Source organism: Salvia miltiorrhiza, chromosome 4 (genome assembly GCF_028751815.1).
Source record: "Salvia miltiorrhiza cultivar Shanhuang (shh) chromosome 4, IMPLAD_Smil_shh, whole genome shotgun sequence".
NCBI classification, from domain to species: domain Eukaryota; kingdom Viridiplantae; phylum Streptophyta; class Magnoliopsida; order Lamiales; family Lamiaceae; genus Salvia; species Salvia miltiorrhiza.
The window spans coordinates 21,493,487-21,565,575 of NC_080390.1; the positions used below are offsets into that span (position 1 = coordinate 21,493,487).

General features: G+C 39.6%; 3 protein-coding genes across 4 annotated transcripts; all 3 read left to right on the forward strand.

Annotated features, from left to right (window-relative positions):
• The first annotated feature begins 16,229 nt into the window (after positions 1-16,229).
• Positions 16,230-17,174, forward strand: LOC131023139 (uncharacterized). Its single transcript, XM_057952686.1, has one exon. The coding sequence runs from the start codon at positions 16,230-16,232 to the stop codon at positions 17,172-17,174; it is 945 nt and encodes a 314-aa protein (XP_057808669.1).
• A 7,179-nt stretch (positions 17,175-24,353) lies between these two features.
• On the forward strand, positions 24,354-29,899 carry LOC131019383 (kinetochore protein NDC80 homolog). Its single transcript, XM_057947927.1, has 4 exons — positions 24,354-25,561; positions 26,792-27,038; positions 28,137-28,283; positions 29,511-29,899. Exons 1-4 carry the CDS (start codon positions 24,432-24,434, stop codon positions 29,706-29,708), a joined length of 1,722 nt encoding a protein of 573 aa, XP_057803910.1. The 5' UTR covers positions 24,354-24,431; the 3' UTR covers positions 29,709-29,899.
• A 4,431-nt stretch (positions 29,900-34,330) lies between these two features.
• LOC131019384 (uncharacterized) lies at positions 34,331-41,633 on the forward strand. Of its 2 annotated transcripts, none has more exons than XM_057947928.1 (5): positions 34,331-35,525; positions 35,611-36,377; positions 36,451-36,540; positions 40,280-41,044; positions 41,125-41,633. In XM_057947928.1, the coding sequence occupies exons 1-5, from the start codon at positions 35,441-35,443 to the stop codon at positions 41,242-41,244; spliced, it is 1,827 nt and encodes a 608-aa protein (XP_057803911.1). In that variant the 5' UTR covers positions 34,331-35,440; the 3' UTR covers positions 41,245-41,633. The 2 variants fall into 2 exon arrangements, with proteins under 2 accessions (XP_057803911.1, XP_057803912.1); XM_057947929.1 differs by lacking the exon at positions 34,331-35,525 and having other exon boundaries at positions 35,625-35,658; positions 35,756-36,377.
• Positions 41,634-72,089: the final 30,456 nt, after the last annotated feature.

Consider the following 72,089-nt stretch of genomic DNA (forward strand, 5'->3'; position numbering starts at 1 on the left):
ACCCCCTCATTGCTCAACATGTTTTTCCTGAATCACTTGAGGGCATAATATTTCTTTATCTTGTTTGCATGCATGCATGATTCATTTGCCCAGAGTGTTTATCATTTTGACTTGCTTGGTCTGTTGAGTCCGTTTCGTCTTTCTCTTTTGTTATGTCTCTTTGGGTAGATTGCATTTACACGCTTGAGGACAATGCGTGCTTAAAGTGTGTGAGTGTGGCAAGCCCATTTTTCGTGCTCTTTTTGTGTGTCGTTTAGGTCAAGATTAAGTCTTGTTTTCATGTCATTTGTGTTTGGGAGGACACATTTTGGGCAATAGGGCAGGTGGACAAGAACTTGGGAAAAGCAGGCTGCATTTCGCAAAAGAGGCAAGAATTTGAGATCATTCATGAGCACAACGGTCATACTCCTTTTGCCCAGACCAAGTACCGTGTGGAATACAGTTGTGTTCAAAGGCAAAGCGGCGAAGTAGGTGCAAAATCTGGCATTCAAGGGCAAAGTAGAAAAAACTGGTGTTCAAGGGCACAGCTGCAAGTCAGAAGTCGAGCAAAAACTGAGCATAAATACGATGTTGACTTTGGGGCAAAACCTGGCGTACAAGGGCAGAGCGCACACCCATCAACATTAAGGAAAGAATAATGAGGATATTGACTTACCTTTTATAGGGAGATCTGTGTGATTTACTTACCAAAGTATGGAATGCATATCTGATTGGGCTAAGCACATAAAGAAAGAAATCTTAGCAATTTGGCTGGGCCCAGAAACCCTAGCCGTCGTACCCAGAAACCCTAGCTACAGTGCTTAGAAACCCTAATCAGTGTGGACCTGGCCCAAGGCCCACTACCATTCTCTATATAAAGATGCACACCACTACGCCCAGAAAAAGAGTTGCAACATCTCCATCATCTTTTTCATTTTGTACACTTTACAATCATCACAATGTAGTCATTAGAGTAGTTTGGGTTCGGCCCTGGCTTAGTTTAGTTTGTATTTTTTTGCTTATATTTGCTCTGCCCAAAGTTGGTTTTGGGTAGAGATTGGTTTTCGTATTGACCTTCAATGTTAGATCAAAAGTATTTTATTTTATGTTAGTTTCTTTATCTTTATTTATTTATTTATTTATTTATTTATTTATTTATTTATTTATTTATGTCTAGTTAAGTTTTCCTTCCTGGTTTAAGCAAAATCGAGTTATGTATTGGGCATGTGAAATTGTGAGGTCGTATTTGGGCAAAGTAGTTGTGCATGTGTGTTCCCGAAGCATTAGTCTAGAATCCAAACAACTTGGGCAAACCAATTGCTTTATTTGGCAGACGACGTTCTAGGCAAAGTCAAGTTACAAGCAATACATGGGCAAAAGCGTGGAGAAATCCTACTCCATATATGCGGCTGATGCAGGCGGAGGTAGTATGCCTCTGGGCATGCCTATGATCAAAATTGGGTCTGTTGTTCGGTAATGCGTTCTGGGCATACCCGCACAACTACAGTTTGATGCGGGGAATCTACCAGGGCAGAGGGAGAAAGGGTGTACACTTTCACCCAATATGAAGGGCGTGGATGAGGGCTGGGTGAGTTCGTGAACGTGAAACCAATGGGGGCACAACTCACTGATCAAACGACCCATAACCAATTATACATGGGCACAACGAATTTCCTTGAACCTATGAGCGATGTCTTTGCCCAAACCTAACGAGATTGTGCCGAGACCATGTTATCTTTGTTTTTAATATTTTCTTCGTTTTATTTCAGTTTCCCATCTCTAGGCAAAGTCTTTTATCCCCAACGCTCTGACCAAAATAATTGATTGTGACATTGTGACAAGAGATAAGAATACACCAACTTCTCGTGGGATCGACCCTGTACTTACCGCTGGCGGAACTTAGCTGTGGGCATAGGAAATTATAAATTTATTTAAGCGAAGAGACTTTGACAACGAGAAGGCTTAATCTGCGTCAAATTGGCGTCGTTGCCGGGAGTTGTGATTCTAGTGGTTTTATCTTGTTTTGTTTTTATTTTTTTTCTACGCTAACTTGGACTAGTTAAGACGTGAGGAGGTTACCACCATGGGAAGCGTAAGTCCCGACAAGGCTCCGTCAAATTGGTGCCGTTGTCGGAGTGTTGAGTTTCTAATAATTATTTTCTCATTTTGACTATAGTCTTTTCTTTTCTCTTTGTTGGAGCCTAGTAATGTCGAGAGAAGGGTGAGACTTGTGACCCGAGGGCAAAGCCTGAGACCATAGTGCAATATGAGGATGGTGGAGTCAGCCTAGAAGCCTCCGGTCAAAGCAACATCGCAGCGCTCTCTGCCCAGAACCCGCTCAGCCAAATCCATCAGACCAGAAGCCTCTGGTCAAAGCAACACTGCAACGCTCTCTGCCCAAAACCCGCTCAGCAAAATCCATCAGGCAAGAATGATGACATGTCAAAGATCTTAGGCAAAAGCCAAGGGACAACGATGGAGGTTCATGCTGCCCAGAACGCCTGCTTTGCCCACATAAGATTCATGTGTCCCGTCTTAGTGTCCCTTTTTGTTTCCTCCCTTGTTTTTTTTTGTGTGTCTTGAGTCTTTTTTTTTTTTGCTTTGTGTCTTCGGTCCTCTTTGCCCTAACACTTTGCCTTAGGCAAAGTGTGTGAGTGGAGAAGGCCAATTATTGTTTGTATGTATGTATGTGTTTTTTTTTTTGTTTTCTTTTCGTTTTGGTCTGCATCCTTTTTGACTCACTTTGCCCAAAGCAAAATGTATGAGTGGGGAGGCATTTTCTATTGTTTTTTGTGTGTCGTGTCTGACGTAGCATGATGCGTGATTTGAACTCTGGGCATGATAATTATGTGTTATGAATATGAATATTTGATTTGAGCATGCCTAGAGATAGTGAGTAAGAGTGATTACTAATGTTGAACATATATCCTGTGAGGTTTGATCTTATCATGCAATATCTGTTTAAACCAAACATGATTTCATTTTTGTGTGCAGTTTATCCTCTGACTTTGAGTAGAACTTGAACTTGCCTGCATTCTAGTCAAAGCTTCATTGAGTTGGTCTATGGAACTTAGATAACTTAGAAATTTTCTTTCACTTAAGTCATATGCCCAAATGACAAACTCTACGTACTAACCCTTGTACAACCCCTTTGAGCTTGTTCGTTTCAATTGTAAAATCACTTAAATTTGCCCAAATGAACGAGCCTACCCGGTCAAATGAATTAGGGCAAAGAAGAAGTCAAAAGGAAAAAGGGAAGTCGTAGGAATAAAATGAGAGGGGTTATGCCTATAATCACATATTTCATTGAGCCCCTTATATGAAAAAAAGAAAAAAAAAAGGACTAGAAAAGAAAAAAAAAATAGAGTCCAAGTTGTTTGTGCTTAGGCCCGTAAGAATTGGGCAAAGTCTGATGTAAGAAAGGGATGAATAGTTGTGCCCAGAGCGGAATTCATTTGACCATAGCCCAGAGCCACTAATTTTCCCACCTGTGCCTTAAGCCACATTACAACCCTTATAAGACCTAAGGATAAGAACCTAAGACCAATATTTTTTAGAGACAGAGGCATAAGAAGGAAGGCAAACCTATGGTGAACGCTCTGATCAGAGGATACGAGCGAATACACTTAGCCCATGTACACAGAGCGAAGTGTGTTTGGTAAGGAACCCCCTCATTGCTCAACATGTTTTTCCTGAATCACTTTAGGGCATAATATTTCTTTATCTTGTTTGCATGCATGCATGATTCATTTGCCCAGAGTGTTTATCATTTTGACTTGCTTGGTCTGTTGAGTCCGTTTCGTCTTTCTCTTTTGTTATGTCTCTTTGGGCAGATTGCATTTACACGCTTGAGGACAATGCATGCTTAAAGTGTGTGTGTGAGTGTGGCAAGCCCATTTTTCGTGCTCTTAGAAGCCGTAATCTATATGGACCTGGCCCAATGCCCACTACCATTCTCTATATAAAGATGCACACATGTACGCCCAGAAAAAAAGTTGCAACATCTCCATCATCTTTTTCATTTTGTACACTTTACAATCATCACAATGTAGTCATTAGAGTAGTTTGGGTTCGGCCCTAGCTTAGTTTAGTTTGTATTTTTTTTGCTTTTATTTGCTCTGCCCAAAGTTGGTTTTGGGCAGAGATTGGTTTTCGTATTGACCTTCAATGTTAGATCAAAAGTATTTTATTTTCTGTTAGTTCCTTTATCTTTATTTATTTATTTATGTCTAGTTAAGTTTTCCTTCCTGATTTGAGCAAAATCGAGTTATGTATTAGGCATGTGAAATTGTGAGGTCGTATTTGGGCAAAGTAGTTGTGCATGTGTGTTCCCGAAGCATTAGTCCTGAATCCAAACAACTTGGGCAAACCTATTGCTTTATTTGGCAGATGACGTTCTAGGCAAAGTCAAGTTACAAGTAGTACATGGGCAAAAGCTTGGAGAAATCCTACTCCATATAGTGCGGTTGATGCAGGCGGTGGTAGTATGCCTCTGGGCATGCCTATGATCAATTGGGTCTGTTGTTCGGTAATGCGTTCTGGGCATACCCGCACAACTACAGTTTGATGCGGGGAATCTACCAGGGCAGAGGGAGGAAGGGTGTACACTTCCACCCAATATGAAGGGCATGGATGAGGGCTGGGTGAGTTCGTGCATGTGACACCAATGGGGGCACAACTCACTGATCAAACGACCCATAACCAATTATACATGGGCACACCGAATTTTATTGAACCTATTAGCAATGTCTTTGCCCAAACCTAACGAGATTGTGTCGAGACCATGTTATCTTTGTTTTTAATATTTTCTTTGTTTTATTTCACTTTCCCATCTCTAGGCAAAGTCTTTTGTCCCCAACGCTCTGACCAAAGTAATTGATTGTGACATTGTGACAAGAGATAAGAATACCCCAACTCCTCGTGTGATCGACCATGTACTTACCACTAGCGGAACCTAGCTGTGGGTATAGAAAATTATAAATTTATTTGTGCGAAGAGTCTTTGACAACGAGAAGGCTTAATCTGCGTCAAATTGGCGTCGTTGCCGGGGAGTTGTAATTTCATATTACAGAAAAATAGCCCAACTCATAAGTATGGCCCATATCATGTATTTATAATTATAAATACAGCAGCTCTCAGAACAGAAATAAGATTTACTTTATTTCTGTAATTTGAAATTACGTAAATATTATTTCTGTTCTGAGAGGTGCTGTGTATTTATAATTATAAATACATGATATGGGCCATACTTATGAGTTGCACTAGTTTTCTTCTACTGGGCTCAGGAGTCTTTGGGCCAGCTCAGAGATCAAATATAAGGAATAAAGATGAGCCTCAAATGAATTAATTGTTATGATCAGCTCAGATCACAATTAATTGATAAATATTAATTCATTCCACTAGAGAATCAATATTGACTTACGCACCCCTTTATTGCCGATGATGAGTCGGGGCTTGTATTTAGATTTATCGAACCCCGTATTTAAGATATCCAACATCCATTAATTAATTAAAGCTTCTGACAGCTTATATTAATTAATTTCTTATTAATCCTTAAGTAGTACCACTCAACCTTATTATTGCACCTGAACTTAATCAACTTGTAGGGTTTAATGCAATAAACCTTTTGAGCTCCTTAAGGGGATGTTATCATCCTATACCGGATACGGTTATCTAATACAGATTACCAAATGTCATATATAAATTGCTATCACCCAAGATACAGAGTACTCAAGTTAATAAGTAACTCTCACCCATAGTAAGTAAAAGTGATACACAAATTTATATATACACCTGAAATCTTATTAGGATTTAGGTCTCATTAAGTCACTGAGATCTTGATTTTTCACTTAGGTCAGATAGAAGAATACATCTCATTGTGATCCTATCAATACGTTTACACACACCAGTATAGACAAGTAGCCAAGACAAACTACTTCAATCTATTAATTAAAATAAGATTTTATTAAAAAAGAAACAAGAAAAAACGAACCAAACAACCCTTGCGAGCACAGAGAAGCAAACTAAGGGTCGAGCCTCATTAAAACCCTTTTAAGGCAAACTCGGAAGGGAAAAATCCTTACAAGGGAAAAAAAGTACTCGTCTAAAACAAAAACTGTGAGGGAGTGGGAGTGAGACAACTTCAAAGGCTCTGGCCTAACCATCACCCCTAAGTAGCTCGGCTCCCAACACAGAGAAATGAAACGTAAGAAAGGACCACAAGAAACCAACAGTAAACAGAGAAAAAGGATAACCAAGTAAAATAATAAAATCTCGAACGCCACTAGTCACTCAGCGCCAGCCGTCGACGAGAATAAGCAAGACTCGGGCATGTCACAAACTACTTCCATCTATAATGCAGCCTAAATCAACAACTCATCCTAGTGTCGTCTCGGCTGTGATCAATTTTATATCTCATAAGGTTATTCCAATTATATGGTCTTCTGTGATCTACAACACACCATATAATCTACTTATATAGAGATAATTGGACATACATATGTAATTATGAACAATTCAGATAGGAGATTAGGTAGTGAACTCAGGAATCATTGTATACAAGCATAAAAGTTCTTACTTTCAGTATACAAATCCAACAGTACTTCCCTCCCGTCTCATTATGACGGATGTTACATGTTGTGGGACAGTAACCGTCGGATCAACAGTTGTGTGCACGCATGGGCCCAACAGACTGGGCCTTGATTCTTTTGGGTCGAGGTCCAAAATAATAAGTCAATTAGGAGCTAAGGCTTGGCCCAAAGGCCACCTAAGGACCAATTGCCAAGATCCAAGTCGAAGACCAAGGCTGAGGCTGGGGACGTTGGGGGCGCGCGTGTGGGCTTTGCAGCCCGTTGCGTGTGTACACAGTTTTATTACATGTACTGATGTAATAACTTATATACTGTCTTAATTATCATCTACAAATCAATGTGGGATAAGAATTAACATGATGTGGGATAGGCATTAACATCTCTTTAATGCTCATCGCTTTCCCACAACTTCATATTTCAAGTATCCAACTTTGATTATTTATTTCTCACTCACCGAAAATCGGTTTTGAGTAAGTAAATATACTACGATTATCTACTCGAAATGTAGATCGATCATGTGCCATTTAATTTTGCTAAATTAAATATTTTCAGTACTTGAAAATTAGTCAAACATTGATTAACTCAATAACCAATTTCCTATAATCTCCCACATGAGTGGAAATAGCCAAAATGCATATGCAGACACAGGCTCTGTTCTCAAGAAGCATTTAGGATATGGTTTTTTTGGATAGATTTTGGTGAGGGTATTTTCCTTTTTTTTTTTACAAAACGACGGTAATGTTTCGAATGAATTGCAACAATGAGTTGGAACCATGAACTGTCAATATTTTCTTCATGCTTTTAGAGTTTTTGGTATGATTTTAGATCTGGGAATCAACTTCACTTTTTTATATATAGATTCTTTATGTGGGGACCAAGGTAGATCGACACTTTCAGTGTTGATGGTTCAATTTGTTCTTTTTTATTCATGTGATCCCTATGTTTTTGTTTTGTGTACGGAGAAATTTCTATTAAGGGATTGAATGCGGGGAGCTATGATGCACGGATTCTCAAAAAAATAACACATTGTAGTATCGAATACGTGCAGGGGACGAGTGTGGGTGCGATTCGAGTCAGATTCGCCACGTGGCGAATCAAAAAAAAAATTAGATTCTCGAATCGGGTGCGCCAACCTCACGAATACGGTGGTTGGCTTCACTAGGCGCTGCGATCGTCCGATTTCAGAAGGCGGCGGCGATAGGGGTGGCGACCTCCTACCGTTGCTGACAGTCGGAGTGAGATAGAGAGAGGGGGGAGGCAGCGCTTCAAACGACGACGACAGTGGTGGTTCCTTGTCATGATTCCGCCGGGGAAGAAGAACGAGGGAGGTGGTGTGGCCTTGGCTATGTCCTCGTGTGTGTGGCGCGGCGGAAAGCAGCCGTGGGAGAGGGAAAGTGAGTGTGTGAGTGAATGTGTTTTAGTGTGTGTGTATTAGGTTAAAAGAGAGGGATTGGTTTTGGGCCCTTTGATTTATTATAATGGACTTGAGCTTCTAATTAATTGCTTGGGCCCTTAGTTTTATTAAAAAGGAATTTGATGGGCCACGAAATTTTGGGCCTTTAACAAATTTTAGTTCTTTGAATGGTCATATATAATAACAATATATATATATATATATATATATATATATATATATATATATATATATATATATATATATAGGGGAGGGCTACAGTGAAAACACTTCTTCAAATATAAATATAAACATTTTTTAATGTACGAATTTTATTCAACAGGGTTACGAATTCATCCAACATGGTTACGAATTGTGAAAAATAAATTTTTGCTACCTTTGGGATTCGAACTCAGGACCACGAATTCATCCAACAAGGTTACGAATCAACCGTAGATCTTGATGATCTAAGGGCTGAAAATTGTTTATATTTTATATTTTAAGAAGTGTTTTTATTTTAGCTCTCCCCTATATATATATATATATATATATATATATATAACACAAACATATCCTTCACGAATGGATCCCTATAATTTTTGAAAATTCGTATCCCCGCACCTGAATCGTATCGCTCCCGCACCCACCCCGTCGCACATGTGCAACATAGGCGGGGAGTGAATCTATGGGGATTATTTATATGTATATGCACAGATCGATGGGCATGAATTATATATTTATGTACACATCATTTTTTGATGGCTTACATCATTTTTTGATCTTATGTCCAAATTAAAGTGAATGGTCGAAATTGCCATTGAATGTTGATGGCTTACATCATTTTTTGTTTAAAGTCTTACACTTTTCTGAGACAAGTACAATTGTGATGGGCATGAATTATATATTTATGTACACATCATTTTTTGATGGCTTACACCATTTTTTGATCTTATGTCCAAATTAAAGTGAATGGTCGAAATTGCCATTGAATGTTGATGGCTTACATCATTTTTTGTGTAAAGTCTTACACTTTTCTGAGACAAGTACAATTGTGTAAGAAACAAATAATTTGATGTTAGAAAAGTAGGTTGCCACATACTTTTTCCTACCGAAAAACTATTTTTTCTTGTAGTAAATTAATTTTTTCCAATAGAAAAAGTAGGTTTTGGGTCAGAAAAGTAGGTTGTCGCAACCTACATTTCCGACAACAAGCTATTTTTGTCTTGCAAGTACCTTAATTGAGATATTAAGGGTAATTTAGTCAATTTGGGCATAAACACAATAATTTTATAAAAATTGATATTTTTCATTATAACTTAACAAAAGTGGACATTTTTAATTCTTACTCTTAAAATAATTACTCTTAAAAATTAAATTCATATCCAGATTAAATTGAAGGAAAATTGAAAGAGACTAAATTTAAATTCAAACTCAAGTTATAAGAAAAAAATAAAATATGCCCATAGATATTATCTAGTACTCCCTCCGTCCCACTTGAAACGCCCTGTTTTTTTTCGGCACAATTATTTAGGAGCAAGTTAATTAGATATTAAGTGGTATTGTGTAAATTTAAAACTAGTGTGGGCCCAATAAAAGAAGCATTTAATAAAGTTGAAAATCAACATTGCCAAAAAAAAAACATTTTCGGCTGAATCAATAAATAATTCAATTATTTTAACACTTCATTTAATTGAATCACTGACCACATATCTGGCAGCTATTCTATTTGATTTTTTGGCGGTCATTTCTTAAATTTTTGGGCGATACTTCCTTAAAATTTTGGGCAATCAGTGATAATCTAAAACAATAAATATGCATTCAAGTTCACATTCATTTCCCAATAAATACGCATTCAAGTTAATTATATACTTACTAGCCCTTATTTTTTACCAAAAAGAAATAGAACATTTGAAGTGGAACAGTTCAAAAAGGAAAATAAGACACTTCAAATGGGACAGAGAGAGTATTTCTCAAAACAAACAAATAGAAGGAAAAAAGAAAACAAAAAAAAAATAGAAAAACAAAATACTAGTTGAATACAAAAAAGATATAAACACAAAAAAGCTTTGCAATGAGACCTGCTTTGTATGTGTTTCTTTGGAAGCATTGTAGCTTTCCGTCTCTCCTCAACTTCCTTTACAATAGTTGTTTCTCAGCCACATCATCAAATTTTTTGTAACTTCCCACCAGTGTGGAAGCCCAGGGCATCCACTATGGTGCTACCCCATAGTGGTGCTACATGTATGTCATCTCAATAATTACCTCATTTTTCTACTACCCTATATTTTCTCCACTATAACACTACCCTCATTTTTAACTATTCATGGACCACACTATCATTATTAATATATATATATATATATATATATATATATATATATATATATATTATGCATTATGTATTTTAATTTTTATATTATATTAATATAATTATGCTAAAAAGTTAAAATTGAAACAAGCATAATATTGAAAAGAAAATTCTTACAACACACAACTAAAAATTCAAATAAAAAAGCATACAACAATTTAATTTAAATACCAATTGAAAACACACATAAAACTTAATAATGACAATAATCATCGCAGAATCGTGCCCACACGTGTTTAATCAAGTCGGATCGAAGTTGGTGTTGTGTGTGTGTGTGTGTGTGTATATATATATATATATATATATATATATATAGGGGTGGGCTACCGTGAGAGCACATATTAAAATAAGAAATAAGAGCAATTTTTAATGTATGAATTTTATGTAGAACACGTTGATGAGCCCATGTTTGTGCTCGTTTTTCTTGTGTGTTTTAGGTCTAGATAAAGTCATTTTCCTTTGTTTTGCTAGAGTTTGTCGCCTGGGAGGGCGTTGTTCAAGGGCAGGCTCGTTCTTTGGGCAGAAGGTGCTTTCAAGGCATAATGCTGCTGCATTCCGCGAAAGACGCATGAGTTTGAAGCAGAGGAGTTTGGGACACTCAAAAGCTTGTTTTGAAGACCAAAAGTCCGAGAAGCAGGATGTCACACCCCAATTCTTGAAGGAATAAATATAATCGAGGTGTGAATAATTCATAGAATTAAACAAGGGAAATACCTCGTTAAAACCCAAAATAGGATAGAAAGTCGGGCTATGCCCCTTTGGATCACAAGTTTTGTTTCATGTTTCTGACAACCAACATTCATTAGCATAAAACTAGAATTTCAAATTTAAGCTCGACATGAAGTCATCTTAAGTTGAGAAAACAAAAGATGTATAAGAGTAATTGCTACAGCGGAAGTCTAACATATAAATTTTAACTCTAGCCTCAGCTCCGTCCCGTCAGCATCAGCCAGCCAACCTGAAAACATTTGAAAGTATTTTTGGGCTAAGTACTAATGTACTTAGTGGGCATGCATTTTCATAAACATTTCATATTTTCGTAAGAGCAGTTTATCCAATTATACTTGACATGACTTAGAAGGTTTTAAAATGAAATAACTTCTAAGCATGTTAAAACATTTTTCATTTGTGCGCACATGTCACACTCCCTTTCCGTTACTCGCTGTGATCCCGGACCTTTTAGCCACCGACGGATCCATATCTCCCGCTTTACTTGAACTGAGGGCGTAACCCAGTCAAGTTCCCATTTGGGACCCAATGCTCCGGAACACATCCCGTCGAGCACCCTTATAACGCCTCATACATGATTAGTGCCCGAATGGAGATCAACCCACCGAGTCAGCTAATAGGTGTACACAATTCTCAAACAACGTGTTAGGTCATAAGAGAACCTCGATCGATTAACTTATGCGAGCCTTAAACAGAGCAGAGTGCACAAAATATTTTATTGGATAAACAGTTTTCATTACATTAAATAAACATGTTTGCATTTCATTGAAACATTTAGAGCTTAATAACTCAATCATACTTTGTACATTTGGAAAGTAAGCCCACCTGGTTAGGCAAAGCCTGAAGATCATAATCACATATAAACCTGTCTTGGGAAAGCAGCGCTAATCCCCCTGGTCACAAAGCCTACAAGAAATTCTATTCTTAATAGGTCTCGTGAAGCTAATCTTAATTCATGGTGAAGTGCTTAATATTCTATGATTCACTTAGCCGGGTTTTCAAAATTTAATGAATAAATAATTGAAAACATTTCTCTTGAGTTAAGAACACCAACAATATTCTTACTCATCTTTCTTTAATAATTGGAATTATAAATAAAACCAATTAAATCATAAATACTTTTTATTTCATGATGCAAATGAAATGTCATGTCATGCTTAGCATATGATAAGTAATTACTTAAAATATGCACTTAATAATAATTTAATATTATTATAAAAATTATCCTTTAAATAAATTAATCAAACTAATAATAGTTCAATTAATTAAAAATAAGAAAGCCCAATTTAATTAATTGAAGGCAATCCAAAGTCTTTAAAAATAATTAATCAAACTAATTAATAGTCTAATTAAATAAAATAGGGAAGCCATTTAAATAGATGAAATAGAGCTCATGCTTAAATAAATAATAGCCCATATAAATTTAAAAGATGAGGCCCAACTCAATAAAATATGAATGGCCCAGACTGAATAAAATAAATCGGGCCCAGCTAAATAAAATTAAAAATCGGCCCAAGCTTTTAAAAATCGCAGCCCAAATCTATTTAAAAATCGAAGCCCATCACTCATAAAAATCGGCCCAAATACTCGGCCCAAATCCCTCAAGCCCAAACCTCTACCCTATTTCCCCTCTCTTCCTTCATTCTCACGCACACAACACATCTCTCTCTCCCTCTCAGCCGCTCACTCTCTCTCGCTCTCTGATCGGAAATTCATCGCCGTCGGAGCTCCCATCCCCGGCGACGAGCGCCGCTTCGTCATCCTCACCATCACCCTCGACCCCTCCATTCTTCTCCCTTCCGGCGACGACGACAGCGACGAGCTGCCGCAACGCCTGAACCCTAGCCACCCCTCTTCTCCCTCTCCGGCCGTGGCCGAGCGACAGCGGCAGGACCGCCGCGCCCTGGCCTCCCTCTGTGACTCCTGCCGACGAGCAGCAGCTGGAGCCGCCCGCAGCCTCCTCCCTTCTCTCCCTCTCTGTGACAGTGGCGAACCACCACCACCACCACTCTCTCTCGCTCAACTCTCTCTCATTGAATCAGACCGGCGAGCAACCATGAAGGCCGCCGCCGTTCCCCAGACCAGCCTTCAACAAGACTCATCCCGTCTCTCCCTCTGGAACTTCCGGCGAGCAGCCTTGATAGGCGCCACCGCCGTCGACTCTCTCTCTGCCCTTCCCGACTCAAACGCTCCAAACACTCAGATTCGACAGCAAACCAAGTTCAAGACTCCATTTTTCAATAAAAACAACAAATCTCCTCTTCTACTTTTCTTTTCTTTTAACAACAGTCATGTTCTGATGTATGCGTATGAATAAATAAATGTCATTCTTTTGAAATGCTTGAAATGTTTTGCTGTGTAAATCATGAGGTTTATTTGTGGTTTCTGATAAACCAATTTGGAGTTAGAGGCGTAATGTATAAACAGAGGTAGGCGAAAAAGTCAAGTGGTTACCTTGGCGAGGATTTCAGTTGGTATTCTGATTTTTGCTTGTTTGCTGTGAAAGTTCAGATCATGAATATTTTTCAAACGAAATGGGTGGTGTTCTTAAAAGGAGATAAAAGAAATGATTGTGAATCTTTACCTCAATACTTGATTCTTGGTGAAATGAGCTTGGGGAGCCGATGAAAATTTTCAAAATGAGTGGAGCATGTTTCTAATAGATAGAAGAGTGCAGATTGGAGACTATAATTATGGAGGTTGCAGTGTAGAATGGTGAAGGGAGTTGCTAGCTGATTTGGTTTAAAGGGGAATATTGACAGCTACCTCTCCTATGACAGCAAGAAAGAGGGGCTGCACTTATAGTCTTGAGTTGGTAGAGGAAACATGACTTAAAGTTGGAGCTAGTAGCATAGTGTAGGGTGGCTGGAAAGAGGTGGAGTGGGAAAGTTGGAGGAAAGGTGGAGTATGCAACTTTTGCCGAAAGTGTTTTGATATAAAAATTAAAGAGGCATAGTTGGTGAAGAGTAGTGGGTGTGGGAGTAGGTGGATGAAATAAAATAAAATAAAATAAAATAAAAAGTCTTCCGGGTTGTACTATGAAAACTGTAATAATCGTTCAGAGTTTGCTTAAATAAAAGCTCGTGAAAATGCTTTGAATGCTAAATTAAATAAACATGCGACGCACATAAATTTAATAACTAAATTTATAAATGTTTTTTTTTTTTTAAAACACTTTTGTTGGAATTAAAATAAATTCATTTTCTTTATATCCGGCATGAATCATCCTGACTTCTAAGTTCAAAATAATTCTAAATTTAGCTAAGAAATAACGGGGTGTTACACAGGATGTTGGGCAAACCGACCTTTTGCCCATAAGTACCACGCGGGATCCAGTTGCATCGGAAGAGGGTTCTGGGCATAATGTGACTTCAGTTCGGGGAAGAAGCATGAGCACACTACAGAGCCAATTGGAGATTGAAGCAGCATGTTACAAAAGTTTAGATGAAGTTTGGAGTTGCTCAAGGGCAAACCGACCTTTTGCCCATAAGTACCGTGTGGGACCCAGTTACACCAGAAGAAGATCGCTGGCAGAAGGTACAGACAGAGCAGCGAAGTCGGATTTGCCAGAGAAATCAAGCTACCAGCGGATTCAAAGTGCCAGAGCAGCGAAGTCAAAAGGGCAGAGGAATCAAGCTGCCAGAGGAATCAAAAAGGCCAGAGGAATCAAAGAACGCCAGAGCGGAGGTCATTCCTCTGGACGCCAGAGCAGCGAAATCATTTGACCAGAGGGATCATCCGACCAGAGGGATCCTCCGAACAGAGGAGTCATCCGAACAGCGGAATCAGCCTCCAGATCAGGATGCAATCTCGGGCAGAAGGAGCCCTAATTCCAGCCCACTCATTTTGGGCCCAGCCTGTGTAGCCCTAACTCATGCCTATAAATACCACATAGCTGTGAACCATTCGAGAGGAGAAGAGAGAGGGATGCACGAATTTTGAGAGACCATTGCTGTAGTTTTACTTTCCATAGTTAGGTAGGAGTAGTCGCCCCTTATGGGCATAGCAGTTTAATTTTCTGTTCATGTTTTCTGCGGCACTTTTGGCCGTAAGTACCCTTTTGCCTCAAGTAAGTTTCTATTTCAGTTTTTACTTTATGTTTTCCTTTATGTCTTTTACCTTTGTTATTTACTTTATGTTTGGCTAAGTTTTATATTCTGATTTGGGCAAGATGATCTACGCATGAACACTTAACTCGAGAGGTCTAATTTGGGCATAATAACTGTATGAGCATATTCCCGATACACTAGGTTTGATTCCAAAAAGGTTGAAATAACTTGGTTAATTAATTGGTCACTAGTTAACTACGAAGTTCTGGCCACAAGTAATAATTTGGGCATAAGGCGAGTTGCCATCGACCTCCAAAATAGTACAACGAGTGTTGGAGCCGTGACTGCTGTGAAATATCGGCGTAAGAGTCAAGTGGGTCTATCTAGAGCTTAAGACATTTTGGGCAAAGCACAACTAGCGATAGACAATTGCAGAGAGCGTGGATGTTGCCCGGGGTAGTTGATTTCCATTAGCTGACCCTTCTAAGGGATCATAAACTGAAAGGATAGATTGGGCAAGGGGTTTGTTGTGTGCGTGACGAGTGACAATAGGGGCACAACAATTCTTATGCCTATAACCACTGGTATGCGAGTATAGTGAATAATCTTTGCACCAATGATCGAGTGTCTAGTTCATGTTTAGTGATTCAAACCCAAGTCAGAATTGTTTTGTTAGTTGATTTATCTACTTTGTTATTTCAGTTTAGGTTGGATACCCGTTCTACCCATAACCACGTTTTGGTCAGAACACTGCAGAAAACAAAACCCTTTTAGTGACACCCTTGCAGGAGGAGTTACTGCTCAGTTCCCTGTGGATTCGACTCTGGACTTACCACTAGCTAGTCTAGTTGTCAGCACAGGATATTTTATTTGTGCGAAGCTCAAACGACAGCTCCGTCAAATTGGCGCCGTTGCCGGGGAACTGAGTGCGCTAGTAATTTCTTTTGCGAAATTTTGTGTGAGTTTTGCCTTAACGTTTGTGTATGCGTTGTACTAGGAGTGCAGGTCATTAGGAGCTATTATTGTTTGATCCCGAGATTGAAAGGACCGCACACCGAAACAATGGAGAACGACGTCGGGCAGAGCAAGAGACGCAACTGAACCGGAACCAAGAGGGAGATATGGTCAGAGAAGACAATCCAGCCAATAAGACCCTTCGGGATATGATGTTCCCAAACAATCTGAACCTCCGACCTATGGGCATAGTGTTGCCCAATATCACTGGGAATTGGGAGTTGAAGCACAACCTGATCCAGATATTGCCCAAATACAGTGATATGCCCGGAGAGGACCCTATGCGGCACTTGCAAGATTTCGAGATGGCTTGTGGAACAATCCGCACCGTATCTCCTGCCCTTACTGAGTACATCCGACTCCTTACTTTTCCGTTCTCTCTTCAAGAGGGAGCGAGGGATTGGTTGTACGTTTTGCCCAAAAGCAGCATTACGACCTGGCAGCAGTTACAGCAGAAGTTTCTTGAAAGGTTCTTCCCAGTCAGCCGGATCCAAAGCCTAAGGACCAGAATAAGCAACATCAAGATGGGGGATGGAGAGATCTTATATGACTACTGGGGAAGATTCAAACAAATGCTAGCCAAATGCCCACAACATCAAATACCAGCCCACGATCTTGTTCGATACTTTGTGGGAGGACTTCGAAGGCAAGAAAGGCAATGGCTGCATGCTGCATGTGGAGGATCCATTTTGAACAAATCGACGGCAGAAGCATTCAAACTTATAGCTAATATGGCGGAGGAGTCAAGGGATGAAGAAGGCACAATAGAGAGAATGTCACCACCAGAACCATCGTCTGCCCAAGACGATAAGATTGACAAGCTGTGCAGTGCCTTGGAGATGTTCATGAGCAACCAGATTCCTTTGACCAAGAAGCCGGTGAAAGCATGCCAACTCTGTATGGCATATACCCATGCAACGGATGAGTGCCCTCAATTTTTTGTGGATGAAGAAGAAGTCTATGCTTTGGGACAGCTGGGAAGCAACAATGGAGGATATGGCCAGAAGCCCTTTGAGCCCTACAGACAGCAGTGCCCACAACAACCTTCATAGGCAAGAGGGGCTTCCTTGGCAGAACTTGTGCACACGATGGCACAAGAAAGCATGAAATTCCAGCAAGAAACCGAAAAGTTCATGATGGACACAAGGGGAGGAATGCAGAATATCAATGCTCAGTTATCCCATCTTTCCCAAACGATCGCTCGGATTGAAAAGAAGCAGGGCAAGCTTCCTGCCCAGATGGAGGTTAAGGAGGTGAATGCTGTGATGCTGATGGATGAGGAAGATATCCTGCCCCAGAAAGCACTTCTCGACCAAATGAATGTTATGACCCAAGAAAGCCAGACAGAGGACTATGCCCAAGACGAGGATATGGAGGAAGCTGCTGAAATGGTGGATACCCTCAAGGAGGAAGTGGGATACACAGAAGCCCTTAATATTCCCACCATCGGACCAGAGGACAAGTTGGTGTCGCCACTCGAGAGAGCACCCAAGCTCGAATTGAAGAATTTGCCCAAGCACCTGGAGTACATCTGTCTGGGCGAGAATGAGACTTTGCCCCAGATCATCAATTTGGAAATAAGCCCAACAGAGGAGGAGCAAGTCCGAGAGATTTTGAGCACATACAAGGAGGCAATCGGTTGGACCCTAGCGGACATCGAGGGCATAAGCCAGATTGTGTGCATGCATCATATTCTCAGGGAGGAGGATGACGTTCCAGTTCGTGAACGAAAGCTCAATCCAGCCGTGAAAGATGTGGTAATGAAGAGACCCTTGAAACCACCTCTTGGGCGTAACCCTCCTATGGTTTTGTTTTGTTTTGCTTTGAGTCCGTTTCGTCTCTATCTTCTTTCTTGTTTTTGTTTTTATTTTCGTAGTGTCTGTTTTGGTTGACTTTCTCTAAACACCCACTTTGCCCAAAGCAAAGTGTGTGTGTGGGGAGGGTCACCCTTTTTGTTTTCGTTTGTTGTTGGTATTCCCCCTTCTAACACCCTTTGCCTAAGGCAAAGTGTGTGAGTGGGGAGGAATACCTGTTTTTTATGTGTCTTGTTTGTGTTTCAGCATGGTTCTCCTGAAGGACGTACGTATCAAGGGCAAGAGAGTTAGATTCACCACCACTGAAGAGGTTACGCCCACAAGCAAGCTTTCAGCCATCTGCCCCAGCAAGTAAGAACAAGGAAAAGTCAGAGAGCCCTGCCCCTTTGAGAGCAAGTAATGATGCCCGTATGGGCATAACAGAAGCCATGATGATGGAGATCAGAAAAGCACTCTTTGCCTACTTAGCGAGCACTGGATTCAGGTGCCCACCTGAACTCTGTTCTGGGCATAACCCTCTCTTGGTCTTTGTTTCTTTTTAGTTTTCGTTTTGAGTCTGTTTTTCGACCCCCTCTACACACCTACTTTGCCCAAGGCAAAGTGTGTGTGTGAGGTGGACCGAGCGTCGTTTCTTTGTCCTGTGGTTAGCCTTTCGATTTGCAATCAAATATGCATGATTATATTCTGAGTTTGTTGTGCAAGTAGTTTGAGATTTGAATTTCAATGCATGCAGTATGTAGTTGAGGACGATGGATAGGGCTGTGGGCATACCATGCGAGGTTTTGAGCTATGATATATGCTGTCTTATGCCCATAACAGCTTTTTCTTTCTTGTGTGAAAATTGACATCTTGACTAGGGTAATGCTAGAACTTGCCTTGATTCTTAGTCGAACCCTGTGTACATAGTCTAGGTGTGTTAAATGATTTAGGAAATTCTTTATTTAGCCCACAAAGCCAAACTGACCAACCCTACATCTATCACTTGTGAACCCTTTTGAGCTTAATAATTCATTTTGAATTCACTGATAAAATTTGCCCAAATTTGAGTCGTCCTGGTCAAACTGAACTTAAGGGCAAAAGAAGGGAAGATAGTGTAGTGGATGCTATGGGCAGGACTAGTGCATAAATTGCAAAATGGGACATCTAATCCCAAAGTAAAGAAAAGTCCAGAATAGAAAGAGAAAGAAAAGAAAAGAAAATGAAAAAAAAGGGTTAATGTATTGGTTAGTATGTGCTTATGCCCGCAAGAATAGGCAGGAATCTTAAAAATCTGGGAAGTCTGTTGCCCAGAATGAAGTTCAGAATGACCTTAGCCTAGTACCAAAAATTCTCACCTTATGCCTTAAGCCACGTTACAACCCATAAAAGACCTAATGAGATGCACCTAGAACTTTGACTAAAGGGGGAGACAATAGAAGATAGGCAAGCCTATGGCAGAACCTAGCATGATGTCACGAGCGTAAACACGTCCCAAAAACACTTGAGAGTATGAGCGATGGGGAGGAACATCCTTACGCCCACAGACCCCTTCTTGACTCAATTGATGGCATTGCATGATATTTTTTTTTGTCTCTTATTGCTTGCATGTTTTTTCTTAGATATTCCCTTGCATTTTTGTATTGCGTTTTGGTTGTGCTAACCCTTGTGTCGAGTCTTGTCCGTTTTGTTTGTGTCTGTCTTTTGGGCATAATTGCATGTGCACGCTTGAGGACAATCGTGTTTAAAGTGTGTGCGTGTGATGAGCCCATGTTTGTGCTCGTTTTTCTTGTGTGTTTTAGGTCTAGATAGAGTCATTTTCCTTTGTTTTGCTAGAGTTTGTCACCTGGGAGGGCGTTGTTCCAGGGCAGGCCCGTTCTTTGGGCAGAAGGTGCTTTCAAGGCATAATGCTGCTGCATTCCGCGAAAGACGCATGAGTTTGAAGCAGAGGAGTTTGGGACACTCAAACCCTTGTTTTGAAGACCAAAAGTCCGAGAAGCAGGATGTTGGGCAAACCGACCTTTTGCCCATAAGTACCACGCGGGATCCAGTTGCATCGGAAGAGGGTTCTGGGCATAATGTGACTTCAGTTCGGGGAAGAAGCATGAGCACACTACAGAGACAATTGGAGATTGAAGCAGCATGTTACAAAAGTTTAGATGAAGTTTGGAGTTGCTCAAGGGCAAACCGACCTTTTGCCCATAAGTACCGTGTGGGACCCAGTTACACCAGAAGAAGATCGCTGGCAGAAGGTACAGACAGAGCAGCGAAGTCGGATTTGCCAGAGAAATCAAGCTACCAGCTGATTCAAAGTGCCAGAGCAGCGAAGTCAAAAGGACAGAGGAATCAAGCTGCCAGAGGAATCAAAAAGGCTAGAGGAATCAAAGAACGCCAGAGCGGAGGTCATTCCTTTGGACGCCAGAGCAGCGAAATCATTTGACCAGAGGGATCATCCGACCAGAGGGATCCTCCGAACAGAGGAGTCATCCGAGCAGCGGAATCAGCCTCCAGATCAGGATGCAATCTCGGGCAGAAGGAGCCCTAATTCCAGCCCACTCATTTTGGGCCCAGCCTGTGTAGCCCTAACTCATGCCTATAAATACCACATAGCTGTGAACCATTCGAGAGGAGAAGAGAGAGGGATGCACGAATTTTGAGAGACCATTGCTGTAGTTTTACTTTCCATAGTTAGGTAGGAGTAGTCGCCCCTTATGGGCATAGCAGTTTAATTTTCTGTTCATGTTTTCTGCGGCACTTTTGGCCGTAAGTACCCTTTTGCCTCAAGTAAGTTTCTATTTCAGTTTTTACTTTATGTTTTCCTTTATGTCTTTTGCCTTTGTTATTTACTTTATGTTTGGCTAAGTTTTATATTCTGATTTGGGCAAGATGATCTAAGCATGAACACTTAACTCGAGAGGTCTAATTTGGGCATAATAACTGTATGAGCATATTCCCGATACACTAGGTTTGATTCCAAAAAGGTTGAAACAACTTGGTGAATTAATTGGTCACTAGTTAACTACGAAGTTCTGGCCACAAGTAATAATTTGGGCATAAGGCGAGTTTCCATCGACCTCCAAAATAGTACAACGAGTGTTGGAGCCGTGACTGCTGTGAAATATCGGCGTAAGAGTCAAGTGGGTCTATCTAGAGCTTAAGGCATTCTGGGCAAAGCACAACTAGCGATAGACAATCGCAGAGAGCGTGGATGTTGCCCCGGGTAGTTGATTTCCATTAGCTGACCCTTCTAAGGGATCATAAACTGAAATGATAGATTGGACAATGGGTTTGTTGTGTGCGTGACGAGTGACAATAGGGGCACAACAATTCTTATGCCTATAACCACTGGTATGCGAGTATAGTGAATAATCTTTGCACCAATGATCGAGTGTCTAGTTCATGTTTAGTGATTCAAACCCAAGTCAGAATTGTTTTGTTATTTGATTTATCTACTTTGTTATTTCAGTTTAGGTTGGATACCCGTTCTGCCCATAACCACGTTTTGGTCAGAACACTGCAGAAAACAAAACCCTTTTAGTGACACCCTTGCAGGAGGAGTTACTGCTCAGTTCCCGGTGGATTCGACTCTGGACTTACCACTAGCTAGTCTAGTTGTGGGCACAGGATATTTTATTTGCGCGAAGCTCAAACGACAGCTCCGTCACACGTATGAATTCGCTGTATAAAGGTATGAATTGTGAAAAATAAATTTTTGCTACCTTTGGGGTTCGAACTCAGGACCATAAATCCATCCAACAGGATTACGAATCAACCGTAGATCTTGATGATCTAAGGGCTGAAAGTGAATCTTATTTTATATCTTAAGAAATGCTCTTATTTTAACCCTTCCATATATATATATATATATATATATATAGAGAGAGAGAGAGAGAGAGAGAGAAAGGTTAAACAGAGAATGCTAAATATTTAGAGAATAGAGAATTCGTGAAATAAAAACGAACAAATCTACAATTTTTACGAACAAATCAATGTACCGCATGAACAGCAATTTGCCCCGGGTTCGAATCCTGTTGGTGACGAGTTTTTTTTTTTTTTTACTAAATACGTCTGTTCGTTTGTTATGTTGATTTGTTCGTAACATGTATAGACTTGTTCAAAATGAAATATATAATAATTCTCTGTTTAACTTGACCATATATATATATATATATATATATATATATATATATTTAATCACGAACTCTAGCACCTCTCATGAGTACTCATTGAATCCCTCTAGTGAACCGTGATTTATTTCTACTGTAACATTGTTGCTTGACGTGCTTGGTTTGTCTTCTACCCATTGACTAGCCATTTCCCCTTCTTCCTCAATTATCATATTATGTAAATAATGCAAGCATACATAATGTCAGTGACGTTTTCTTTATACAAGAGGCGACACAAACCTCTGATCATTGCCCAATGAGCTTGGGGAACCCCAAATGCGCGTTCTACCTTCTTGCAGCTTTTTGCATTTACTTGAACTTTCTTCTTTTTGGATCTTGAGAACATTGAAAGCTCTTGACAAAAGTTGCCCACTTGAGATATATACCGTCTCTTAGGTAGTATTCATGGGCATATGCCACATGTCATATTTTCATTAGTGGGTTAAATTTTTTGGATATTAATATATTTTTAAATATCATATTATTTAAAAATATCAAAATTTTTAGTTTTATTCTCTATAAATAGACACCAATATTGTCATAGTTAAACACACAATACAATTATCTCATTTTATCTTCACATAGCATCAATTTCACTTTCAAAAATTTCACATTCCTAAAAAAATGGCATCAAGTTCTAATTTGGATGCTTTCAATCTGCATCTGGATTTTGATGAATGGGAAAAATATGGTGCTAAATCGTATCAGAAACTTGATCACATGATCTAGGATGTAGCTATTGAAGTTGGAAAAATATCATTACAACCGACAAAACCATAAAAGGCAGTTTATTGAACGGAAACATGAGAAGGACAAGAAAGTCTATTCGAGCAATATTTCTCAAACGATCCAATCTATCATCTAGAAGTTTTTCAAGCAAGGTTTTGCATGCGCAAACCATTGTTCGAACGTATAACGAACAAAATTATTGCCAATGATGAATTTTTTCAACAAAAGCATAATGCTGTCGGTCGTCTAGGTATGTCTTCAATTCAGAAATGTAGTGCAGCTATGATGGTGTTGGCACATTGAAGGTATAATTTCCAATTTTGGCGACGAGTACCTAAGAAAGCCCACCGAAGAAGACATGGCGTATCTTCGGTGAATGAAGAGGTTTTCCACATATGATGGTTAGTATTGATTATATGCATTGGTAATGAAAAATTTGTTCTACTGCTTGGGCAGAGCAATATGCAGGAAGAAGTGGAAAACCAACAATAATTTTATAAGTAGTTGCATCTCAATACTTATGATTTGGCATGCATTTTTTGGAACTCTGGGTTCAAGAAATGATATCAACGTACTTGAACAATCTCCTACTTTTAATGACATCTTGGAAGGTCGAGCATCGAAGGTTAGTTATATCGTGAATGACCATGAGTATAATATGAGATATTATCTTACTGATGACATATATTCTCGATGGATAGAATTTGTGAAATCTATTAATTGTCCACAAATTCTGAAGTACCAATTGTTTGCTCAACATCAAGAGGTTGCCCGAAAAGATGTTGAACGAGCATTTGGTGTTCTCCAAGCTCGTTTTACTTTTATTAAACGACCATGTCTTATTTGGGATTGTGATATGATGGGGAAAATAATGATTGATTGCATAATTATGCAAAATATGATAGTAGAAGATCAGCAATACACTTACCTAAATTATAACGATCCCACAGAATTTATGAAAGCTCGACCTACACTCAATAGTAGAGAAAGTGGAGATGGAAAAGAAAATGTCGATCCAAATTTTGATTTTCTACCAAACAAAGTGCAATTCTATCCAATTACATGATAAATAGGGTACAATTTTACAAAAGAGAAGCTCACGCAGCTGTTAAAAATGACCCGATCGAGCATATTTGGCAAAAATTCGGCAACGATAATTAAATATGTAATTTTTCATTTTTTTGAAGTATGAATTGTGTGATTTCATATTCCGATTGTTGTAATCTTTGTAATGCTTGTAATGTTTGAATTTTTACTATTTTATTCTTTTTTGAATTTTTATAATTTTAATTTATAATTAAAATAATTAAAATATTATAATTAAAAGTAATAAGAAGGTAATTATAAAATATAAACATGGTGGAATTGGATAGAATATTGATAGTGTATAAGAGGAAAAAATTAATTAAAAAAAGATTGGATGATTGAATTCGTCACCATTAAGGACAATCTTCGGATCGGGTATTATCCGATAACCCGTTTTAGCAGCAATGATACAACTAGGGTCCATACAACGGTCAGTTCACATAAATTGAATTCCAAGTCGAAACAAAGCCCAAAACATTTTAAAACAGTCGCTCATAAGGCGGGAAACCAACATCTGAAGCCGAACCAATCCACTACGATGCGAGCTCCCGGCCGCCGCCGCCCGGCGGAATCCCTTGCCCCGGACCGGCGTCCGCCACCTCCCACGCCCACCAACACCGCCGATCCGTGGCAGTTCATCTCCACCCCCCTCCACGGCCGCGAATCTGACGCCAGTTTCTGCAGCAGCCGCCCCTCCACTGCCTCCACCGGTCGCCCTTCCGCCGCCATCACCAACATCTCCGACCGATCGTACCAACTCGCCGCCCTCCGCACCATCAATTCCTACCTCACCTCCCAATCCGCCCCCTTTTCGCTCAAGCACCCTTTGCCTTCCGCTAAAGACATCACCGAAACCCTAAAGCTTTTACTACAGCGCCTAGGGTTCGCTTCGCAGAAAATCGACGATGATCTCAGTCACGCGTTGAAGTTCCTCAAATGCCCCTTGAAACTGAACAAATCGGCCCTGCGCGCCCCGGGTACGCCGCATTCATGGCCCAATTTGCTTGCAGTTATCCACTGGCTTGTTCAGTTAGCTCAGTACATAGATTCTACAATGAATTTGTCCCCTGAACTTGAGGGTGACAAGATGTTGATGCACAATATACAAAGTTATTTGCTCTACATTGGGGGAGAGGATGAGGCCATGGATGCTTTGGATTCGGAGTGTATTAGGGAGTTGGAAGAGTGGAGGGATAAAGTGGGGGAAAATGCGACAGCTGTTGATTTCAATGCTAGCGAGCTGGATGCGAAATTGATGGCTTTGAAGAAGGGCCCAAGTCAGAAGGAGGTTTTGGAGCAGGAGAAGGCAGTTGTAGAAAAGGACGTGACAAAGTTCCATGATATGATCGGACAATTGGATGCTCATTTGGTGGATGTGCAGAAGAAATTGGAGGAGAAGGAAAAGGCGTTAGAGGCCAAGGTGGAAGAACGGAAGAGGATTTGCGATGAGAATGAGGAGCTGAAGAGGAAGATTGAGGAACAAGGGATTAATATGAGAGATGCTGAGAGAATGAAGCGAGAACTGCAGGCTGTGGAGCGGAATTTTGAGGAGGCGGAGGCCGGGAGAAGTGGCTGGGAGGAGAAGATTTGGGAGCTTGAATCTGAGATAGGGCATAAGTTTAAGGAGCTTGAGCGTCTTGTGATGGAATGCAACCAAACTATTCGAAGGTGGTTCTTCTTGTCACTTCCCTTAATTACTCCAAAACTGCATAAACTAGTTCCTAGTGGTAGTGCCTCAATTAAGGGGCAACTTGACTACACTGATTATGTTCTACTAACTTGTTGCTATTGTTTATGAGTCTCCTGAGTGTCTTTAGCTCTAGTTCGTTTGAACCCTTTTATATCTGATGATGTGATGACCCACCCATGCTTAGGGAATGACATGGTTATTTAGTCCTGTATCTTGTCCAAACGTTTATATATGCTTTTTGTTTGAAGTGATGTTCAAATTCCTGTAATTAGCTTAGTTTTCTTTTTGGAGTAAACCTCAGAGAAGATTGCCTCTGTCGAGTATTTAAGATAGCATGATACTGAGTAGTAGTTATATAGCATCTTTATTGACTCTGGGACTGGGTGTTTAGGTGCATTTTTATGAGTCAACTGTAAGTATTTCTCTAGAAACGCCTTGTTTCATCATGTCTATTGCAATGTTCTACAATAGTTTTAGATTATAAGAATGAAAGGCAGGAAAGAGAACCAAAACCTTGTAAAAGAAAGGCAGGAAAGAGAGTGAGATATATATATATTACGTTACTTTGATCTAATGGTAGAACCGTAGAATACTTGTCTATCCATTTCTTTCCCACCATAGCAGTTTTGTTTTTTAAAGACTCTGCACAAGTTAAATTCCAAAGACTTTGTTCTCCAGGGGTTAAGTCAGAGGGTGTTTGGCTGAGCTTATAAGCTCCTCAAAGAGCTTATAAGCTCCTTCAAAGTGTTTGGCAAAATAAACTTCTAAACAACTTTTAGGCTCCAAAAATAAGCTCCAAGAGCTTATAAGCTCCCTAAAAAATAAGTTCCTTTACCCCAACTTTTTTTTTTTTTTATAATCTCATATGCAACAATCATTTTATAAATATTTTTCAACTATAATTTATTATTTTCATCATATATCATTCAAGTTCATTTTTTTTTCGATTTTCTCTCTAAAAAAATATTTTCTCTCTCGCAAAAAAATTCCCTCTTTAGCTTATAACCTCAATTATCCAAACACTTTGACAACTTATAAGCTCTTAAAAATTACATCTTATAAGCTCTTAAAACATCTTATATGCTCCAAGAGCTTATAAGCTCTTTAAAATAAGCTTAGCCAAACACCCTCTTGTTTCCTCTCAGCTACCATTTGATTCAGCAGTTACCCATTAATTATTGCTATTTTTGTTCAATACTCATTTCTAGGTTGAAGCTTGGAAATGGATTTCAATATCAGCTACAAGCTGACGGGTCCACACCATCTGAGGTCCTGGGATTTGATTACAAGAGCATACTAAAGCCCGCACTTGTCGCCTTTTCTGAGGAAATAAAAAAAAGCTCAATGGAGAAATTAGAAGAACTGATATCCCTTCGGCCACGATCAGGTGAGAATGCTGCTAAGCTGGAGGAGAAACGGAACCTTATTGCTCTCTTTCAATCCCGCAATGATGAGGTAAGCATGTAGAGTTGATTTTTACAGTAGGTAATTGCAAATGTTTCTATTGCTCACATCACTTGTCATGCCAAGAACATGCATGTAAGCTGTCATTTAGCAATAATTTATCAATTTTCTCTATATCTGTAGGTAGTACAATGTGAGATTGGTCTTTCAAAAACGATGTCCCTTTAACTGTGGGGTACTACCATTCTAGCGTTCAGCACCTGGAATATAATGTGCTAAGATGGTTTTGTCTATGTGCAGCAGCATTCTTTTATTTCCTCTATGCAACATGGAAATAAACTCAACAAAGTCCTGTCAAAGAAGTCATATATATGCTTGGTTTTGCTAAGAATGGTCCTGTTTTTCAATGTGTTGTAGGTTGTAGCAAGTGCCAATTTTTACTGCAAAATACTACTATTAGGAAAAACAAACTAAATAATGTTGTTCTTGGTTACCATTAATACTAGGCGCATCAAGTTTTCCAAATTACATCATAACTAAATTATGTGTTTTTGGTTTCTACTTTCTACCTTGTTCCTTTAATTCATATGGAGTGAAGAAGCTGCTTCATGTCAAGCAGATTTAATAGGTTACTCAGAAATTAGGGGCAAAGATAACAAATATTTGTGTGGTTCTTACGTTTCGATGTAGGAAATCCTATTTATTCTGTTTCATATCCTGGCTAAATTCTGGTTGCCATATTTGTGCCTTTTGATTTTGCTTTGTTTTCTTTTCCTTACTGTTTTAGGTTATAAATATTAGATAGAATCTTGAAGTGTGCCCCAGTCTGCATCTGAAAAGGCTCAACTGATTGAAGAGTTCAGTTTTGATGGTTCTTTTCTTTGTTTTTAACCTTTCCACAACTTGGATGTTTTTTCATTCTCTCCCTTCTTTAATCTTTCTTCAATCAGAAGCAATGCTGAAATTGTTTTTTTGTTACCGTAAGATGCACATATATTTGGCATGTGCTTCGTGATGTATACCTTTTTGATTGAGTTTAGTATTGTCAAAAAGTTATGCTATAGATGTTCAATGTTAGGTTTCAGGTTGATCATAAAATTATGCTACAGATGCTAAGATTATGTCCTAATGAATTGTCTGATCATATAGGTTGAATCTCAATTGGATATAATGACAAAAGAAATGCAAGAGTACGTGTCTAGACGTGCAGCACAAGCCAAAAAAATGGTAGAGGAAATTGAGATGAAGGTTCAGCATATCTCTATTGTTGAAAAGGAAGCGGCAGAATTGTTGAAGGTAATTCGAACCACATTTTTGTGCTTACCTTTACATCCATGGACAAATGCTTTTACAAAAGGATCATTGTCTTTAAGATTATTCGAAAATTATAATCCTAGTTTCAATGCTATGGTGACTTTTTAGTCCGAATTTAAAATTATTGCAAATATAACTTGTATTTTTATTGTTCACTTAATAGTCAAAATCAAAAATTTCGGCCAATTTACGGAAGTGTCTTCAAGAAATAACTTTCAAAACGAATGATATACCTACAAATAGAGATATTTGTAATGTTTTTAAGTTCAAACTAAAAAATCAGCATGATGTCAAAGTTCGGACCATAATTTAATTAGAATTTATTTTTAAATCATAGGTCGGATATTTACTCATGGTGACTTTTTAGCTCGAATTATCTCATTTGTTCCTTTAATGACTCAGAATCACAATTTTCGAGCAAATTGAAAAGAGTTATTGTTGGTTTTTCAACATTTAATTGTTTGTAAGTATATCATTGCTTTTGATGTTGGTTCTTGAAAAAATGTCTGCTTAAATTGGCCGATTTTTTCTTTCTACTTGAACTATTAAATGAATCGTGGAGATACGTACAAGATATATTTGTAATATTTGTGATATATTTGTAGTGTTAATCATATTGCATCCCCAATTTTCAATTTTTTTTATAAAAAAACATACCCGAACTCTTGTTTTATATTCAAAACTCCTAAATTTTTAGCATTATTTGAAATGTCTTTTAATACAAAATTCGACGATAGAATGATGAGCTACCTTGTCGGATTTTCAAATGATTTTTTTTGTCAAGCTCACTCAATAAAATGACTTTGTTCTACTCCCTCCGTCTCACTGTATCTGAGACTCTTTCTATTTTAGGCGTCCTACTGTAAGTGAGACTCTTTCCTTTTTGGGTAAAAGTTTTTCTCTTCAAACACTTTTTTACTTTTTCACCTACACACAAAATACATTTTTCTTAATTCCTGTGCTCAAAAAAAAAGTATCACTTACAGTGGGACGGAGGAAGTACTTAAGAATTCAACTATGTGACTTATCATTTTGTGGACGAATTTGGTATAGGGGAACAGTTTTTGAAAATGCTGAAAGGTGGGGGAGATTTTAAATATAAGAAATCGAAATTTAGAAATATTTTATAAAAAACATTGTAAATTGGGAATGAAAAACATGATTTTATTGGGCAATGTTGGTTAAAAGTGTTGTCTTACCTTGATGAAGAAATCGAAAGCGGGGCTGGATGAAGACATGCTTCAAAGTAAGGAAGATGTGACGTTGTGCGCTCAGGAACTCTTCAACTTGATTAATTCAGTTGCGACATACAAAGAGTTCGTAGGCTCGAAAATTGGACGCATGAGGAGCGACCTTCTAGAAACTGCTGGTACCGTCGCAGAAATTTACAAAGGCTACCGTCTGTGACTGGCCTGTGTTGTTTCACTTTCCAACGCATCTAACTCACTTGATTTATTAGCTTAATAATATGATATGATGGGCGAAATATTTTACTGTAACTGTGTTGATTTGTACGCTGCTTGTTAAATCTTCGAGTTTGTTTCCTTTATGGGTAACAAACTTTTACCCAATTCTACAAAACAACTAAATATTACTCCCTTCCCTTTGTGAAAATAGTTACAGGGTATTTGGCTAAGTTTATTTTAAAGAGCTTATAAGATACTCTCTCCGTCCCATTATTTATGGGACAAATTTCATTTTGGTTGTCCCAACATACATAGGACATTTCTATTTTAGGCAAAAATAAGGGATGGATTAAGCATTAAAATAGTCCCTAATTATCCTTAAATAAATCATAACTCTATTCTCTCTCTCTCTTTCTCTCTCTCTCCTTCCCCCTACCAGTCGCCGCCTGCTTCCCTTCTCTCTTCAAACACCACCGCCTGTCGCCTCCATCGCCACCACCGCCCGGTCGCACCCGCGTCGCCGAAGGAGGGCGGCGCCGCCGACAAGAAGAAGAGGCGCGCCGTTCAAGAAGAAGCTTGCTCGCTGCGACCAGTAGCCGACATCTTTGGCCTCAATTTTTTGTTTCATAAGTAGATCTCGGTAGATCTTTGTTTCAATTTTCGCAAATTTCTTTTGTTTCAAATTTTCAGATTTGATTTTTTCCAGATTTCGGCAGATCTCGGCGTGGTTTTGGGATTTTTCAGATTTGATTTTTTTCGTTTGTGGATTTGGCATTTTCAGATTTTGATTTTTATTTCGCAGTTCAATGTTCTCGATTTTGTTTGTGGGCTTTGTTTTGATTTTGTTTGTGGGTTTTGCTGTTTGAGGACGAAGGAGGCGCACGTTCGTCAGTAGAAGATGGGTTTTGTTTGTGGAATTGTTTGTAGGTTTTGTTTGTGGGTTTTGCTGTTTGAGATGGAGGAGAGGGGGAAGAGGGAAGAGAGAAGGGAGAGAGAGAGGACAGGGGGAGGATGGAGAGGGGCTGACGCGGCGGCACTTGCCGGCGGCGCCGTGAACCAGTCCGGCGAGAAAGAGAGGTTGAAAGAGAGGAGTGTATGCCAGCGTGTGTGTTAATTAAAATAACACTAAACATCTAATTCCCTTAACTATACTCTTCTTAAACTCCGTGCCGAACAGTAAAGTCCCATAAATAATGGGACGGAGGGAGTATGATTTTGTAAAATCTTATAAATTATTAAAGTATCTGGATAATTGAACTTATAATTTTTAGTTAGTAAGATAAATTTTTTATTAGAGTGAGAAAATCAGAAAAATGAAATTAGAACGATATATGATGAAAATAAAAAATTATAGGATTAATGTATAAATTTACCCCTAAACTAGACTAGACACCCTTAGAGCGTATACCCCTTCATTCTCGATCTTGGCTCAAATATGCCCCCATAGTCCATAAAAAGGGTGCATTTAAACCTAGTGAGCTAACATCGTTATCTCTCCGTTAACTTTTTTTTTTTTTTTTTTTAAATTTAAATTATGGATTTTACCTCTTAAAACTTTTCCAGCTAGCCTTCGCAAGAACCCCGACCTTCACTGTTATCTCTCTGGTCTCAACTGCTCCAGCTTTACCTCCCGTTGTGATCGCTCCACCGGCACCAGTGCCAATGAGCTCACCCTTAGTGCCGACACCGACAGCTTCCCCCCTTTGTTGTGTCATCGTCGCCGTCTCTCGGGTAAATTAAATTGTGCATTTTGCCGTTGAGAGGCACCCCGAAGTAGAGGGACACGCCGAAGAGTTTTCTGCCGTCACTAAGGATGATGTCGGCGGGAAATTCACAGTCGATTGTGCCGGCGCCGACCGTTGGGGTTGTCGTGGCCAGCTGATGAGGAGACGAAAATCCCCTTTGAAACGGCGCTGTATGCTCCGATTGCGATGGGATCGAGGTAGTAAGGGGAGGAGATCCACTCTCCGCCGCTGATTGGGATCGAAATCAAGTCGACGTCACTTAGAAAAAAAAAATTAAGTTAACTTGCGCGTATCACCCCATTCTCGACCTTGGCTCAAATACACCCCCAGAGTCCATAAAAATGATATTCTCATTCTCACTTTTAAAACAAAAGTCACACCTCCCTCTTCCTCACCCCATCGCCGCCGTCCCCGAATCCGGTCGGCGTCGTCTCCCCCTTCACTGTCTCTCTCTTCTCTCAATCATTTTCTCTCTCTAAAGTCGATTGCACACTCAAATCAAGCCCTAATTCCCCCCCTTAAACTGTCCGCCTCTCTCTCTCTCCCTCTAAATTCAGGCGTCGCCGCCGTCCTAAGGGCGGCGTTGCTCCACCTCATCTCTGACTCCCTCTTCCATTCCTTAATTAGTTCGATTTTGTTTCCACTTCTTAAACCCATGAGAATTGTCCATTTGAAGCAATTAATACAAGAGCCCTAAGATTTCTTTTTCCTATAACCCGTTGTCGTTCCTCCTTCTAGACTCCGACGAAATGGTCGCCGCTGAGCTTGCGATTCGTCCGCCGTCGAGTCATCGCTGAGCCCTGGAGTTCGTCCACCGTGCCGTCGACCCCCACCCCACCGACGACTTCTCTGTTTTGATACCTCCATTTCCTGATTAGCCGTGATTCTTCCTACACACCTATGGTAAGTATTAAATTAGTTTCCTAATTTAATAACGCGTTTCACTATTTTAAATATAGAATGATTATTATTTTAGAAAGAACAAATTTTGGAAAGAATTTTGGCATCTGCTATCAAGCGTGTTGTGATTGTTGCATGGAAGCAATATGATTTATCAACTCTGATGAGGGGTGAAATATGCAAGGTCCTAAGATTAGGACACGTGGCTTTGCTTGGAATATCAAAGATGAGCATCAGGGAGCAAAGAAGCTGTGAGAAATAGGCAGAGGAAAAAGTCCAAAGCAGAGTTGGCAGAGCAAAGCTTCCAGAACAGAGCTGCCAGAGCAGAGTTTGCCAGAGCAGAGCTTCCAGAGCAGAGCTTCCAGAGCCAGAGCTAACCAGAGCAGAGGGCCAGAGTCAAGTTGCCAGAGCAGAGATGCCAAAGCAGAGCTAGCCAGAGCAGAGATACCAGAGCCAGAGCTAACCAGAGCAGAGCTGCCAGAGTAGAGGGCCAGAGCCAAGTTGCCAGAGCAGAGCTAAGTCATTAAAGTCAGAGCCAGAGCCAAGTCGCCAGATCCAGAGTCAGAGCTAAGTCGTTAGAGTCAGAGCTAGAGCTAAGCTATTGGAGCCAGAGCGTGGAGCCACACGCCAGAGACAATTCGCCAGAAGGCGGAGCTACTTAGTAGAGCGGAGCCAAAGATTAGAAGTCTGTCCCAAGGAAGGAAATACAGAGCTACTAGACAGAGAATGATGATGAGGAGAGAATCCAGCTCTGTAATTAGGGGACAACGACCTGAAAAGTTATAATCTAATAATAGCCTTAATTAGTTTAATGACGAGCATGCAGAATAGATGACCAAACGAATTTACTACTTTACCTCGACTGTAATGCCTATAAATACCTACGATGATGAAATAAAGCACACGCTCTCTCTTTTACTGCTTTAAGAACTCTTCTCTTTCCTTTCTCTCGATAGTTTGAACTAATAAAATTACATACATAAATAAAATATCTAAATTGTTAGAGTTATGTTTGTTAGATAGTTGACAATTGGAGTCATGGTTGAATATAATTTCATATTTGATGATGCTATCTCAAACTCTAGATGAGATGATGCTCAAAACTCCAGACGAGATGATGCTCTTTCAAGTTTTAGACGAGATGATTCTCTTTCAAGTTTCAGACAAGATGATGCTCAGAAGTTAGAGGTGATCTGTCAAATCTGCGACGAGATGATGCCCACAACTTGGTTGGTCTTAAAACTCCAAATGATACGATATTCGATAAATCAGTTATGGTCTTTTAAATATGAGGCGAGATTATTTTCATAATTAGTTATGCTTTTAGAAGTTCGGAATTATACGATACTCTCAATTCAATTATGATTTTTCAAACTCCATATAAAATTATGGTCAAAAGGCAAAATAAAAAAACATTGAACAAAATTAATAAATCTTGTAACAACAAAGTCCCTCAAAAAAAAAAAAATCTTGTAACAACAAATGCAGCAAATCAATCCTCCATCATACCTATGTCAAATTTATATGTATTTCTACTCTTTTTTTTTTCTTACGCGTCAACTTTCTATAAAATTTCATATGAAAACTAATGGGTATTTTTATGATCTCAACAAAATTAATAATTTAATTACTAAAAGTTGTTGAGATTAATATAATTTAAAATGTATTACTAATTTAATTTAATTTAATTAATTATATAAATAATTTACATAAACAATTATTTTATATAATTATCATAAGAATAACATAAAATATATAAATTATAAGAAAATATGTAACCGTCGAATTTCGACGGGTAATACACTAGTCTATAGAATAATACCCCTAAATTAAACTAGTTAAAATTACAAAATTTCAAAATATATCCGGTATGGCACATGAGAAATTCTTAAAAAAAAAAGAAAAAAGAATTCACAATAGTAGAGAAAGCAATACTAAAGGAAGAGAAGCAAAATAGGGCTATAAAACAGACGTTCTCTCACACCACATTAAACCTCATAACACGCAGACACATACAAAAACTTCCTGAAAATACAGGCGCATATACATACAAATTCTCTATCTCTAATCTCCCCTCTCCGAAAACACAGTTAAAATCTCCTCACTCGCAACACAGTACACACACAGACCCCAGCAAATTTTGGAAACCGCACAATACTTGGTCTCTTCTCTCTAGAAAATTCGACGGCGGCCGTGTATTATTCGGAGACTGAGACAATAGCATCACTCGAGGCGGCGAGTGCCGAGGACTAGGGTTTTTACCCCGTGTGTAGGACCGTGTTCGTAATTCAATCTAGAAATTCGGTTTCAGTCTATTTATATAGTCATTGATACCTACGGACTGCTTTTTTTTTTTTTTAATTATTATTTTGGGGGACACTTTTGCCTGTCAGTAGACTGCTGAAACCCTAGGGATTTAGGTTTTTGTGATTATCGCTGTGTAGGATGGATTATAGGGTGGGGGTTTGATTCTAATTCTGAGATTTCCCTGTGGGTTCTGTTTGAGGTGTTGCTCTGTTTTTGGAGTGGGGTGGTTCTGATTGGTTTGTTATGGGTGTATTATGTTGCTCATGCGTTGTTCTTCTTGAGCATTGAGACCTTGAGAAGCTTGGGCTATTGATTCTTCCAGAACAGCGAATTGCTTACTGAAATTTGGAATTTTGGATTATGTGAGTGGGGGTGCTGCTAATTGCCTTCACGGAATATATATATAAATCAACTTTACAGAGTGATAGAGATTATAAAATCCCCGGTCCCTGTATAGAACAGTTCATGTCGTGTGATTTGTCCGTGTTTCTTGGAGAAATTCAGCTGATTTTGTAATTTTCTTACTGACATCCAGGAAAACAAGTCGCTAAGCAATGAAATTAGGGTGTTGATGTGAGAAATTGTGGGCTAGTGTCTTATCATACAGAAATTAGCTTTAACTTTCTCATTAAGCTACATTCGATCTTTGTTTGGTGTGAAGACACGGATATAATTTGGCGTTTGGGAAGTGACAGTGGATTCGTGGCTATTAATCTAAGAAGAACAGTAGAATTTGTTTCCACATATTCTTTTTATTATATGATAATGTTTAGCGCAAGTTATGGAAAGAAGTGAGCCCACGTTAGTACCTGAATGGCTTAAAAATGCTGGAAACTCGACTTCTGGAAGCACCGCATCTCATTCAGGTAGTTTTTGTCTTGTAGATAATTTATTGTATGACACTCTTTCATGTTTGTGGCTTTTTCTAATTTATTATCTTTCTGGTTTTAGATGATCACCCAGCATCAAGGGCTGCTAGGAATAAGTCCTCTTTGAATGGTAATGGTCATGATTTTCGACAATCTTCTAGTTCTGAAAGAACTACTTCTTTATATTTCCGAAGGAGTTCTAGTAGTAACAGTTCCGGTAACTTTAGATCACACAATAGTTTTGGGAGGAACCAACGTGACAAGAACTGGGAGAAGGATGCATACGATTCTCGTAATCATGATAATTCATTTTTGGGTGGCCGGCGGCATCAGAATTTTTTAGACCCACTGGGAGAACCTTTATTAGGTAAACTTGGGAGGGATGGTTTAAGACGTTCTCAGTCCATGATTTCTGGGAAACGTGGGGATGCATGGCCTAAAAAATCCGCTGCTGACTCAGGCAGTGGCAGTGTAAAGATTTCGAATGGTTTGTTTACCAAGGGAGGCCCTGTTTCCGGGGTGAGCAAAGCTTCTTTTGAGAGAGATTTTCCGTCATTGGGAGTAGATGAAAAAGCAGTCATTTCGGATATTGGAAGAGTACCATCTCCTGGTTTAAGTACAGCTATTCAGAGCTTACCTATTGGTACTTCAGCTTCTTTAGCTGGTGAAAAATGGACATCAGCTTTGGCGGAGGTTCCTATGTTAGTTGGAAGCAATGGAACTGCCTCATTATCTGTGCTCCAAGCTGCTTCATCAAGTTCTACATCAGTGGCTTTGGGTTCAACCACCAGTCTCAATATGGCAGAAGCCGTGGCTCAGGGTCCTAGTCGTGTCCAGACTACCCCACAGGCAGGTCCCATGTCATCCTTTTTTAAGTCAATATCCTTTTCAAGTGTGCTTATGCCCAATATTCATGTTTCAGTTATCTGTTGGAGCGCAGAGACTTGAGGAACTGGCAATCAAACAATCTAGGCAATTAATTCCAGTGACTCCATTAATGCCAAAAGCTTTGGTGAGATTTCTACTGTCCTTTGTATGTTGTGATACTCAATTCCTAGTTTTTGATATCTTTTCCCTATTCCTTTTGTTGTTTTTCCTTGCAGCATTGGCCTTTGTTTAGTTGTTACTTCAATTTTGAAAATTCGTATGGTGATTCATGTCATTAGTTGTCTTGTGGGTAGGAAATACCACAGAGATTCTCCCAAACGCTCGATTTTTTATTGTCTGTGATAGTATTGTGGCACATTAAGATAGTTACTGGTTAAAGACTTCAATAAATTATTGGAAAAAACCGACCATGATATCTCAGTAGAGAGCTTGGGTAATCAAAAAATATTCTAGAAATGGTTTGTGACTGTGCAGGAGAGTACCCAGCATCTAATCCCACCTTGATATCTTGTCTGGGTTGTTGATGCAAATGTGATTATGTGCTTTGTGGTCTCACAGTATTCACTGTATGAAAGTGTGGCAATTATTTAATTCATGGATGCTATGATTATGGTGTATATGTCTGGGGTTTTTGCATTCCATGAAGCCTGGATGACACATGAAGTTGGGCTTAAGTGTGAATGAGTTTGCAAAAAGAAGTATGAAAACACCATTTCTCAATTCCTGATGTTGCAATTCTCATTTTGACACGGGAATAATTTATTAAGTTTGGATTATCATTTATACGCCCCAAGTAGCACATGGAGGAACAGAAAGAAAATATGAAATGTATACATGTATAACTGTTACCTAGCAATGCTTGTGAAATTTGCGAATCAGCACATAGGAAGCACTTTATAACTGGTCAATCAGACCATAGTATTAGAGGGCGTTTACTTTGCAGGATTAGCCTTGACCCTTGATAGATAAAAATAGTAAAACTAATCTCTTGTTTACTTTGATGGATTGAAACTTGGGGGGATATCTCAAGACCCTTGATTATTTCTATCATTTAAGTTAGTTTGGCTTGATTCCTATCCCATTAAAAGGGTGAGATCAGAGAAATTCTACTTTTGGGGATAAAAATATTCAATCATGCATTTTATCAATCATACAAATTAAACGCCTCCTTAGTCTATTAGATGAATCCAAAGATATTGAAAATTTTATTGACATCACTTTACACAGGTAGTTGTGCCAACAGCCATGCATAATAATGTGTACCAATGTTTTGATGCATGAGGCTTTCTTTCATGTAGTTTACTCTATCTAAGCTCCAAGATAGCTAATGTACATGTATTTTGATTTTTGATCTTTTGGTTCTCTAGGAGAAATTAGGAAAAATATTATTTTGTTTCTAGCTGATGCCTTGGCTGCTAGTGAAAAACTAAAGTGTCATCCTCTTATGGGGCGTTTACTTTGCATGATTGATTATATGCATGGTTGAATATTTTTATCCTTAAGAGTAGGATATCTCCAATCCCACCCTTTCTATGGGATAAGAATCAAGCAAAATTTGTTTGAATGATAGAAATAATCAAGGGCCTTGAGATATCCCAAAGTTGCAATCCATCAAAGTAAACAAGGGAATTAACCTTACTATTTTTATCTATCAAGGCTAATCTTCCCAAGTAAACGCCCCCTTAGTCTTATTTGCCGTCTAATAAAAAGGAGAACTGACATGGTCATTTTTGGTTCCAGAGGAGGAATAAGAAAAACATTTCTTCTAGCATGTCTTGGCAGTTATTGAAACTCTAAGAGTGTTCTAGGTTTAAATTTCTGCGCTGTCTAGTGTCTATAAACAAATGGATTATAAATAGATGGTTATTTTAAAAGTGAAAAAAAGCATGCTTGAAGAAGGTATTCATTTTGGACCAAAAGAAGTTTGTGGGCAAGAATTGTAAAGATGCAAGCATAAGGTATATATTTGACAGTCATCAATCAGTAAAACATGCTTAGTTAGAAAAATATCATTCATTATTGAAGAAGTCTGATTCCTTCTTATCATCAGCTTTCTCTCTAGTTCTTTTAACTAGCTGGCTATTTTTTAAATTTCTGTATGGATTTTTTAGTAGAGTTAGTTTTTAGATTCTTTGAAGTAGAAAGAATTAATACCATAAATGAATGAATTGAACTATAGAAATGTTGTACCTATTCTTTCTTGGTGGAGATTTTAGTTAAAGCTTTTCATCTTCTTCCTTCTTTATTTTTAATAATATCTGTAAACTTTTGTAAGCACATGGTCATTGTTTCCATATTCATAAACAGAAGTCCTTGATGCTTCTAGTTTCTTACCAGACATTCTTAGCATCATCTTCTTATTCCTACCCTAAAATCATAATCTTTGAGTAATGAATAGGTATCTGGAGATACACAACTGACAAGGTGTGTGAAAAAGTGAATTATTGAATGTTGATGAAATGCCTATCTATGGGTCAGTTCCAAAGTTATAACTCACTCTCTAATATCCTTGACTGCCTTTTTTTTTTTTGATAAATTGACAATTAAACAAAGAAATTTAAAGACCGCTCCACGGTGGACTCGAACCCAAGACCTTTGGCCATAGGCATTAACTACTCTGCCGCTAGGCCAACACACGAACTCATGCTGCTACTTTTAGTTTCATGTATCATTTGGTTTATATTTAAAACCTTAATGTGTTGATGCTGATTGGGGAAAAAACAAGATGCGCGCCTCGGCACGAGGCGCCTGAAAAATGCTTCTGATGAGCCTCACCTGCTGTGAATGATGCAGATGCCTCATCTAAGGCCTTACTGTGGCGCACACCTTCGTTTAAGATTTCAATTTGTGTTATTTTTCTGTTTTTGGGGTTATTAAGGCTTGAAACTCAATGGGCTTTCAGGTTTAAGCCCTAATTGAGAAATTAGAAGAAAAATAAGTGTAAAATAAGGGATAAAAATCTTTACAGTCTGCAACTGCTCGCTCCCACTCTACTCTCTCTCTCTCACACCTTCCCCCCTACCTCTCTGGTGACTTGACTTATAAAGACTTGTAAACATTTATAACTAGTTATAATATTTATGTGCTTTCTTGTATTTTATAATATTTGCTATTGTTTATGTGTTTTATTATACTTTCTATGATTTTCATGTGTTTTTATGATTTACGTCTCGAGGCTTAAACCGCATGTTAAAACCTTGGGGAAAACATGATGAATAACTTTTTGGATACTGATAGGACAAGTATTGGAAGAAATATAATTTTAAACTAGCGGTGTCACTGGTATAGTTATTGTCTTATTGATGGTGGAAGGCTACCTCAAGTCACAAACAGTTCTTAGAGCTTAGGTGTAAGGGGCACAGCGTGACTTTTGAAGTGGCACGTGATTACAAAAAGAAAGAAAAGAGTTTTTTTTTTTTTTTTCGAAGATAAAAGAAGAGAGTTTCAACGATAAAAGAATTCAGATAGTTTAAATACAAGACAGAAAGCATTCACAAATATCAAACATGAATAATGGAAGTAAAATGGGACTATCACTATAGGCTTGTTTGTTCTACTTATTGAACTGTAATTTCTAAAGCATCATGGATTATTGTCTATCATCATTAAACTTAACATAGTCAGTTGCCATCTTCATACTTTCATTAAGTTCGTCAATGTCCTCGTGGTTGCATACAGGTCTTGTTTCATCCTCTTTTCTTTCTCCACCCTTCTTTTCTCTCTCCTATAACCAATCTGCAATGTTTTTGTGTTTAACGGCCTGTAATGTCTAGTTCACTTTTAGTATAAGATGATTAGATTTAGTAAATAATTCCCCAATACTTGCTAATATGCTATTCATTTTTATCTGAATGTGGCTTTAGGTGTTGAATTCTTCAGATAAGCCGAAGAGCAAAGTGGGTAGTCGGCAGCATTCCGTCTCGTCATCACTTCCTATAAATCACTCTCCTCGCGGTGGACCAGTAAAGGGTGATGTTTCGAAAGCATCTAATGTTGGAAAGCTCCATGTTCTTAAGCCAGTGCGAGAAAAGAATGGTGTTAGCCCTGTTGTTAAGGACAACTTGAGTCCAACAGGTGGTAGCTCTGTTGCTGCTTCTCCACCTGTTTCTGGGTCTGCAGTAACCAAGTCCCCCCCTAACAATGCAGTCCTTGACCGTAAGCCTGTATTAACTTTGCTGGAGAAGCGACCTACTTCTCAAGCTCGAAGTCGAAATGATTTTTTTGATCTAGTGAGAAAGCAATCTATGGCAAACCCTGCTTCTGCCGATTCAGCTACTGCAAACGTCTCGTCTGACTCGGACACTGGCTCTTCTCCATCACCGTCCTTTTCTAATAAACATGCTGAAATGGAGGTCATGCGTGCTACGAGTCAGCCTGTGGAAGTGCCATTGAGTTTAAGCCTGAATGTAGATCATTTGTCTGAGGAGAAAGCTGGTTCAACCTGCAATGGTGATGCTCATGATGTGCAAAAGTGTGTGAGCAATGGGAAGAAACATCCTAGCTCTGACTGTATCATTTCTGAGGAGGAAGAGGCTGCTTTCCTTCGTTCTATGGGCTGGGAGGAAAATAACGATGAGGAAGGTCTTACTGAAGAAGAAATCACTGCTTTCTACAGGGATTTGACTAAGGTAATATCGAAATAAGTCTTATATAGTTTGTTAAATTCTGTTACCTTGTTTTACTAAAAACAAGTGTGTTCTTGCTGCAGTACATCAATTCAAAATCGTCCCCTCGAATACTGCAGCTTGTACAGCTCTTGACTCCTTTTGACTCGCAACCTGAGGGTATTGATGAGATGAGTTCATCAGATGATAAACTCGAGCCTTGATTCCAAATGTGCTATTTTTGCCTGAGTTTTTTGAGGTAATCTGATCTTGTTTGATTGGTTGAGAGGCATTTCTGGCAGCCAACTACATAAAATCTTGGCAATTTTGCTGTTTTCTGGAGGTCGATAGGAACAATGATCGTTGGTTGTAAGGTCCTTCCTTTGGATCGCTTCCGATGATTGTTTCCCTCTGGGTTCTGAACTCTTCCTTAAGTTCGGAGATTTGAGTAAAGAGAATAGAGATAGATTTTTATCAAGATACTCCATGACATTGCATTTCGCAAAGTCTTGAGTCTTCACAGTTTTGGTTTCTTTCATTTTTCCATGAATAGAACAGTTTTATGCTTTTTTTAATCGATCAGAAATGGAAAGAAAAGCAAGAATTTACTGATTGCATAGTTTGCATCCCCCCACCCCAAGTTTTCTGTGGGATAATTTGATCTTTAGTTTTTTTATGCGTTTCCCTTTACTTGTAAGCTTCATTTTGCTTATTTACCGTTCATTTTGACCTATTCTGGTTTGATAAAAGTTTGTTTGGACTCGTTTAGTGAAATTGGTTTAATATTAATGGCTTGTTAGCTCGACAATGAGCTGCCTGCTTGTTAATAAGCTTTTGAGCTACTTTGTAAGTATCTTTCCGTTCATGATAAGTGTGGTGCGGATGGGATGACACATGTTTTAATAAAATTTCGAGAAATTTGATTTGTTAGATAATTGAGAAATGGTTTGTGAGATGTGTTTTTGTAAATATTGTGTGTGAATGAGAGTAAAAATATAAAGGTATATGTTTTAAAATAGAAAGAATACATTTATTTTCGACGGACGAAAATGATAAAGGGAGTGTTAAGTATCTTATTTTATACTTCATTCGTTTCAATTTAGTAAGCCATATTTTTTTATTTGGACGTTCCATTTTAGTAGGTTATTTTTTAAAATAAAAAGTCAATTCATAACAAATATTTTTACATAATTTATTATTTACACTATATGTCGTTGTGGTCTATATTATCTTTTTTTTTTCATTTAGAAAATAATATTTTCATTTCTCTCACATATTTTTTAGATAAATATATCTTCAAAAAAAATTTATTTTATTCTATTTTATTATAAATTATTTGTTTTTATTTAACTTGGCACTCAAACGAAAGAATTGGCTAAGCTAATGAGCTAAAATGGGCTTTAACTAGATAATCAAACACAGCCTTACAATATAGTACTCTCTCTGTCCACCAATTCGTGTCCTAGGGAAAGGGGCATGAGTTTTTAAGAAAAAATGTATTGTTTATTTGTTGAGTGGAAAAGGGGGCATGACTTTTAAGAAAAAGTAATTTATTTGTTAAAGAAATAGTTATTAAAAATGGGTAGGACACAGATTGGTGGATGGACCAAAATGGTAAATTAGGACACGAATTGGTGGACAGGGGGAGTATTTATTTACACTATACATTGTTCTTTTTTTCGAGTCCCTAGTAGGGGTGTGCAAACCCAACCCGGACCCGCCGAACCCGCCCGGACCGACGGGTTCGGTCCGGACCGGACCGGCCCACTATAGGTGTTTGGTCCGGGTTGGGTCCTATTTTGTGGACCGAAACTTTTTCGGGTCGGTCCGAGTCGAACTCGGTCGAAACCCGGCAAACCCGGAACCGACCCGTGCCATTTTAAATTTAATATTTAATATTTATATTTAATAATTAATATTTATAATATTAATCTAACTTATACTTTTGAATCTAATTCTAACCCTAAAAAAACAATTCTGCTGCTCTCGTCTCACACCCCTAGCGCCGCACACCCTGACCCATCATCCATTCCTCAATCTAACCCTAACCCGCCGCCCCGCCAACCGGACCGCCGCGCCCACGCCCTGACGCCCAGCAGGCCAGCACCGCTGCGGCACTGCGACTTGCGAGCCTGCGCCTGACGCGGTCTCCCCGCTGCCCGCCCACGCCCAGACCGGATATGTGAGGGTAGAACTACTCATCGTATAGACGAGGGTAGATGAGGACTTGGGCAGATCTGTGGTCGGGGACGGGGAATTTGCTGCTGCGGCACCGGCGAGACTGCCGCTACTGCTACGCGTTGTTCACTCTTGCTGCTGGCTGCTGCGCGGTGTAGTCCTTGAGCCTGGAGATACAGCTGTTGGTCGGTGTGGTTTGGGTTCGACAGGAGCGGCGACCGGCGACGGGTTCAATACCCTCATGAGTTCCTCCTCTCTAGAGAGAGAAAGTCTAGAGAGAAGACATAGCGTTTTTCATAGTTTGATTGTTATTTATGTTTTGTTTTTTGTGATTGTGGATTACTTGAATTTGAGAGTATGATATGTGTTTTGGTATCATATTTTTAATGTTTTAGATCTAAAAAATAGGTGAAAAATAGGAAAAAAAAAATCAGGTTTTAGCGGGTCTGACCCGGACCGAACCGGACCCATTGCTCGGGTTCGGTCCGGTCCTGGGTCGGCCCACTCCAAACTTTCGGTCCGGGTCGGTCCCTTTTTTAAAAAATTTCGGGTCTACAAACCCGGCGGGTCGGTCCGGGTCCGACCCGCTGCACACCCCTAGTCCCTGGTCTTATCAGGATTTATTCGTGCTGCTGGGTTTCACTTTTGCGTCTTCTCTCGATCTAGCCTTGGCCGTGGATGTGGGCGCTTTCGAGTGCCGTGATTTGGCAGCTTGAGCGTTGACTCTATGGTCGACATCAACACTTTGGTTTTGTTTTTCTATTAAAGCCGTGGATGCGTGCTTTTCTGTTTATTGTTTTGCTCTGCTGGTCGTTCGAGCTTCAGCCGGATGGCCAGCGACGGCAATTTGGAGGGCTTCGTCCTTTTGGACGTTCAGTTTTTGGAGGACAGCGACCTATCGGACCTCATCGGGTGGTGATGGCTAGTCCGAAGATACTTGATGTGTTCTGCTGGGTTCGTCTTAATATGGGTATTTACTAGGTGATGGTTAGTCCGAAGTTTGGTAATACCTGTATCTTGTCTGTTTTTCTCTTTTCCTGAACATGCGTTTCGCTTGTTCTTTTTTCATTATGTAGACGAGCACTCTTTTTCCTCCCTAAAGTTTTTCTCACTGGGTTTTCTTTAGGGAGGTTTTAACGAGGCCCGTCCCTTATTTTGCTCTTCCTATGCTCTCAAGGGTTTCGCTTTTAGGTTTTTTTTTTTTTTTTTCTCTTTTTATGTAACATTTAATAATATTTACACTACACACACAACACACGCACACTATGAAGGAATATTAAACTTAATTAATACTCGATTTGCCCGAAGATCGTCTCTTGGATTATCTTAATTCACCATACATCGATTAAGCCTAGCATGCTCCTATTAATTTAAGTGCTGCACCTTGGAGTTAGAAATACCTGAAGAATTCCTAAGAATTCGTCGCTGAACAGGTCAGCCAACTTCAATCCTCCGTTTGAAGCCTCAAACGTCCTCCAATCGTATTTTTTCCAGAAATACGACTTCTTCATTTTCGAAAGAGCTTTCCGTGGTCACCTGTTTCGTCCAAATCTGAGTTCTGTACAGGAAGTTATGGCCGTTCTTCAGAAACTGCCAGAACTTGATTTCCTGCAAAAAAACTTACTCCAGCTCAGATCTTCTGAACTGTATCCCGCTCAGTTCCCATTTTTGGATGGACAACGAACTATGAGAACTCCCACAGAGAATTCGACCACCTAGAAATCGGCGCCCCCTACTGCTCTCTATAAAATCATAATTTTTATGTGTCTTATTCTGAGAGCAGATATCTGTATTTAAAGATAAAACACAGTCCTAGGGCTCCAACAACTGTAGTGGGCGAATTTTACTCCTACTGGGCTCAGGAAACTTTGGGCCAGTCCAGGGATCAGATACAAGGAATAAAGATGGGCCTCTAATGAATTAATTTTTATGATCAGCCCAAATCATAATTAATTCATAAGTATTACTCCCTCCGTCCACAATTTAAAGCCCTACTTGCCTTTAAAAATTTGTCTACAATTTAAAGCCCCATTCTGCTTTTTATACCCTTTTACCCTCCCTTGCTATTTAAAATTACTACCCTTTGCCATTAATTAATCCTCCTCATTTTTTAACCCTCTTAATTATTTCCTTAATTAATTCACTAACACTAACTAATTAAATAAATAAAAAATCGGGCACTTTATTTATGCTATTCTAGAGAATTCCATACGATCTCTTCATGTTTCTGTCTCTTGAATCAACCCTAGATCTACCAGCCATTCTCTCTTTGTCTTCGTCTCTCTGGAAGAAACCCTAGATCTGTATCGGCTCTCTCTTTGTCTTCCTCTCTCTAGAAGAAACCCTAGATCTATAGTCTCTCTCTTTTCGTCTGCCTCTCTCCATCTTCCTCTGTCTTGTGTTCCTTTCTCTGTTACTCGATGAATCTCTCAAAGACTAATTGCCCTTCATCTTCGATGGAAGGTATTGTGCTACACTATGTCACTTGGTTTTGTTCTCCACCAGAAATGGAGTCGATTGTGCCGGAAACCCAAATGTCGGCCTTCGATCTCTATCAATCGGTGTCGGTTGTGTCTGAAACGGACTTCACCACCTTCGATCTATGTGTGTCGGAGCCGTTGCCGCCAGAATGCGAAGCGGCGGCTTTCGATCGCTTAGAAGTGCCGTGGTTGCTCCATCTCTCTGGATCGGAGGCGATGCAGCCGGAATATGAAGCGGCGCCATGGTTGCTGCCTGAAACCGAAGCGGCGCGCCTCCCTCTCTCTGAATCGGAGCCGTTGCCGCCGGAATGCGAAGCGGCGGCTTTCGATCGCTCAGAAGTATCGTGGTTGCTCCCTCTCCCTGGATCGGAGGCGATGCAGCCGGAATATGAAGCGGCGCCATGGTTGCTGCCGGATTCCGAAGCAGCGTGTCTCCCTCTCTCTGAATCGCCGGAATACAAAGCTGAGAGCTTCCCTATCTCTGAATCTGTCAGACGAGAGAGGGAAAAGGCCAAGCGAATCTCCGACCTGAGAGAATCCTTCAAACGCGATAGGGAGAAGGCCAAGCGAACCTCTGACTTGAGAGAAGCTTTTAGACGAATCAGGTGATTTCGTTCATTGATTCCGTTTATAGTTCTTTGGTGGGAAATGGCTGGTGATGCCTTCTGTGATTTGTATTTGCTGTGTATTGTGGGGATGGCTGGTGATGCCTTATCTGTTATTCTTATTTGATGTGCATTGTGGGGATGGCTGGTGATGCCTTATCTGTTGTTTCATGCATTTGGTGTATCTGTGGTGCCAATTGTGTATCTATGATGCCAATGGTGTATCTGTGGTGCCAATTGTGTATCTGTGGTGCCAATTGTGTATATTTGTTGCCCTGTGAGGAGTTTCTTAATATCCTAGGGTTAGAACAGTGTGTACTAAACTTGATCCAACTGTAAGCTGTCCCTATGATGACTTTTATAGTCTGAGGGTTTGTTTTAATTCAGCCATCACTTGTTTTTGGAGGTTGAATTTAAACAAAAACTGATAGTCAATGATGCTAAAATTTGCAGAGACAATTATGCTTACAAAGACTGATTTACATTGCAAACACTTCCTTTGTAATGGCTGCAATTGGCTTCACTTCCATGGTTCATTTGCTTCTGTTTTTTGAATTCCTTTGAGCTGGTTCTATGGTTGTGAAAGGAAATATGCCAAACTTTCCATCAAAGAGTATTATGCCATCTATGTCAAATATAGGTCGTGCTACAACACACATAAACATAATCTTCTCAATGTACCTCTTTGATTTGCATGTCCTATACGGTTCCTCTTCATCCGGCATGAGGTAATACCTATCTTTAATTTTGGTAAGGTAAAACCATTTCTTATCGATGTGAATGGTGTTGTAATACTTTGGAACTTTATAAAACCACCCTCACTTATTGAACTAAGCTGTTTTAGGCTCCAACTAAGCCTTGACAACCTATTTTGTGGGGTAAGAAATGGTTTTATAGCATTTGTATGTGGTTTCAGTTTTTTCTCCTTTACCCACTTGTGAATCAAAGACTTAGACACACCTAGGTTTGTAGACATGATTCTCATTGATGATCTTTGAAGCACATAAAGATTCTTCACTTTTTCAACATCAATACTCTTCTTATTTTTGTATGAGATGCCTTTTCTAATGGACTTTACCTGGACAGGTACATGATCACTATTTTATTAGCAACAAAAATACCGCAACTAACACGGTGTAATCGTAGTATAAACAGTAATCGGATATCGTATCCACAGGGATTGTAAAACGAATTCACTTTATCTATCTCCTACACAGACTTTCACAATATGCAAGTAAAACAATTATGAAGGTGAATATTAAACTAAATTAACTAAATAAAACTAAAGAGCATGTAAACTATGACGAATAACTCAAATATAACGAAAGCTCTGACCCTAGGGATGTATTTTCACTAATCAACTATATGCACTCAACCTATTGATTCAATTACCAATTTTAATCCAACCCTGATGAAAGATCACTATGTTAATCACAAGCGTCTCTAACGACCACCTATGAATGTAGATTAATAAATCCCTTTTCGCATTCAAGACTCCAAGGAATAAATTAACTCCCAATAGCACATAAAGAATAGCTTCCTATAGCTTCACCTATCGCATTCAAGACTCAAGGCTAACACTATATCATGCATTCCTGAATCGGCTGAACAATTATCGCATTCAAGACTCAAACTGAACAGCTAGACATGTAAATCATGTTTCAGATAATTCACAAGAGATTAAGCACCAGGAATCATGAATCACAAGTTGGAGGGCAAATTGATATCAATAAATCAAGAACACATAATTAATCAGCTATGTACAAACCCTAGGTTCAGATAAAGAAAACTAGCCAGACATAATGAAATTAAACATAAACATAATTAAAATGAACGCAATTGTAAAAACTAATTGTATAAAACCCGTAATAAAACGATTGTAGCGGCTTGAATCTTCAGTCTTGATCCAAGCCTTGAAAACTGGAAAGCTAAAGTATTCTAAAAGCTAAAAACTGAAATATGAAGTCTTGGAACCCTAGATAGGTCAAAAGAGGACCTATTTATAGTCTTAGGGTGAAAAACCAAGTTCTAAACCGAAAAGAATTCGAAAAACGTAAAAAACGCGGAAGAAAATAAAACACGCGGACAATCGGCGACCCGTTCGGCGGTCGCCGTTTTGGTCGCCGATTTCCGGCCAATTAACTCATGAAAACGGCGATCGCCGTTTTTCCATCCGGAGAGTAAATTTTCAACAGGGAATTCGGCGACCTGGCCGGCGGTCGCCGTTCTGGTCGCCGTTTTCACTCTTTAAAATGCCAAAAATCGGCGGTCAACGCCCTTTGACCGCCGATTAGCCCCTTTTCCGTCCCGACTCCAGAATCTTCGTCTTTTCTTGATTTTTGGGCTCGATTCTCTCAAAACTCTTCTCTTCAACATGTTCCTAACACTCCATGCTCCAATATCACTCAATTCTGCATCCAAACAGTCAAAACTACACCCAACCGTGAAATCTCGAAATAATAGCAAATGAACTCCAAACAATAATAAAACGGGTGTAAAATTGACTTAAACTACAGAATATAAACCATAAAAACCATGCAAAATGAGTGTTTATCAACTCCCCCAAACTTAAGATGTTGCTCGTCCTCGAACAACGAGAAGAACAAAACAATAAACACGAATGGGTAAGATGATTGGATCATCGATGCCTCAGAAAAATAAAACCTTTCGAATTCCCTCAAATTCTCAACATATGAACACAATAATCACCAACAAGCATAATCAACGGCAAATTCAACCTTGACATTCCAACAATTGACTCTCAAGATAAAAGTGTTTCACTCAACTCTCAATTGATGGAAAAAGGACGTGTATCACTCATCGAAACTCATGCAATGCAGATTACTTACCATAGGCTTGCCATTCATCTCAAAATCTCCATCGCAAAAAGTGTGACAAGAATAAGATCAAATAGGTCTTTAATTCGGGTTCTAATGTAGGGACATTGGATTAGGTAGGGAAATTTGGCTAAGTGACTCAAAATAAATCGATTAACCAACCTTATGCCTTCACCATTCAAGTATGGAATTAAATTCCATCTTCCACCTAACAACATCTCCATAATCATCACAACTCAAGGGATATAATCATCATAAATCAAACTAGACATTCTTTTATGCTCTGACTTTTCTCTTAACAACAAAGTCGACTATCATGAATTTTTCAATTTAACACTCGACTTTCTCAATCAACTTTCATCACAATCTCTTTCTTTCTTTCTTTTTTTTTTTCTTTTTTTTTTCTTCTAGAGCTTATAAGAATGACTAGAATCATGTTTCTCCCATATTTCAATCAACCCACAGTAAATGCCACACGACGATCCCCATATACTCCATCACCCCCTATCATCCGGTTAATGAATTAAAGCTTGAAAAGGCTCAAAACGGTTAACAAGGGAATAATGTTTTCAGGACAGTGTTTGGGATATAACGTGGCTTACGAAAAATGGCCTAAGATCATTTCAAACTCTTGAACACAACAAGCAACCTCGACCAAGACTCATGGCAAGTTCTAGAAGTGCACTACATGCATGACAACACTCAAAAACAAAGAACAAACTGCAAAAATGGGCAGTTAAGGCTCAATTCCTCACTAGCTTGTTCAACGTCAAAAGTCAAGGCAAAATAAACTCATTAATCACACACATCGGTTCAAATCACGTTACTATATCAAGAAAAATTGAGAATTACCTTCTTTTTCGCAGAAATCGTCACAGGCACCTTACCAATCAACTAAATAGAGCAACAAACATTCAAAAAGCAAAGGAACTACGGATTAATTCTGAGAGAATATATCAATTTAAGTTACATGCCCATGAATGAAATACGAAGACAATCTCCTTAAAACATCAAAAAGATCAAGAAAAAGCTAGGCTAAAAATGCAAACCATAACTAATCTCCATCCCCCTCCCCCAAACTTATTAAGGAGCGTATGCTCGAAAATAAGTTTGACGGGAAAAATAGATAAAAGTTATGGTTAGCATACTTACACATCCTCAAGATGGCGGTCCTCCTTGTCTCCTCTGGAACTCCTGAAACTGTCGTAAGAGTTCCTCCTGCATAGCCATCTGCCGCGCATATTCTTGATGCTGTCTCTCCATCTCAGCCCGCTGCCACGCCTCAAAGGTTGCCTGCCTGTTGAACTCCTCCCGAGCGTATGTCTCAAAAGCGCCAAAGTGAGCAAACTGCTCGCGCTGATATGCATCCATCGCTTGCTGCTGCAGGCGAACCGCTGTGACATCAGTGCGCATCACCGTGAGCTGCGCCTCCTGTTGCTCGGCGAAGGCCTGCAACTGCTGCATCCGTTCGGTGAGGTCCGTCACATCAAAATGGGCTCCTCCTCCCCATTGCTCTCCTTGGGCTGCTGCTGCGGGCTCCTCTTCTTCTTCCTCCTCATGCACCTGCTCCTGCTGAAAATCCTGCGCCTCAACCCGCTCCCCTGCAATGACTCTCAAATGTGCTTCAGTGTTCATGAGCCAGTTCTGAGTCTCGAACCGCCCGGTCACACGTGTGAGAGGCCGGTTCGGCAGGGGAAAGTGGTCGCCATCACTTTGCACCAGCTTGAATGGGGGCTGGGCGCTCGTCAGAAATCTCATGTGGACTAATCGGCGACCGGTGAGTAGACTATCTCCTGCCAATGCATCCCATTGAGCAACGGCGGGGCAAATACGGCGGGCAAATGGTGTGAGCATCCCTCCAATAGTGATCACTCCTCTAGTCGCGGTGGATGCCTTGAACAACTGCTTGAGGAGAATGTACGTCAAATCCAGTGGGGTGCGTGTGAGCATCCCCCAAATAATGAACAACTCCTGCTTCGTCACATGGGTGTTGTCCTTCCTGGCCATCACCGTGTAAGCTAAGATGCGGTGGACCATTCTGAGGACAGGATTTCTTATGTCCGCCGCATTCGACGTCCCCGACACAAATGCTCCAGCGCTGGGTAGGGCTATTTCTCTCCAGAATGCCCCATCATTGAACTCGGCACCAATAGTATGCACGGTGTAGCCTCCTACCCTGCAATTGAGTGCATTGGTGAGTTCGTTAACCGAAGTATCCGCCTCCCAAATGTTGTTGAGCTGAAAGGAGATAGTTCTCGGTCTGCTTTCCCTGAAGGCCGACTGATCCAACGAGCTCAGAATTTCCAGTGTTACTCGATCATAAGTGGGCCATCCACCGTTAAAGATGTGGACCCACCCTGCATGGTAGAACAAATCTCGGACGTCGTCATAAATGCCCATCTCCCGTAGCAGGTCGTGGTCGGCATACCTAGTGATTTCTATCCCTTTCCTGGCAAGCCTCTTGAACCGGACTCTGTCATCGTCGGATATCAGGACGACCCCATGAAACTCGGGGTCTTCCCGTGTATAGTCGTCCGGTTGGCGTGAGCTTGAGGCGCCGGCGGTTCTACGCTTCTTAGGGGCCATGGTACCTGGGTTAATTGCTAGTTAGAAACCATGTAATTATCCTCAATATTTCAAAACAAACTAACTAGCACCCCCTTTCCATCTTTCTTGACAAATTCAACTTCTTATGTCTATCATAATCCCCCACAACATGCTTAATCTCTTCACATATACAAAGCCTCATGGATTTTATCAATGCTACAATTAACATCACCTATAATCATCAACCAAAGACCAAGCAAAAGCAAAGCAAAGATAAAATTCCATTGAGACTTAACAATTCTAGAACTAGCATGCTCTTGTGGATTCCACCACTCATCAACACCAACAAGTATCTAACAATAAGCTCAAACACCAACACAAAGCATATGATTCAAACTCCCTAAACAATTAAGCTCATAAAAATTTTCTAGCATAAACTCTAGCTCTACTAACCCATCAAATATTTCACAATCTAACCAAAGAAAAATAGTAGTAGCATAGGAATAACACTAGATTAAGAGTTAGAAGCTCATACCTTGAAAATTTAAGGGAGATTTTCGAAAATTACAATGTTCTTGAACAACAACCCCAAATTCGTGGATCTCCCAATGTAGTGGATGAAAGCCCGAATTAATCGGATAGAATGGAAGGTAATGAGGTGGGTTGTGTATGTATGGAAGGAATTTGGAAGATTCGAAGCCGTTTGGGAGTAATTTAAAGAAGAAATTTCGAAAAATGAGTACTATGTGTGCTGAGTGTGTGTTCTAGGTGAAAAGTGGGAGAAAGGATGAAAAATCGCATATAAAAACTGACCTGGGCCGATCGGCGACCAAAACGGCGATCGCCGTTTATGTCGCCGTTTTTCGGCGTTTTTGTGAACAAAATCGGCGACCGCCGATTTTCAACATCAAGTGCAATTTTCATCCAGGAAAATCGGCGACCTGGCCGGCGATCGCCGTTCTGGTCGCCGTTTTCTGGGCTGGGTCGCCGAAATCTGGGTTTGATCGTCGTTTTCTGATTTTTCCATTTTTTTTTTTTAACTGAAAAAACGAAAATCCTAGGAAAAACATAAAAACGAACAAAAACTAACAAAAAGGCACTAAGTAAAAACGAGACAAAAGAAACGACAAACGAAAACAAAGAAAAACAAGCAAAAACTAACAAAGCAATAAACATTGGGTTACCTCCCAACAAGTGCTAAAATTAACGTCTATAGCTTGACGATACCTCATAATCACGGATCAATGAAATTGACCACTTCCACGTCGTGGTCTAATTCAGCTTTGAAGTACGGTTTGAGGCGATGTCCATTAACAGTGAAAGTGGACCCATTCGATGCAAGCAACTCATAAGTCCCATTCCAATTGCTCTTGTGAACCACATATGGACCTCTCCATCTAGACTGCAGCTTGCCAGGAAAAAGTCGAAGCTTAGAATCATGCAAGAGTACCTCATGTCCCGGCTTGAATTCCTTTGTGCGAATGCTCAAATCATGGAACTTCTTCGCCCTTTCCTTGTAGATACGGGAACTCTCATACGCTTCATTCCTCCACTCATCCAATTCTGTCAACATGTCTCTCCTCGTATGACCGGCCTCCTTAAACTCCAAATTGATTCTCCTCGTCGCCCAATATGCCTTGTGTTCTATCTCAACAGGTAAATGACAAGATTTGCCAAAAACTAGTTGATAAGGAGACATACCAATTGGAGTCTTGTAGGCTGTGCGATATGCCCAAAGAGCATCATCCAAGTGCTTGGCCCAATCTTTCTTGTTGGCGACGCTCTTCTCCAAGATCTGCTTGATTTCTCGGTTTGCCAACTCTGCCTGCCCATTAGCTTGAGGATGATATGGAGTCGTCACCTTGTGCTTTACTCCATACTTCGCCAATACACTTGCTAGCAGCTTGTTGTTGAAGTGCGAACCCCCATCACTAAGCAACGCTCTCGGTGCTCCGAATCGAGTCAAAATATTCTTTTGCAAGAATTTAATGACTACCTTTGAATCATTAGTGACAGTCGGGATCGCCTCCACCCATCTAGACACATACTCAACCGCAAGCAATATATAGGAAAAACCACATGAAGGAGGGAAAGGACCCATGAAGTCAATTCCCCAAACATCAAATAGCTCTACCTCAACAATGATGTTCTGTGGCATCTCATCCCGCTTGGTAATGTTGCCCATGCGTTGGCATCGATCACAAGACTTTACGAAAGCATGGCAATCTGCAAAAATTGAAGGCCAATAGAATCCACTATGATTTACCTTCATGGCAGTGCGGTTGGCAGCAAAGTGGCCTCCACTAGGCGAGCTATGGCACTCCTCAATGATCTTTAGCCATTCATGCTCCCTAACACATCGCCGAATAAAGCCATCGGCGCACCTCCGGTATAAGTAAGGATCCTCCCAATAATAGAACTTGACATCATGGAGGAACTTCTTCTTTTGATAGTGCGACATCCCCTCAGGAAGAACTCCAATAACCAAGTAGTTAACATAATCGGCATACCATGGATCCTTAAACAGTACCGCCCAGATCTGCTCATCGGGAAACGACTCATTGATGGCCATCTTCGGATCATCCCCCTCAATCGGATTCTCCAATCGAGATAAGTGGTCAGCTACCACATTCTCACATCCCTTGCGATCTCGGATCTCCATATCAAACTCTTGCAGCAATAAGATCCAACGAATCAAGCGGGGCTTGGAGTCCTTCTTAGTGAACAAGTAGCGGATGGCGGCATGATCAGTGTAGACAATTGAATGAGTTCCAATCAAATAAGGACGGAACTTATCAAAAGCATACACCACAGCTAGCAGCTCCTTCTCCGTGGTAGTGTAGTTCATCTGCGCAGAATCCAAAGTTTTACTAGTGTAGTAAATTACCTTGAAAGCTTATCTCTCTTCTGCCCCAACACAGCTCCCACGGCCCAATCGCTAGCATCGCACATCAACTCAAAAGGGGCACTCCAATCTGGCGTGATCAAAACTGGCGTAGTGGTCAGTGCAGCTTTCAACTTCTCAAAGGAGACGAGGCACTCATCGGTGAAGACAAACTTCACATCCTTCTCTAGCAAAGCACAAAGCGGCTTGGACAGCTTGGAGAAGTCTTTGATGAAGCGCCTATAAAATCCTGCATGCCCCAGAAAACTCCGCACCGACTTCACAGACGTAGGAGGCGGCAACTTCTCTATAGCCACGATCTTAGCACGATCCACCTCCAAACCTTGGGCAGAAACCTTATGCCCCAAAACAATGCCTTCTCGAACCATGAAGTGGCATTTTTCCCAATTGAGCACTAGTGCCGTCTCCTCACAACGCTGCAACACTTGAGCAAGATTGTCCAAACAATTATCAAAGGAGGAACCAAAGACAGAAAAATCGTCCATAAATACCTCCATGATATTTTCAATCAATCCATGGAAAATCGCCATCATGCAGCGTTGAAAAGTGGCAGGAGCATTGCAGAGACCAAAAGATATCCTCCTAAAAGCAAAAACGCCATAGGGACAAGTGAAAACGGTCTTATGCTGATCCTCCGGGGCTATCATAATTTGATTGTAGCCCGAGTACCCATCCAAGAAACAATAGTACTCATATCCTGCCAAGCGGTCAAGCATCTGATCAATAAATGGCAAAGGGAAGTGATCCTTACGTGTGGCTGCATTCAAAGCTCGATAATCAATGCACACGCGCCATCCTGTGACCAGCCTCGTCGCTATAAGCTCATCTTTCTCATCCTTGACCACAGTCATGCCTCCCTTCTTGGAGACAACTTGAGTTGGGCTCACCCACTCACTATCAGAGATGGCATAAATAATGCCGGCATCCAACCATTTGAGCACCTCCTTTCTCACAACCTCTTGCATAGCCGGATTCAAACGTCGCTGCGGCTGCACCTTAGGCTTGTATTCCTGCTCTAGTAAAATACGATGCATGCAAATAGAAGGACTAATTCCTTTGATGTCAGAAATAGACCATCCTATAGCAGACTTGTATTTCCTCAACACTCGCATCAACTTCTCCAACTCCAACGGAGATAAATAAGCAGACACAATAACAGGAAACGTTTCATTCTCACCCAAAAATTGGTACCTTAAGTGCTCAGGAAGTGGCTTCAGCTCAAGTTTGGGTGCAGCTGTAGCTGCAGCTGGCGCAGGAAAATCAGCTCCCTTTTCCTTTGACTTGCTTCCCCCATCAACAGGTTTGTGAATATCCATGTAAGGCACAGGATCGATGGGATGGCTCTCTACGGCCTCCAGCTCTGCAATATAATCTAAAATCTCATCACACGCCTCATCAAGATCGGAATAAGGATATAAGGACTGTGTGATGCACTCCTCCAAAGGATCCTCTACAGCTGCAGGAAAATCCACCACAGTATCTATTAGATTGCAATCCTCCACTTGTGGCTCAGCTGGCTTCTTCATCGCATCGTAGATAGACAATGTCATCTTCTCATCATTGACACGGAAAGTCAGATCTCCCTCCTGAACATCTATCAACGCTCGGCCTGTAGCTAGAAACGGACGCCCCAAGATCAATGGAGTATTCTTGTCCTCCGGCATGTCCAACACTACGAAATCTGCAGGAAAGATAAACTGCTCCACCTGCACTAGAACATCCTCCACCACTCCCTTGGGATAAGTAAGGGAACGATCTGCCATCTGCAAGGCAATAGATGTAGGCTTGATTTCTCCAATCTCCAACCGTTTGAAAATAGAGAGAGGCATCAAATTGATGCTTGCCCCTAAATCACAAAGAACACGGGAGAAATTCTGCCCTCCAATCACACAAGCTATGGTAAAGCTGCCAGGATCCTTCTGCTTCAATGGTAGCTTTCTTTGTAGCACGGCACTGCATTCCTCGGAAAGGTTGATCGTCTCATATTTCCCCAACTTCTTCTTGTTGGAGACTGCATCCTTGAGGAACTTGGCATATCCTGGCATATCTCTCAAAGCATCAAGTAAAGGAATATTAATGTGCAGCTTTGAGAATACCTCCATAAACTTGGCTAACTTTGCATCCATCTTTGGTTTTCCCAGGCGATTCGGGAAAGGCGCTACAGGCTTGTACTCTGGCCTGGGAAATGTAGGAGTAGGATTGGGCTCCTTGACAGCAGAAGAACTCGACGCCTTAGAAGTAGGCGGCGGATCACAAACAATTGTCTCCACATCATCCTCCTCATCCATCTCTACACCTTTTCCTTTTTCATCCTGCAGCTCTGAATGATTTTGATATTGAGATCCGCTCCTTAGATGAATCGCATTACACTGATTTTTAGGATTAATCTCAGTGTTGCTAGGAAATTGGCCCGGCTTGTGCTGTGCAGCTGCTTGGTTAGCCATCTGACCAACTTGATTCTCTAACATCTGTACCTGCTTAGAAAGTGCTGAGAAGTTATTCTCCATGTTAGAGATTTTATTTCCAACATTCACCTCCATTCCAGTCATCTTTGTGAGCATCTGCTTCATCATGTCCTCCATCGAATCCTTCTTTGGCTCATTGATGACTCCTCCATTAGAAACAGAAAATCCAGGTGGAGGCTGCAAAGCATTGTTCGGATTGCCGTAAGAAAGATTCGGATGCGGGCGTGCTCCTGGCTGAAACTGCTGCTGACCCTGCTGATATGGCTGACCTCTGTTATACATCCCTGGCTGTCCTCGCTGAAAATTCCCATAGCCTCTGCCATTCACATAGTTGACATCTTCCATGCATGACGGATCTATCACAGCTTGCTCATGACGTCCAACATTCAGCTCACCAATTTTTGAAGTCAGCTCTGCTAGCTGTGTAGCTATTACTGCCTGTTGAGTCACCATTGCTGCCATCGGATCAGAACTAGACGCAGCTGCAGCCTTCTTCAATTGCATACGCTCAGATGGCCATTGGTAGCTCGTAGAAGCCATACTATCAATAATGCTCCATGCGTCAGAGCTGCTTTTCTGGAGTAGAGAGCCACCTGCAGCTGTATCCATATGCATCCTTGTACGCTCCCCGCAGGCATTGTAGAACATGATCACTAGCGTACCTTCATCAAAACCATGGCCTGGGCACTTTCTGAGCTTCTCCTGGTACCTCTCCCAAGTCTCCGCTAGCTTTTCTCCATCGTACTGTTGAAACTGCACGATGTCCATCTTCAATTTCAACGTAAGGCCAGGCGGATGAAACTTGCGTAGGAACGCATGAGCTAAGTCCTCCCACACAACATTGTCTCCCAGTTGCAGCGTATGATACCACGACTTCGCCTTGTCCCGCAGTGAGAAGGGAAAAAGACGAAGACGGATAATGTCATCAGGGACACCATTCATCTTTACCGTGCTACACAACTCCAGGAAATGCGCCAGATGCGCATTAGGGTCCTCGATCGCTTGTCCACCATATTGGCTCTGTTGGACCATCGTGATCAAACCCGTTTTCAGCTCAAAATTGTTGACGTTCACTCTTGGCGGCTCCTGATACACATACTGCGGTATGAACGCTTCATTGATAGCTGGTTGTTTCTGAGCCTCTCTTGTCTCCTGTGCATCAAGCAGCTTCTTCAATTGCTCTTGCAGAGCTTGGATTTGGATTTGCTCTGGAGAAGCCATCATTCTTGTCTCAACTTGGTCGTTTTGCTTCTTTAGATTGCGCAAGGTCTTGTTGATTTCAGGATTCAACTCAAAGAGAGGAGTCTCGTGAGATCGTGTGTTCATATGCAACCTACAGAAACACAACTTATAAAAGCCAGAAAATAAAAATAAAAACAAATAAATCTTGCAGTACTATTAAGTCCTATTGGAAATATTAAAGTAAAATCTAAACAATCCCCGGCAACGGCGCCAAAAAGTTGATCACTATTTTATTAGCAACAAAAATACCGCAACTAACACGGTGTAATCGTAGTATAAACAGTAATCGGATATCGTATCCACAGGGATTGTAAAACGAATTCACTTTATCTATCTCCTACACAGACTTTCACAATATGCAAGTAAAACAATTATGAAGGTGAATATTAAACTAAATTAACTAAATAAAACTAAAGAGCATGTAAACTATGACGAATAACTCAAATATAACGAAAGCTCTGACCCTAGGGATGTATTTTCACTAATCAACTATATGCACTCAACCTATTGATTCAATTACCAATTTTAATCCAACCCTGATGAAAGATCACTATGTTAATCACAAGCGTCTCTAACGACCACCTATGAATGTAGATTAATAAATCCCTTTTCGCATTCAAGACTCCAAGGAATAAATTAACTCCCAATAGCACATAAAGAATAGCTTCCTATAGCTTCACCTATCGCATTCAAGACTCAAGGCTAACACTATATCATGCATTCCTGAATCGGCTGAACAATTATCGCATTCAAGACTCAAACTGAACAGCTAGACATGTAAATCATGTTTCAGATAATTCACAAGAGATTAAGCACCAGGAATCATGAATCACAAGTTGGAGGGCAAATTGATATCAATAAATCAAGAACACATAATTAATCAGCTATGTACAAACCCTAGGTTCAGATAAAGAAAACTAGCCAGACATAATGAAATTAAACATAAACATAATTAAAATGAACGCAATTGTAAAAACTAATTGTATAAAACCCGTAATAAAACGATTGTAGCGGCTTGAATCTTCAGTCTTGATCCAAGCCTTGAAAACTGGAAAGCTAAAGTATTCTAAAAGCTAAAAACTGAAATATGAAGTCTTGGAACCCTAGATAGGTCAAAAGAGGACCTATTTATAGTCTTAGGGTGAAAAACCAAGTTCTAAACCGAAAAGAATTCGAAAAACGTAAAAAACGCGGAAGAAAATAAAACACGCGGACAATCGGCGACCCGTTCGGCGGTCGCCGTTTTGGTCGCCGATTTCCGGCCAATTAACTCATGAAAACGGCGATCGCCGTTTTTCCATCCGGAGAGTAAATTTTCAACAGGGAATTCGGCGACCTGGCCGGCGGTCGCCGTTCTGGTCGCCGTTTTCACTCTTTAAAATGCCAAAAATCGGCGGTCAACGCCCTTTGACCGCCGATTAGCCCCTTTTCCGTCCCGACTCCAGAATCTTCGTCTTTTCTTGATTTTTGGGCTCGATTCTCTCAAAACTCTTCTCTTCAACATGTTCCTAACACTCCATGCTCCAATATCACTCAATTCTGCATCCAAACAGTCAAAACTACACCCAACCGTGAAATCTCGAAATAATAGCAAATGAACTCCAAACAATAATAAAACGGGTGTAAAATTGACTTAAACTACAGAATATAAACCATAAAAACCATGCAAAATGAGTGTTTATCAGTACACCACAAGCTCGCTGATGTAATACTTGGCTCCAAATCCTCCAAATGGTCTTCAAATTCACTTTGAAGAGAAGGGCTGCCTCCTTTTTTGCACCATATTCAAGCTTGCCTCCAATGCTATGTTCAAGCAGCCACTGTGTTATTTTGTTTCTGTCATCATCTTGGATTTTAGGGCATTCAATGGCCATTTTAGTGATTTACTTGTAGTAGGTGAGAAATGAATGCATTCTAAAGTTAAAGTGGTATTTATAGGGATTTTAGAGTTTATGGTGGGGTCGATTTTTCCTCCTAACTTTTGGAGGGACCGCTGTACTCTTTCTTGGTTTTTTCAATGAAATATTCTATTCCCTCCTTTTTTTACTACAGCTTTTAATTTGCTGATTTCATTCCATTTGATTTTTCAGTTATTTAAAATTTGATAAAGCTGCCAACTTGTAAAAGAAAAAAAAGCAGATTAAAAAAAAAACAAAAAAATCGAAGTCCACCAGTTTGTACAAGTAAGGAATTCAAAGTTAAAATAAATGTGAAATGAAGGAAGAATAAAAAAAACAGAAAACCTATAAAAGAAAAAATAAGTAAAATAAATTACAAATGCTTATAAAAATAAATCCAAAAATTAAAAGCAATCTCCTAATCACAAATTAGTAAAAGTAATCTAATCCTTTAACCACTACCCTTTTCTTTCATCCACATCACCTTTTTCAGCTTTTTTAGTCTCCGTGCCCACACTAAAGTGGGACTTTAAATTGTGGACGGAGGGAGTAATTAATTCCACTAGAGAATCAATACTGACTTACGCCTTTATTACCGATGATGAGTGGGGGCTTGTATTTAGACTTATTAAATCTCCGTATTTAAAATATCCGACATCCATTAATTAATTAAAGCTCTGACAGCTTAAATTAATTAATCTCTTTGTAATCCTTAAGCAGTACCACTCAAACCTTATTATTGCGCATGAACTTAATCAACCTGCAGGGTTTAACGCAATAAACCTTATTGAGCTCCATAAGGGGATGTCATTATCCTATATCGGATACAGGTACTAATACTGTTGGGAACCCCATGGAATATCAGGTTTTATTTTGATGATACCAAAATCCTTAGGTTTAATTTGTAATAGACTGACGAAGCCGTCGTTTGAGCTTCGCGCAAATAAAATATCCTGTGCCCACAACTAGACTAGCTAGTGATAAGTCCAGAGTCGAATCCACAGGGAACTGAGCAGTAACTCCTCCTGCAAAGGTGTCACTAAAAAGGGATTGTATTCTGCAAGGTTCTGACCACAACGTGCTTATGGGCAGAACGGGGTTTCCAACCTAAACTGAAATAACAAAAGTAGATAAATCAAATAACAAAACAATTCTGACCTGGGTTTGAATCACTAAACATGAACTGACACTCGATCATTGGTGCAAAGATAAATCACTATACTCGCATACCAATGGTTATAGGCAAAAGAATTGTTGCGCCCCTATTGTCACTCGTCACGCACGCAAAAATCCCTTGCCCAATCTATCCTTTCAGTTTATGATCCCTTATAAGGGTCAGCTAATGGAAATCAACTACCCCGGGCAACATCCACGCTCTCTGCGATGGCCTATCGCTAGTTGTGCTTTGCCCAGAATGCTTTAAGATTTAGATAGACCCACTTGACTCTTACGCCGATATTTCACAGCAGTCACGGCTCCAACACTCGTTGTACTATTTTGGAGGTCGATGGCGTTTCGCCTTATGCCCAAAGTATTACTTGTGGCTAGAACTCCCTAGTTAACTAGTGATCAATTAATTAACCAAGTTGTTACAACCTTATTGGAATCAAACCTAGTGTATCGGGAATATGCTCATACAGTTGTTATGCCCAAATTAGACCTCTCGAGTTAAGTGTTCATGCTTAGATCATCTTGCTCAAATCAGAATATAAAACTTAGCCGAACATAAAGTAAATAACACAAGCAAAAGATATAAAAGAAAACATAACGTAAACTGAAATTACTTAAAGGGAAATATGAGTACCTACGGCCAAAAGTGCCGTGCAAAACATGTACCGAATAACCTAGACTATGCCCACAGCCCGGGCAAGCTTAAACTTCACAATAGACTGCACAACAGGTCGGTCTTTCAGCACCCTTGGCTTCAAAAGCTCTTCGGGTATTTATAGGTGCGATTAGGGCAACGTAAGGCCCAGCCCATGGTGTTGCGGTCGGGTCCATGCAAAGCATGGAGATGCTTATCCTTTTTCAGACCTAATATCTTGAAGATTTGTTTCTTTTTGGATAAGGCGGTGGTTTGGCCTCATCGGTCTCTTTTGGATAGCTGTCGCCTTCGGCCCATATCAAGCTCCTACTTGCAGTCCTGCCTCGCCCGCCTGTTGTGCCTCTGACTTCCTCCCTTGCCTGCCAGCTTTCATGCGGTACTTCTAGGCATAAGGGATGGTTTTGCCTCCAATTCCCCTTCGCTTCCGGCGCATACCTCTTTCATGAAAGGTGACAGCAGTTTCGACCCCTGGAGCACCTCTTGCCCACAAGCTGGTCCTGCCATAGAATTACGCCCTCTCAGGCGACCAAACAACACAAACTAAAGGAAAAAGACTCGATCTAGACCCAAAACAAACACAAAAACAGAGCACAAACCTGGGCTCATCATAGACTAGAACTGTTTTGAACTCAAGTGTTAGAGTTCGCTTCTAGTTTAGTTAGCAGTTCTGAAGACTGAAGACTGAAGGACCGAAGGACTGAAGGACTGAAGACTGAAGATACCAACTGAAGTATTAGTTGAAGAATCAGTTCAGAACTGATTACTTAATGCGTGCTCCGTGGACTCAGAAGACTGATACTAAAGTCAAGTATCAGTTAAACATTCTTCCTTGGACTGAACTTCCAACGTTCAAAGGAACCCACGTGCTTACACAGTACAGCCGCATTAAATGCAGAGATCTCAGGATCATCCCTCTCTGTAGAGGTCATTCCTATTTGGTGGCTACTTTATCAGAGACGTCACATCTCATGTCCTTCAAGAGAGCCGTTTCCACCAAACAAGGAACCTCGAAGATTAAAGCCTCAGCCCAAATTCGAAATGCTCTCCAACGGAAGAAATCTTGAAGACGTTCTCCGCCAACGGATCTGTTCAAGACCTCTCCAATAAATAGCGCTCGAGGATCAACTTCAATCATCACCGATTCAACGACCTAAGCTGAAGCTCTGCCGAAAATGCTACTCAGTCCAAAGCTTCCAAAGCTTGAATCGAAGAAGAGAATTCCAAAGCCAAAATCAGTCACTGCTGATTACACACATTCTCTTAGACCTTAGGCATATATCTATTTACCCAGAAGCCCAGGTCAAAACTTGCTCCAAAGAACTTGTTCTTTGAAGTCTAGTTGGCAAGTTTTTCAAACCTCCTTTCGTAAGAAAGAGATCGAGTGTTTGAGTGGAAAAGGAGTTCAGGAAGGTACTCTGACTCCGTGAGATCCTAGTGCAAGGTCGTGCTAGGAGTGAGAAATCCGACGCGAGTGAAGCGTGGGTACTGAAGAAAGGTCTCTTCAGTGGAACGGTTGTGTGCACCCGGCAAGCACACGGTTCGGTTTGCAGTGCACCAGTTAAGCACTTGCGGAGTGGATTGTTGGTCTGATCAACTGACCGTGGATGTAGGAAAGTGTTTTCCAAACCACGTAAAATTCTCTGTGTTATTTACAGCTTTCAGTCTTTACATACTTATCTGTGTTCTTACTCTTGATAAACTGAATACTGAATAACTGCAAAGAGAAACCTAAGACTAACAACGTGTTCAACCGAGACTATTATGAAACAAGTTTATTTCCGCTGCGCGTGATATCAGTCTCACTGATCTATCCTCTGATAGTCAGGAAGACTTATAATATATATGAAACACTTTATAAATATTAATTTAATATAATAATATTATAATTTGAATTTTAATATTTTTAGATTTAAAATAATAACAAAAATAATAAAAATATATAGATTTAAAAAATTTAGTGAGATAAACCTGAATACTTTTGAAATATCAATAAGACCACGATATATAAATTTATGTTAATACCCGTCAAGATAATTGTTCTGATATACAAGCATGCATTTGAAAATAAAATTATTTTATTTGATAAAAATAATTTTAAACAAATTCAATGGTGGATTAGAATGGTTAATGTAAAATAAATCACGGATTTGTACTTATTTTGCAAATTAGACCTCAATTGTAAACTTTTACAAATAAAAATAAAACTCTACCACTCCCTTCGTCTCACTCCAATAGGCTCATTTACCATTTTAGATTGTCCCACTCCAATAGCTCAGTATTAATATGGAAATGTTTAGGACTTTATTAAGTAACAATAAGAGAGTACTATTTAGTTTTTTCATAAGGGAGCACTGTTAGGTCCGGGGGGGTTTCGAATAGGTGTATGGGGGGGGGGGAATACACCTATAGGCTATTTTTGATCTATCTACCAACCTCAATCAGAGGGATCTCAGTCATAGATAGAAAAGAAACTTTACACGCAAACCAGACTCCTGTTTAACCGAAATTAGTTTTGACCAACAGGGTTGACGACTGATACTGAAAGCTCTTTAGTAAAGAGTTATCAGTTAAGTCACAAGAACTTAACTGATCCACGTAAGGGCTTCAGTCGTGTTTGCAAAGATAGAGATGATATCACTCTTCCTTACTATCAGAGGATAGTTCAGTCAGATTGATATCACACGCAGCGGAAATTAAACTTAGTTTCAAATAGCCTCGGTGGAGCAGATAGTTGGATTAAGGTTTCTCTAGCAGTTAATCAGTGTTCAGTTTTATCAATAGAAATAGCACAGTTAAGAATGTAAAACTGAAAGCTGTAAATAACACAGAGACTTTTACGTGGTTCGGAAAAACCCTTTCCTACATCCACGGCTGGTTGATCAGACCAACAATCCACTCCGCAAGTGCTTGCCTGGTGCACTGCAAACCGTGAACTGAAGATAAACTCTCTTCAGCACCTACACACCTCGCGTAGGGTTTCTTCATCTATACACCTCGTATAGGATTTCAGCACCTACACAACTCGCGTAGGATTTCCCTGCTAAGCACACCTCGTGCTCAGACTTCTCTTTCAGAGTTCAGAGTACCTTCCTGAATCTCTGAATCACTCAAACACTCTTATGGGGGAGAGGTTTAAACGAGTGCCAACTATACTTACAAAGAACAAGTTCTTTGAAGCAAGTTTGACCTTTGGCTTCTGGGTAAACAGAATATTTGCCTAGGGTCTAAGAGAATGTATGTAATCAGCAGTGACTGATTTTTGGCTTTGGAATTCTCTTCTTCGATTCAAGCTTTGAGCGGTTTAAGCTTTGGGCTGAGTAGCTATTTCGGCAGAGCTTCAGCTTATGTTGTTGAATCGGTGAAAATTGAAGTGATCCTCGAGCGCTATTTGTAGGAGAACTCTTGCATAGATCCGTTGGCGTAAATCGTCCTCAAGATTTCTTCCGTTGGAGAGCAATTCGAATTTGGGCTGAGGCTTCAATCTTCGAGGTTCCTTGTCTGTGTGGAAACGGCTCTCTTTGAATGACAGGAGATGTGACATCTCTGAAAAGTAACCACCAGATAGGAATGACCTCTGTAGAGATAAGATATTGAGATATCCCTGCATTTAATGCGGCTGTACTTGAGCGTACGTGGCTTCCTCTGAACGTTGGAAGATCAGTCCTAGGAGGAATGTTCAACTGATACTTGACTTTAGTATCAGTCTATGGCGCGCATTAAATAATCAGTCTTCAACTGATTCTTCAACTGACACTTCAGTTGGTAACTCCAGTCTTCAGTCTTCAGTCTTCATTCTTCAGTCTTCAGTCTTCAGTCTTTGACACCGCAACTAAACTAGAAACGAACTCTAACACTTGAGTCCAAAACGATTCTAGTCTATTACATTTGAGTCCTATGAATTTTGGTATCATGAAAACAATGGTTAGGATATTCCACAAGGTTCCCAACAAGCACTCTTAAAAGGTTACTTTTTGGTGGACCACACCACATTTAACTACCAAAAAGTGCATTTTTTAATCTCTGTGCCGAAAAGAAGTGAGTCTATTGGCCTGGAACGGAGGCAGTACAAACCTGAAATATATAATGCCCAATAAATTAAGATTTCTTAAAAAAGAAAAAGAAAACTTTGAAAAACACAAAACACGTGTTATGGGTCTACTATTATCAGTTGCACACCATACGACGTCACTTTGTCCTTCTCTATCAAATCTTAGATGGTGGTGGTGTTCGTGACATCTTTTTGATCGTCAGAGAAAAATTAAAAGAAAATGTATGTCTAAGAAGAATTAAAAACAATAAAAAAGAAAGCGTACACTTTTAAAAAAATATAAACGAAGAAATTGTTTATTTAAAAAAAATAAAAATAAAAAATGAAGTGGAAAATTAAAAGAAAGTGTATATTTACACATGATTAAGAAAACCACAAAATAAAGTGTAAATTAAAAAAAAAACTGAATATTTGAAAAAATGAGAAAAATGGTCTTTCGCTAAAGGATCGAACGGTTAAACCTCAATTATATAGGACAAAGTTGTACCAACCGCATCATCAAATCAATTTGTTTCTCATTTGCTCAAAGTTTATTTATACATAAATTTTTAAAAATAAAATAACACATAAATGTTTTAAACAAAACATTGCCTTCGTCAATTTGCCCCAAATCACAGGCGCCTCCATCTTTTTCCTCCTCCTCCTCCTCCGGACCACCCAGCTCAGCGTTGCGCCATCCCCATAAATTTCTCTTACAACATTTGCACATGTTGGTTATTTACACGTAAAGTTAAGAATAAAAATAATTTATATCATACAAAATAGATTAATTCTAAGTTTTTAAAATTTAACATTTGTTTGTCAAATTTTTAAAATTTAACATACAATGAGAATTATTGTCAATATACTAAAATAGATAACTCCTAAATGTACGTGTATTTAAATTACTAAATTATAATCAAAATAATTAAGGATAATATAGATATACCAAAATTTGCAAGAATATACCTTTTATAATAATAATAATATATTTGTAGTTAATTTTAGTATATATATTTACTTATTCATCAATATATTTCGGCCATCAAACATTTTTTTTATCACGAGACTTGTCTAAATTTGCTACATATATTTGATTTGTGCAATAAATTATCAATATTTTGATACATAAAAATGAGTGTCACATTTCTTTCCTTAAAATATGATATAATATTTTGATGACACAAATTGACATAAATATATGACACTAATGCAACGCTATTCTAAAATATGTGGTATAATTATGACATTTTATGAAGGTATCTCAAATAAATTGTCGTAATTTTGAGACATAAAAATGAATGTCGCATATGTGTCACTCAATTGCAACACAATCTTTAGATGACACACAGTTGACGTAAATATACGACATTAATGCAACACAATTATAAATATGTGGTATAATTATGACATTTTATTGAGGCGTCGCAAATAAAATGTCGCAATTTTGAGACATAAAAACAAAGGTTGCATTTGTGTCACTAAAATACGACAAAATGTTTAGATGACGCACAATTGACGTAAATATACGATGTTAATGCAACACAATTGTAAATATGTGGTATAATTATGACATTTTATTGAGGCGTCGCAAATAAAATGTCACAATTTTGAGACATAAAAATAAGGGTTGCATTTGTGTCACTAAAATATGACAAAATGTTTAGATGACGCACAATTGACATAAATATACGACACTAAAAGCATAAGTGTGGTAATTTTACGTCACATACATGTAGTGTCGCATGTGCGTATGTCGCAATAGGTCTGTTTTCCTGTAGTGATTTGATGTCCCCCCCCCATGTTTATGAGTTGCTTCATAAGTAGCAAATCGAGGGTTTGCGACATGGCGTCAATGGAATTTGGGATAGAATTGTCTCCGATCGGTGTGACAATGACATCGTTGTTAACGGTGGTGTTAACAGGAACTCGTTCGATGGTCTCGTTGTTGACTGCTCCAGTTGCTAAATCCACTATTCGATTGTGGTTAGAGTCTTCTTTGTTGAGGTTGCGGTTGATGTCGAGGTTGTTGTTCTCCTTCTCCATGGCTTTGATTAGTGTTGATCGTCGGCAAAAGTAGTAGCAACAGTAGAAAATCGTCTAACGTCTAGCTTGGATAACGATTTCCCACAGACGACGCCAGTTGTTGTGCCGAAAAATAACACATTTGTAATAGAAAGTAACAAGAACACGAAAAATGCGTTGAAACGTTGAACTTTGTATTGCTTTACCGTAAGGCTTTGAAAGTAAGTTGACAATGATCGTAGGTGATTTTACACTAGGATTTTACACGTATTTATAGGTGAATGACTATGAATTCTAGTAGGAAAATGACTCATATTCGAGTTTTAATCGGACTATGTCTCTTTGCCCTTATCTTCATATTTTCATGTTGTTCTTGACTTCGAATTAGGGTTGAACGGACATATAGGACTCTTCAGGATAAGGTCACTCTCGCACCTCTGAGAGTTTAGACTTGTTATGTTGAGAGTAGCGTGGAACAAGGTTTGACAAAACTTATTTGGGCCAGGAATCTCCGTCTTCCTTGGTTGTTCTCTTCCGAAATTCTTGGGATGCATATTTTTATCCTCATCATTTTGGTGAAACCTAAAGTTGTTTTTCCGATTTATGCTATGAACTTGCCGAACATGAACCCAAATTGTGCATTAAACTTTAATCATTATATCTTCAAAACCATGAACGGTTTTAGATTGAATCCAACTGCTACACTCTCTGATCACTATTTTATTAGCAACAAAAATACCGCAACTAACACGGTGTAATCGTAGTATAAACAACAATCGGATATCGTATCCACAGGGACTGTAAGACGAAATCACTCTATCTATCTCCTACACAGACTCTCACAATATGCAAGTAAAACGATTATGAAGGTGAATATTGAACTAAGATTAACTAAATAAAACTAAAGAGCATAAAAACTATGATAATTAACTCAAATATAAAGAAAGCTCTGACCCTAGGGATGTATTTTCACCAATCAACTACATGCATTCAACCTATTGATTCAATTACCAATTTTAATCCAACCCTGATGAAAGATCACTATATTATTCACAAGCGTCTCTAACGACCACCTATGAACGTAGATTAATAAATCCCTTTTCGCATTCAAGACTCCAAGGAATAAATTAACTCCAAATAGCACATAAAGAATAGCTTCCTATAGCTTCACCTATCGCATTCAAGACTCAAGGCTAACACTATATCATGCATTCCTGAATCGGCTGAACAATTATCGCATTCAAGACTCAAATTGAGCAGCTAAACATGTAAATCATTGATCAGATAATTCACAAGAGAACAGGCACCAGGAATCATGAATCATAAGTTGGAAGGCAAATTGATATCAATAAATCAAAAACACATAATCAATCAGCTATGTACAAACCCTAGGTTCAGATTAAAAGACTAGCCAGACATAATAAAATCAAACATAAACATAATTAAATTGAACGCAATTGTAAAAACAAATTGTATAAAAACCGAATTAAAACGATTGTAGCGGCTTGAATCTTCAATCTTGATCCAAGCCTTGAAAACTGGAAAGCTCAAAAGTTCTAAAGCTATAAAACTAAAATACGAATGTTAAGAACTGAAAAACTAAAGCTGGGAACCCTAGATAGGTCAAAAGATGACCTATTTATAGTTTTAGGGTAAAACAGAGAGTTCTAATTCGAAAATAATACTGAAAAATGGAAAATTCCGCAAAACCGGACGTCCGGCGACCCGCCCGGCGAGCTATCCGGCGGTCGCCGGCTCTATCATGAAAATCCTCCACTCAGCGGCGATCGCCGCCTACAATCCAACGTCCCAGAAGTCTCGGCGACCGGCCCGGCGATCGCCGGCCAGGTCGCCGGATGCAGTGCAAATACTCCTCTTCGATCGCCGGCCAGGTCGCCGCCCAGCCGCTGTATGATTCGTTGCCTCGTTTTTCGCGCCCTTCGAGCTCGATTCTTCGATTCTTTCACCCGGTGCACTCCTAACTCAACTTTTGATTCTTCATTGTCTAACTTTAGCTTTCAACAACTCTCAAACCTATCAAAATAAAGCCAAAACCATACCCAAGCGTAATATCCAAAAGAATATGAAACTTAAACAAAAGATATCACAACCGAGCATAATTCTAGCACTTTTAACACTTAAACACTCCTAAAAACAATGCAAAATGAGTGTTTATCACTCTCCCTAGTTTTCGAATTGATCCTTGGGGTCCCCAGTGGAATTTTGCAATGGGAGATATGAATTTCTAAAGATAGTCCTATGACTTAGCTTTAATTTGAAAATCTAAAATTTCAAGATTTTTCTTTATAAATGCCTACCTTTGAAAGGGCATATCTTGCTCGTTTGAACTCTGATGGATTTGATTGTTCATTGGAGCCTCAAGGCAGATTTAGTGTCTGTTGCAAAATAGCTAGCCCCTTAAGAGCTCAAATTTCTTGAAATATTTTCTAAGTATGGAACTTGATTTTTAAAGGATTTTTCATGAAAGTTAAGTGTATATGCATGATGTGTTTGGGACATGTTTTATTATAAGCTTTCATGAACATGAGTGAGTTAACCTAGATAAGGCATCAAGATAAGTTAATGTACATGAAAAATGCATGTCTCTAGCCTTGATTATGTGTTGTACGTCCGATAATAGGTTGAACTAGAGACCCTAGAAAGACAACGATTTCCGTTATTTATGACATGAGCTAAGTGTTAATAACTTGTCTTGTAGGAATTGATCCAGAGCGGTTCCGTAGTTTAAGATAACCTCTCTCTTCCACATTGAAGATCAGGTGAGCTATATTTGCAAAAGTATGTTTGGGTTAGTAGCCCTCTCTTTAAATACAAGCAAATTTGTTTGTTACAAGTGATGAATTAGGAGTATTCACAAGGGTAGGGTCCCGAATCGAGAGTCCCACAAAAGGGTCGAGTCCCGAGTTACGATCGGCTCTATCCCACAAAAGGGTCGGGTTTAGAGAAGTGTACATGAGAATTAATATGGGCCTAGGTGTGGGGATTAATGACCCGAGTCTCCTTATATCTAGCACCGTAACACCAAACAAGGAAAAACGCGCGTAGTAAAAGAGCTTCGGCTCAAAGTTTATATTACAATTTATAGTAATTGTTTTATAAAGGGTTGTAGTATATTCTTGTAGACATGTATTTCACTGAACAAAAAATTTCTTTAAAACAAGTTTTTTTTTAAAAAAAGCGGGCATTAACTTCACTAAGTGCACTAGTACTCGGCCCAAATCTTTAAAATCTTTTCAGGTTGATGGAGTCGGTTGCAGTTGAGGCTAAGAGGTGGTAAGAGGTGGTGATGGTTTGAAGCGATTAAGAAGGTCAAGGGTTCTCTTGATAGCAGTCCATTCCTTGAAACTTTGCTTACAACCTTTTTATTTTGTTAGTTATGCCCTGAGTGGCATTTGTGAACCTGTGTACTGTTTTCCTTAAACAATTGAACAATTGAGTTGCTTTCGGTCACTCAAAAACATGACAACGAACTCCCTAGATTTCATCGGAGTTTGCACTCTCCGTGTCAAGTCAGGTTTCCTTTGAGCAGAACAATCTAAGAATAGGTTAATTAATTCTTCTTAACCAAGTTTTTCAACCAAAATAGATAGGTTAACTATTTCCACTAATTAACCTAGATAAGCACCGCGAGTCCAGTGTGGATGGCCCTAGATAAGTCGGGCCATCACAAGTTATATATATTTTGGTAAACTTTTTGAAAAAAATGAAAAATGCAAAAACAAAAATAGTTAAGGGATTTAGGGGCCATTACCCCCAAGCTATAAAGTAAAGGGGTGCCATTTATTTTAGCGATAAAATGAGATTTACCCTTTTTAAAATACAAAACATAAAAAATACCCATCATTTACAAAACAACAAATTATACCCATTTAGGATATTTTTACCCTTATGTATCGTTTGCTTATTGCTCGACACTAAAGCGTCGAGCACTCAAGTGTCCAGTGTCAAGCATCTAGGAATGAGCAATAATTTAATTTGAACTATTTCTCGACACCTCGACATTGAGTGTCGACC

Excerpts from the sequence above, each read along its gene's own strand:
- LOC131023139 (XM_057952686.1), top strand. The coding sequence starts at position 16,230 with ATGGTCAGAGAAGACAATCCAGCCAATAAGACCCTTCGGGATATGATG.
- LOC131019383 (XM_057947927.1), top strand. The coding sequence starts at position 24,432 with ATGCGAGCTCCCGGCCGCCGCCGCCCGGCGGAATCCCTTGCCCCGGAC. Across the intron at positions 25,562-26,791 it reads TGCAACCAAACTATTCGAAG|GTTGAAGCTTGGAAATGGAT; the intron begins GTGGTTCTTCTT and ends ACTCATTTCTAG. Across the intron at positions 28,284-29,510 it reads AAGCGGCAGAATTGTTGAAG|AAATCGAAAGCGGGGCTGGA; the intron begins GTAATTCGAACC and ends ACCTTGATGAAG.
- LOC131019384 (XM_057947928.1), top strand. The coding sequence starts at position 35,441 with ATGGAAAGAAGTGAGCCCACGTTAGTACCTGAATGGCTTAAAAATGCT. Across the intron at positions 35,526-35,610 it reads AAGCACCGCATCTCATTCAG|ATGATCACCCAGCATCAAGG; the intron begins GTAGTTTTTGTC and ends TTCTGGTTTTAG. Across the intron at positions 41,045-41,124 it reads TCTACAGGGATTTGACTAAG|TACATCAATTCAAAATCGTC; the intron begins GTAATATCGAAA and ends TTCTTGCTGCAG.